Genomic DNA, 72089 nt, shown 5'->3' with positions numbered 1-72089 from the left:
GCCTAAACCACTATCTCACAAGTCTTTTGAAGATTTAATAAGATCTTTCAGAAGCCATCTAAATATTGAAAATGAAACAGATGCTGCTACATATTTTATGAGATATTTTTCAACTACAGCGATAAAATTTTAAATGCTATTTCATCTTATTTTTTCCTAGAACCACTGACACAATAATTGTTTTACAGCAATCTTAGACTCAGGATCCATTTAATAATGTGGCGAAGAGAATATAACATATGAGGCAGACAGCAACTGAATACTCTTTATTTCTCATGGGAAATTTCCCAGGAGGGCCATGTGTAGAAGAAGGGTTTTAACTCTTTGCATTTTTGTATGTTAACTCCAGTCAGAAATTTAACAGTATATGATTTAGAACATATGTACATTAGACAATAATATCTAAGCACACACTAAGGCCTGTTATTTTTACTTTTCTCTTGTTTCCTTTTCATTCTTAAAACAAAAATAAATACATATATGGTATACATTGTATTAAATATACTTGTGTGGAGGCTACATACAAAATGAGTTTAGTAGCTCATTTTGCGAAGGTAGGTTGTTCACATGTAGCCCAAGGGGGGGAAAAAATAATAATTAAAAAAAAAAGAAACACAACAAAACATTTTCATGGAGCTCAGTGAAGAATCCTTGCCTTGTTCTTTAAATTTGGGAAATCTATGATATTTATTCCTGGTATCACAATATCACAGCCCCAGTAGCGAGTGGGGATTGACTGTACTTGGCCTTTTCAACTTCAGACTTATTCTGACTTGTCCCTTTTATTGCAGTGGAACCTTCTCAGAATCACAGAATGGTTTGGGTTGGAAGGGACCTTAAAGATCATCTAATTCCAACCCCCCTGCCATAGGCAGGGACACCTTCCACTAGACCAGGTTGATGAAATCTTAATTGGATTTAATCTACTCTGAATTAAACATGATGTTTCTATACTTAATGCCATTAACAAACTAAATCATAAGAGTCTAGAGAGAACAAAATTATATTTTATGTCCCCCTTTCAGTTCTGGTTAGCCTTCTGACTAAAGTGTCTATAAACAAGAATTACTTCAAAGAAATGCTGGAACATGATCATATAGTACCAAGATGTGAAGTTGTTAGAAATTAATTGGATGTTTTACACAGAAAAGGAGTGTTATGGATAAAAATATTTTCCCAAAATAAGTGTTGTAAAGCAAAATTAGAAGATGTACTCCTTACAGTGATAAGGAGAAACAGTTATTACAATTAAATCAAATATTTTACAATATAGTCACAAAACTTTATTGAACAATGGAAGTTAGTTGATTATTGGCTGTCAATGTAAAATGGATCACCCTTTATTTTCCTTATTAGCTGGGATGGACTACATTTGTTTGGAGAATATGAGCTGTGAACTGCCCTACTGAATTTCTGGCCTCTATAAATTACTTTTCCTCTCCAGCAAAGAAGGAAACGCTTATCTGCACCTTAAATCCTGAAATACACAGTTTGATGTCCATCCTCAATTTTTTCAGTGGTTTAAGCAAGTGTTTAACTTATACTGTGCCAGCAGAAGTGTAGCTACACATTACCATTTGACAGCTTTGCTCTGAGACATCACCTGGCTGAAGGATGAGGAAGGCAGTTTCCAAAATTACTGCAACTAGATTTGCCTTAGTTTGCTTCAAATTCTGCATTTAGCTTTACAATGATTCTTCTTCCTTTTTTTTTTTTTTTTTTTTTAAATCATCATTGGGGTTAAAGTCATCTTCATGTGGCATGAGTTGTGACTCATCTTTTAGTATTTTTCACCCAATAAAATCCCTGCTGTTGTAGGAAGCTAGGACGCTGATCACAGTATCACAGTATCACAGATTTCTAGGTTGGAAGAGACCTCAAGATCATCGAGTCCAACCTCCGACCTAACACTAAGTACTCCACTAAACCATATCGCTAAGCTCTACATCTAAACGTCTTTTAGAGACCTCCAGGGATGGCGACTCAACCACCTCCCTGGGCAGCCCGTTCCAATGCTTAATAACCCTTTTGGTAAAGAAGTACTTCCTAACATCCAACCTAAAACTCCCCTGTCGCAACTTTCGCCCATTCCCCCTCGTCCTGTCACCAGGCACGTGGGAGAATAGACCAACCCCCACCTCTCTACAGCCTCCTTTAAGGAAGTGTAGGGAGCGATAAGGTCGCCCCGAGGCTCCTCTTCTCCAGGCTGAACAAGCCCAGCTCCCTCAGCCGCTCCTCGTAAGACTTGTTCTCCAGACCCCTCACCAGCTTGGTCGCCCTTCTCTGGACTCGCTCGAGCACATCCATGTCCTTCCTGTAGCGAGGGGCCCAAAACTGAACACAGCACTCGAGGTGCGGCCTCACCAGAGCCGAGTACAGGGGCACAATCACTTCCCTAGACCTGCTGGCCACACTGCTTCTTATACAGGCCAGGATGCTGTTGGCCTTCTTGGCCACCTGAGCACACTGCTGGCTCATATTCAGCCGACTATCAACCAATACTCCCAGGTCCTTCTCGGCCAGGCAGCTTTCCAGCCACTCATCTCCCAGCCTGTAGCTCTGCTTGGGGTTGTTGCACCCCAGGTGCAGGACCCGGCACTTGGCCTTGTTGAACTTCATGCAGTTGACCTCAGCCCATCGCTCCAGCCTATCCAGATCCTCCTGCAGAGCCTTCCTGCCCTCGAGCAGATCGACACACGCACTTAGCTTGGTGTCATCTGCAAACTTACTGAGGGTGCACTGGACGCCCTCATCCAGATCATCGATAAAGATATTAAAGAGGACCGGCCCCAGTACCGAGCCCTGGGGGACACCACTAGTGACCAGCCTCCAACCAGATTCACCACAACTCTCTGGGCCCGGCTATCCAGCCAGTTTCTAACCCAGCGAAGCGTACGCCAGTCCAAGCCCCGAGCAGCCAGTTTCTTGAGGAGAATGTTGTGGGGAACGGTGTCAAAAGCCTTACTGAGGTCAAGGTAAACCACATCCACAGCCTGATGATACCCATAAGCTGTCTTGCTCTTTTCTAGTTTCATATTTTTTGTGTCTACTGCTTTTATACAATAGGTTCGAAGTTTGCTACACATTTCTATTGGTGGTGAACCCACAGCTCCTCCCTCAAAAGGGATTTTATGGTAGCTGATGTGATTCTGAGTACTGAACTTTATGACTTTGTTGCTCCTTTCCTACACAAGATATTCCTAAATCAATAGTTTCTCTAGAAGATTCCTAGCCATGTCATGGATGAAATTACACACTTCACTTGTAAAAGAGAAGCAGCAATATATATTTACTGATATAATTTATTGATCTAACAAAGCTTAATCATAAATAAGACAGTGACTTAACAAGATTCAAGATAGCAAAATGCGCTTCATTATTTACTGCATAGAGGACAGGGTAAATCAGACATGCCCAGGAGACCTTCCTGTTGAGTCGTGAGGCAAGGAGGACCCTCTTTCTTTCTAAACTCCTTGAACAGAAGAAGTAAGGAGCCTAGGTGAAGCTGAATCTACTCCTAGTCCGAGACTTGGTCAGTGGTTTAGGACTAAGGATTATATGTGCACAATCAATCTAAGATATAATCTTAGTGAAGCTTACAAAGATCTGCAAGCTATTAATCACTTACCAAGGATCTGTTGCAGCAAGGAATCTCTCATGAGGAGGAAGGGATCTCTGCAGCAGGTGTGACTTTGGGAGGCTTCCATGTTCAAGGGGAGATCCTGTTTTGCAGACAGCTGCTGTGCAGAAGAAGGGCTCTTGGCCTGCTCACTGTTTATGGAGTAAGATGATGGACTAATAGTCATACTGTTTTTTTTTTTTTTGTCACATTCTCCATTGGCCCTCAGCTGCTGAGCAAGATCTATGTCTATCAGTTTCTCTGGCATTCCGTTTGAACCAATATCATGGTTGCTATCTGCATGAGAAAGGCCTTGGCTGTAGCCAGTACAGTGGTCACTCTCTTCCTGAGCAAGGCCTTTGGAGCAATGGCCCATATTTGAGCAAGGCACACCAAAGGCTGGGGTGGGGGAACACACTGTCACAAGCCATAATGTGCATAAACTCTTACTGGAAAAATTAGACAGAACTGTGAAAGTCCATTTTGAAACCTCTGAACAGAGGCTCCCAAAATGGTTCTCATAATGGTCATAAAGCTGTCCCTTCAGAAAATTTAAACAAAGTTCAGAATGCTAAATTTTGATTCTAAATATATGATGAATGCAATCTTTATTTTCTTGTGGAACTTCTCTGCTGAGTAGTCCAAGATATAGATTTAAGAATCTGTCTTTCTAAAGGACAGGCTTTGGAACAATATCTTGATATTTAGGTGTTCACATTTCAAGAAGAAGTACTTTAAAGATGAAATGAAACTGAAATACTTTAGTAAAGTTCTCCTACCTTCCAGGGCTGAAAGTAATGGTAAGAGATGCATCACTTTGCTCTTTTTCTATCTTCATTTAATGTTATCAACTATTCCTGCTCATTACTCCTTACCTCTTCAGTGTCACTCTGCAAAATAACCTACCACACTTCCTAAATAGTAAAGACTGAGCAAACCTTTTTCATGGCCATCTGTTCGTGCCTAAGCTCAAATTTGTTTTGTCTATAGCGAACTAAAAATTTGGATGTCAGTGTGTTTTATAGTATTATATTTGTTAATAATAGGCTTGTTACATATATTATCCCCTAGATTGTGTTATAAATTTGTCTGTAACATTGGGGAAGACCCTAAAATGAGTTAATGGGAATAAAGCAAGGGACCAATTAGTAGTGCTCCTCAAAGGGACAGATTTCTTGTAAACAGTAAAAGGATCTGCTTGAAAGAGAAATACTTAATGACCCTATTTATACCTTAAAAACAAGAAAATTCCATTTTAGTTTTTAACAGCTCATTAGGAAAATTAAGAGGTTATGCTTTTAAAAATAAAATAAAATAAGTTACTGAAATTATGTCCTGGTTTCAACTGAAATGAATTATGTTATTAAGAGATTTATGTGTTAGCTACATCCATCAGTCAGACAAATAGGCAACGTGAGTTTCTTCTATAATGTAAAGGTGTTTTTGAAAATATGAATGGCCAACATGATAAAAGAAAACGAGGTTACTTAGAGATCTGAAACAAATTTTATCAGTAACTATATAAAGAACAATGCACTGGAGCCAACTAACAGAGGTAAATCTTCCATTTCTCTGTTATTTTTCTTTTTTTTTTCTTTTCCTTTTTTTTTTTTTTTAAACACAGAAATGTGTTAATAACTGTATAGATCATCTAAATTAATTTAATTGCAACGTAATGGGTTCCAAAATGATATCAAAGCCAAAGTAAAAGTGCTTTCCCCACACTTCATTTTATTTAATGGAATCATATTTTGCATATTGATTAACCTGATAAAATTGGTAGTCCTACTTCTGAAAAGAAATGTATTCTCATACGTTGTTGTTTATAAAGCAGAGGCTTAAGTACATAAAGATTATTACTTTGTTTTAACAGTAACAATAATAGAAATTTCAGCTTTCTGCATGTACTATATAGCTAAAAATTAGTAAAATTCAGTCCCTGTATTGCCACCAAATCATAAAAAGATAAAGTGAATACACATGGAATGATCAAAAATAGAAACTAAACTTAATCAGGAGTTACTAAAGGAATACAAACTTGCTACTATGAAGTACAAACTCTTTGCTAATTAACAGTTAGTAAAAGGAACAACATTACTGAACATGAGCTATTGAAAGATTTCTCGCAGACTATCTGGAGTTACCCAAAATACTTTCTTACACAGGAGATCAAAATGACATATCAAGCTCTATGTTACTGAGATTTTTGTTGGCATTTCTATTTTTTTTTCTAAAGAAAACTGCCATAACTGTTTACTATTTTAAATTAGTAGATACAAATGGCTCCCTCTTAAAACTGTTAATAGGGATGAATGAGAGCACTGATTCAACTGCATTGAAATACAGGATATGTTCTAGAGGATTTGAAAATGATGCCAAAATCTAAAAGCAGCAAAGGGGATAATTGGTTCATTATAATCAATTTGATATAGTGTCAGTGAAAGGTAATGGAATAGTCTCATAACAAATTTAAATGAAAGTAGTATGATTAAAGTTGATCAATATGAATTTTTGAACAACTGATCTCTTGTAACTCAATTAACTTCATGTATTTTATGATGACTTATTTTATGGAAATAATTGTGTCTGTGTCCTACAACTGGACTTTGGCAAGGTTGTTTGACATGGTTAGATCAAGCAACATGAATAATACAAAAACAGTATTAGACACACCGAATGATAACCCAAGTCTGAAATATCAAAATGTAATTGTAAATGGAAAACTTTCACTCATGGGCAGCTCCAGTGAATCCTTAGAATTACTTTTTTTTTTTTTTAAGGAAAACTAAAAATATTACTGCTTTGTTCTTTGGATATTAAGAAGTCAAATGAGTCTTTTAAAATAAAGCAGAAAACTCTCCAATACAAAGCTATCTCAGCCACTTCATTAACTGAGTCCATTGAAACAATGTAGTCAAACAAAGTGCCATGTTCTGGTATTAAGACAATAGGTCATATTTGAAGTATTAAAGGCTAACCTGGTATTTAGATGCCCAATTCACTTGGCCAGCACTTTTAAATAGAAGAACACTGATGTTCAATTGAAAACATTTTTTTCTTTCAGTTTGGCTACCATGAATAACAACAACAAAGATATCCTTTGCCATGCTACCTGTGGACCTGAGCATTCCTAGTGCAGTATTATGAGTACTATCTGAACAGAATGGAGTTTTGTGCCCTAATACTGATTTCTAAAATCAAACTTCCTTGTCTTCGTCTCATTGTTTATCTGGCAGTAAGAGCAAGTATTGTGGGATCTCAGATTCTTATTTCATTTTTACTACTGCTTAAATAGAAATAAAATACATGTGGGTGTGTGTGAAGAATCCGTAATACATAAGCTACTAGAAATGGACAGATTTTAGAGGAAGGAAATACTTTAGTAGCCATGATTTGTTTCCCATTTTAGGTATTTATATGGCTGGTGCAGATGTTAACTGGATGTACTCTTTAAATACCTTTGTTTCAAACGGAGAGCAGTCTAGGGCTGTGCACCTAAAGTTTGTAGATTCAGTAACTGCACAGACAAATCATGTCTCTCTGCTGAATCTTGATTTAATCTATTTAACATTTTAATGGTTCAATCCATGCAAGGGACCATATGCAGAATATACTGAAACCTTCTGGAATTGTGTTTGTAGAGATTTGTTTACCTGGAACAAAATGTAGGAATGGGGACTCTGAACTGTCCATAGTAAAGCAGTGGGGGTTATTCACGTTTTAAGAAACTCCTGAAATGATTAAATGTCTGCTCAACTTTTATGTTCCCAGGTGCTTGAATTTCTGTTTATGTTCCTCCTGATATGACAGCTACCTTAGCCAGAGCAGTTCTGATGAGAGCCTTGGCGACTGCCAACTGAAATGGTCCCCAGGACTCATTTTATGATCACTGGAAAGAAATAGATACTTCAACTCATCCTCAGGCACATGTCTAAAATAAGGCAGCTGAATCATTGTTTAGACATGCCTTTTTCTTTCTGCTGACTATAAAGGGAGTCGATAAAAATGAAGACACATGCCTTGAAGATGGTTGAAACTAGCAAGATGAATCCTACACTGGGCGGCTATTTCCTAAGTACAGCAGGCATCCAGATACTCTGGTGAGCCACACTCAAACCCCCTGAAGGCCCAAGCTGCCTGGTATGTTAAAGTATTGGGCTTCTTGCAGAATAGGATTGTGTCTGCTTAGAAAACATTAACAGAAAGTGTGCAATAACTACAGTGTCTATGTATGAAAGCTAAGAGGATTACCTGCTACAATGAAAGAGTTCACAGTGTTCTCAGTTTTAAGCAGATGAATAATTAGATTCCTCTTCAGCAATGCACTGAAACACATGTTTAGCAGTAATGTCAGCATTGGCCAATGCACTTTAAGACAATTTGCATGAAGTTAGGTAGTGGCTGAAGTACTTTGCTAAATCATAGCCAAAGGGCAAGAGGCAATTCCCATTTTACACACTGCACTGCTAATAGCGTTTTTGGTCTCTGTAATGGAGTTCCAAGGGTACAAAAGACAATTAAACTTAAAAAAAGTAATAATAACAAAGCACTTAGTGCTGCACTATTAAATCTTCCCATGATGGAATGAATTCCTGTAAAAGGGCAGCTAATCAGTTTATCAACATCCAGGAAAAAAGATCTTTTCAGAAAAAAAAACAACAACCAACCAACCCCCCCCCCCCCCAAACGACAACAACAAAAAAAGACACCCCCTCATAGAACTCATATGACAATTTTGTTTGCTCACTATGTAAAACCACATGGGTAGCCTATATTCAGACAAATGAAGGCACTGTCACACCCACTTTTTAAATGGTGATGTAGTCATAGAAGATACATTCTTAAAAGACAAGTAAAGCATAAAGAGCTAGTTAAATGGATGAGACTATTCTGCCTCATCCGGTTATCACTTGGTTAACTATTCATCAAAAAGGGAGAAGATTATTGACCTGGCTGAAGTCAGTGGTCAGATTGCCACTGATTTAACAGTACCAGAGTGTAAAGTTACATCTCATAAATATTTCTGAAAGAAAGATGTCAAGAAGATTAATGACAGACTCTAGAAGACTTTGAGTAGACATCTTTCTATCTTACGAATTCCACTCAAATACTAGTTCCTGTAATGCGTTAATGTGATAATGTGATATTTCTTAGAAAAGGAGGATAAATTTTAACTAACTGAAAAGACATATTGCCATGTTGATTCTATTATAAAGCCATTATTTTTGACCCTCTTAATATTAACATCGCTATTAACATTGAAGCAGTGCCATAAACATACATTTGCAAGGAATGCGATAAAAGGCGTGCCTTAGCTTTCTCTCAGCATAGGCAATTGCAGTGAACACTACCAAAAAATGCAAGGCAATGACAATACAAATAAAATAAAATAAAAACATTGCTCTATACATGGTACACATCACCAAACATTTGTTAAATAACTTAAAACAACCCTGAAAATATTTACTGAATTGTAAGGGTGTTGTGCTTCTCCTGGTTCTCACCTTAAATCTCCCTTTGTAATTTACTTTCAGTGCTGGAGCATTTTTTTTCCCATTGACACCGTAAGGCTGGGCAGCAGCCTCACTGCCTGCAGTAGCTTGTCCTGCCAGGCAGCCAGGTCAGCTGCTGGGCAGTGAAACTTTCCTTATATTCCCTATTTCTGTGGTTTTGCTTGCAGATACCGAGCAGAAATTTGGCCTCATGCCACTACCAGGCAATGGAAAATGCACATGATGCACTAGTGAGAGGTTAAATAGCCACCAAAGCGAAATCCAGTTTCAGGCATTTATTTTCCAAGGCTTTTCATTGGGGCTTATTTTTATGTTCACAATTCAGAGAATAAATCTACAGAATAATCAACAAATCATTTCCCTGCTGTAACCAGCCCACATAGGAGAGCACACATCTCATTTCTCTTTGATACACCTTGCTCTTCTCTTTCGAAGCCCATCTTAAACAGTCAAGCAGCAGAATACCCTATTAGGCGTTTCAAGGCTGTGCCTCTCTTTTGCCTCTTCTGTTGCTATTATATGGCAATATCCTGTTAAAGTTTAATCAGTCTTTCTATGGATAGTCTCATTATCAGAGAGGAATATAATATTGGGGATCCCAGAAGTTCATTGGATTATTGCATCCTGTGTTTACTAACTAGTGCATATTTTACAGCAAAGTTATTTATTTATTTATTTTACAGTACTATCAATCATCTTCATGGTAAAGCCATCTTTATTGTTGATTATAGCTGCACAGGTGCCACAGAGAATGCAATAGATTTTTGAGGTGTTTGGGAGCTCCCCAGAGGAGCTATTCTTTCTGTAGTCACATTATGTCACACACTAAAACTGTTTTAAGTAGGAGCTCCAGAGCTCTGTGTCCCAGTGTAAAGCTGACTCATCTACCCTTACTGTAGTCTAACTATCTTTCCAGCTTTAAAAACCTTGCTTGGGTACAGAAGAACTAAACAGTACTCAGTCCTATTCCTCAAACCAACATTTGTTTTGGAAAGTCTAGCTGGAAGTTATGTGTTGTTTTGAGGCAGTTTCTAAAAGCCGCTCAGGGCTGCAGTGCTAGAAATAGTTTGGATGAAGCTGGATTAATGACCTTCGCAGGTTAGGCATTCAAAGTCACATTGTACCATGTATCATCATCAGAGCTTTGGCTGTACATTGAGATAACATGTCCATGCAGGTAATCTCCTTTCTAGGCTTGTAGATTTGATTTTGAATTCTAGTTTATATTTAATGTATCCTTGTTAGCTGTCTTCAGCTGAATGTTGCTAGTATGCTGGAAACATTTAATTTTACACTTTGATCAGTGGGAATGCATTGCTGGTGATTTAGGGCTTAGTTAGCTTCCAAGAATCACTTTGTGTTGTTAAAGATTATTGGCTGTATTCAGTCAGCCTAAATTTCACCTTAGCCTCCAAGTCTAGAGTTTCTTACAAGCTGGATCTTGAAAGTTCCTAATGCAATGCCTTTCACCCTGTGAATAGTCTTGTCCACCTAAGTAGGTGCACTTTTGGCCTTCAAATTATTCCCCTTTCTTCCTTCAAACTAGAGAGATGAAAATGTGGGCTCTATAAATAGCTCTTTTTTTTTTTTTTTTTGTGATCTGTGCATCCACCCTGAATAACTACGTCCAAGCAATAGTACAAAGGATTCCTCTGTAGGAATCAAGAGATTTGCTCCCAGGGAACTGGTAGTGCTGAGACATGAAGGCAAAAGAAAACATATGTTCTCTCTTCCAGACCTGCAGATGTTACCCAAGAAAGGCAATATGAGTTAGTTTCCCAGAGGCTAGGATGTGGTAGAATGTGTTTCTGCTAAATACAGCTCCCCTAGGGCAAAGTTTATAGGGAATTGTAGCCAGAGTTGATCAAGAAGGTAGAGTTGATTGGAGGCATCTACTTAGGTGGGTTTATCACTATGAAGAGGATGGAAGCAATGTCACCTACTCTGGGTGGCTTTAACTGTGGCATGGCTTACAGAGGCATTGGCTATTCCTGGAAATGTAAGCAGAATTTCTCAGTGGTACTAAGATATCTGAAAATGAAAAGATGTTAGTCATATTAGGAAGTGTGGTATAGACAGGATTTCAGTTTCCTAGATTGTTTGCATAGCACCACATAAAGCAAATTCAGTTGCAAACGAGATTTCCTAGCAGTGATGAAAAGCACACTGGCAGCCAAAATCTAGTCTTACTCCTGATTTACTAAGATTTTTCAGGTGAACTTTTGTTAGTAGTGGTGGGAGGCTTTTTTTTTTAACCTTTTTTAAAGAAAAATTTATCTTGCATATATATGCCTGGAAAGAATACAAGGAGGCAGGCTGCTAAATGTCAGATGAGGAGAAGCAGAAGGTGGCTGAGTCATCTATCAGAGTTTGTCCTTAGATAACCTCCAAATTACTTCTAGTTTTCTTAGGAAAGGACCATAAAGATGTGATTGCTCGGTAAGAGGAAGATGTTTAGAAACCTAAACAAAATCTATTGTAAATTTTATAAAAAAGTCTGAAAATGGAAAAAGGATATTTTCATTAAAAAAAAGTTTTGTTCAGTTATGGAACAATTGTACAGACATGCAGTAGCGAAACTTCACCAAGGGGAATAAAGGTCACCAACTTCATTACCAGCTCTCTTTTCCTTCCTTAATTTCTTAGTAGGAAACATCCCTCTGGTGAATACAGAAGTTATATAAACCAGCTCGTTGAATTGCAGTATAGGGTAGAGGTTATGAGTTGTGCTACTGTGTAGTAGAACCATGTTCAGAAATGGCACTGAAGGCTTCAGAGTCTTGCCTGAAGGACATAGTGTCTTTGCCTGAGTCACAGCATAGATGCTGGAACATAGACGTAGACCTTCTCTGGGTGTGTGCTTGACCATCCTCCCACTTTCTTCCCATGAACTGGTTTAATTGCCAAGGGAAACCAGGCAGAACTGGAGCTGCGTAATTTGCTTGGGCTTCCCTCTTTTCCAGCCAGCTGGGGTACACTGTTGGGAGAAGGGCAGCAGATTACGTACATTTTCTCTGAAAGCAATCAGGGTGAGACTGTGTTAGGTGGAAGACTATTGGCTACTCTCTGTGGAGGATCATAGACAAGACAGGATTTTGAATCAAGACTGTACTAGGTCACCAAGAAAATCATACTGTATCATGTACATGGAAAGAAATAAGGATTTTATGATGAACGTTTCTTGCTTCTGCTTCTTTTTAGTGGCCGGAGTACTGAAACTCAGTTTTCTGTTAACTACATTCAGTAGAAGTGCCTAATAGAAGACCTGGGACTGTAACAAATCGGAGAAACTAAGAATGCACATTTCTTTGTTCTATACCTAGTGAAGGGAAGAAAAAAGTAACAACAAAAATAAATAATAATAAAAAAATGCGGGGAACACAGGACAAGTTATAAAGAAAAGTATATTCTGATCCACTGCTTCATTTTGCTTCTGGTCAAGAATGTGTAATTCCAACCACAGGATATCAAGGGCCCACTCTCTTCACTGTGAATTATGGAGTGCAATATAATATGCTATTCCCTCTTGCTGCCTCCTTGCAATTACCTTTAATTGTTTGAGATCACCGAAGTAATACATTTTATGTGAATCATGGTTGTTCGTTTGTTATACTGCAGTGGGACAAGATAAGGGTGATGATGCTTGGTAATCTTTCCTCTAACCCCCTTCACACCCCTGTGATAATTGATTCATAAGGCTTGTTATTTAAAAAGTCTAGGCAAAGCAGACAAAGGGAGATTTATTTATTTATTTATTTTTTCCTGTGCACGCAAGGAAAGTACTGTCTTAAAATCCACTGTGATCAGAAGGATGCTGACCATTGATTTCAGTGTGAGCTGGGTTCAAAAACCAAGTGGACACTATGCAGCTGATTTGGGAGCTTCTCCAAATCTCACTAGGAATCTTACTGCATCTTTAAATGTCATATACTGTTGTAAATGTGGCCCTCAGTGAACTGCTCAAGATAACACAGGAAAGCCATAGGGTACCATATATCAGTTCCCTTCTATTGCAGCTTTAACAACCTCATCTCCTTTAACACCTGTAGATTTGCACTGTGTATGTACTGATATAGCCAGGAATTTAAGTTTGTTTATTTATTTATTTAAATCTTGATTTAAGCAGTCCTTGCTGTTGTTGGAGGTGAGGTACGTTAGATTTGCTTGGTGATTAAAGCATCACAATATTATGCAATCTCTCAGACACAGGAGATTTGCATTGCCTTGGTAACAGGTAGCCCTCAATTGCTTCCAACCAATTAAATGATTTCTTAATTTTCAGTTGGTTTCCATTGCTGGATTGCTGCAGATAGTATGGTTTAGAATCTGCCTTGTAACTACATAGCTGAATGTGAAAGTAGTTGATATCACTTAAAATAAGTCTGCAAGAGGACATCCTATGTAAGCCTCTGATTAAATGATTTGAGACAATTTTTCCTTTGGTTGTAATCAGCACAGTATAACATCTGTTATTGAATGGTGAGATGCTGTTGAATATTCTGTAGAAATACATTGTGTACTATGTCTAGAAACCATTTTTTTGGGGGGAAATATATTAGAGATGATCTTTCTTGTGTTTTCTGTTTGAATTTCAAGATTAAATCAAAATGCTGTTTCTGCTAGACCTGCATAACTTCATGAACAAGAAGTAGCAAGTAGCTAACATGCAACACAACAGTGAACGAGAGGCTGGCCGATTTGTCCCAGCAGGCTTTGTGCTGTCCAAATGATCCTGAGCACGCAAGCAATGAACACATCCAGAAGTCTTTGCTACCGGATGAAGAAAGCAAGCAAACAGGGTGCTCAGCTCTGGTGATTAACAAACAGATGTAGCAGCTACACTGGTGTCAATAAAAGATGTATGCTCTGTGTTCAACTGTGGAGCTGCGGAAATCAAGGTTATAAGCCAACTGCTGTGAACTGAGCTCAGATAGCTGATTTGGCTAGATCAGTTTCCGTATGGTTGGCAGAGAGGCCTGACTTTAGCCCACTGAAGTACTTAGCCGTGGCTGCCAGTACTGGGTGCCAGTCCCTTTGAGCACCTTTCTCTGGCAGCTTTGGTGCTGCCAGAAGTCACCCCAGCAGTGCTATGACCTCTGTCTATGCCTAGCGGAGCATACTCTCTGTAGAAGGAACCTTCACTCAACTATTGTGTTGGCAGAATGGGCTGTGGCAGATATTGACCCCCACTTGGGGGTGTTTAAGTCACCTTGTGGGGTGTTTTCTCTCTGGAGTGAGGATGAGTGGATTCTAGGGAGCAGTATGTGCATGTTTAATGCTGGAGCACCCACTCACAGCAGTGAGGATTACTCACTGCTGGTTATTTTTATGTTATCAATGAATAAATACTGCTTCAATAAGTCATGTGTATTGAACTGTTTTTTCTCTGTCACAACTTGCCTTCCAAGTCTGAAGATTCAGAAATTAGAATACAAATAAAAATAGAAAATAGAAATTGATCCAAGATCCATGTGAGCTGAATTCCAGGGGAAAACACTGCTGACACCATTCAATTAATGAAATTCTACAAGAATAAGGAAAAAATAAAGTGGAGGAAAACAAGACATTCTGTAAAACAATGGTGGAAAACCTTACTTCATGTTTATTGTATACATACAAGGCTAATACGTTAAAGCTCAGTCCTAAACTGAGAAAACAGATCTTTTTCCCTCACTCACAAAAATATTGGAATGATTAATTGGTAAAAAAACAAAACAAAACAAACAGATCAGAGTGCCAATTTTAACTGAGTAATTTCTATTTGAATAAAACTGCATTATGAATGTTGTACAATGTGATTTGCACAATATTATGAATTACATGCATCTTCAAAATATATGCTTGGCATTCAAAGAACTTTCTCAGATTTGTTTTAAAATGAATTCCAGTTTCTCTCTGATAAAGTAATTAGGGAAAACATAAATTGTGTTAGATCTATCTCAGATTAAATTATCACAGCTCCTTGCTATGATAATCATTTGTGTACTGTTTCTTGTAAATTAATTAAATTAGGAGACAATATACCAGAGAATTTATTACCTCTTTCTCTGACAAGTGCTTTTGCAAGTATTTTATTATGTTAAGAACAATAAAAAAATGGATTATTTTCTTTAAAAAATGCTTTATGAGCTGAATTACCTGAAACAGTCATAAAACACAATGGAATAATATTAGTAAGGTTCCTACTGCTATTCACATGAGATCTCATTTACCTGCACAGAGATACACCTTGTATTACCAATATGTTTTAAACACTGGCTTTAGGAAATGTTGTTGCTCTTTATTATTTAGAATTAATTGCCTTAGATCTAGGGGTCAGAGTTTGGGTGATATTTAGGTACTAGGTTTGGGTTTGCAGCCGGTGGGATTCACAAAAATGCTTAATTATTTTACTTTCCTAACTTTTCCGTGTACTCTTTAAAAATTTTAATGTCTCCTTCTCTGCAACTTTAGTGACATACTGCTAAGCATATTAGAAAGTTTAAGTACTTCTTCTGAAATGTATATCCATGGCTTAACTTCAGTTGACTCTAGTCAATTCAGTATGCTACAGGTTTTTACAAATCAATAAATAAAAGAAGGAATATTTTGGATAACAGTTGTCTTGGATAAGAAGGAATTGTTCATTTTGTGAATTACCCTGAAATAGACAAATCCATAAAATGTAATTCACATCTTTATTTGTTAATTCATACCCTTCTGTTTGCACCTCAGAAGTACACACATACTGCTATCCCAGTTTGGCAAAGTACTCTAAGCATGTTTAACCTTCAGGGCACTCTTTGAGATCTAAGTGCAAGCATTAATAATTGGCTTAGAGTGCTATGCCTTTACAAGCAAATTTATAGCATAATCTGCTGAATCAAGAATCAAAGACAGACCAACTTTTAATTATTAGACAGCAGGGCTACTCTCCTAAATCTTTCCTCTGGGCTCCCTTGTAAAGGTGCTCAGGACTAAAACATCTTATCAGCTTCTCTGCAGTAGGTCACTGTAATGTTCTAGGGGGATTTAAGCACATCTACATCAAACACTGGATGACACATCCTTGATCTTGTCATTTAGCCCTTGTGACATGCAAAGTGTTTCTAGCATGTGTCTTCCCTTCAACTTGTCAGAAGTATTCATACAGATGACCCAGCCTGGGACACTGACCACTGTGTATTTGGAAGGGCTTGAGGAGAAGAGCAGGTATCTCTAGGGGACCCTGGTGTTCTCTGGAGGCTGTTTTATCTTCAAATCTGGCAAGCCATTGGCATTATCCACTTCTCTGGAGTGTGTAACAGAGAAAGATGGTCTTTACGCCCAAAGGATACTCTCTGACCTGGGCTTACTGACAATACTTGTCATCTCCATCCTTTCTCAGAGGACCTATACCTAGGTCAGGGCTTGAATAAATACTGCTCAAAACCACTGGTTGGAAACGGTTAGTATCTTTCAAGGTTTTTGTGTCCATTTTTGAAGACGTGGAAAGTGACTGAGCTCTCAAGGTCTTTCTCTAGGGGACTGAATGTGGGGAAAAGACAAGTGAGTGCCACAGAGAGTACCCATAGCATCTGGTCAGTCGCATGGGAGCCAGAGGCCAGGAGTGAGAGCAAGGACAAAGCCGATGGATCCCGAGGGAGCTTGTGAGTGAAGCATCAGGGATGGATGATGTCAGTGCCGCTCAGCTTGGCAACAGTAGGGTGGGGACTGGCTGTGGCTTTGACTTTAGCACTGCATACATATAATCTTTCCTAATCATAGGCCTGGGTGGCAGTGAGAGGGGGAGGAACCATGCAGGAGGTCCGATGGTAGGCAGTGCTTTTACTGCCTTGTGGGAGAGGTGCTGGGAGACTGAGGCAGCTGAGGGCAGTGGTGCAAGTCTTCTGAAACACCCGAGGCACTCCCCAAAGTGTACCACAAAGATCCTCTCTTCATGGACTTCTTCATTGGTTCTACAACCCAGGTGCTCTTCTAGCACACTGAACCTGCTCCAGAGGCAGGACAGAAAGGAGAGATTACTTGAGGGTACCACTTGAGATGCTGTAAGAAACCAGGCCACTTACAGCTACCCTTCATTTCATGTCATCTAATGCCCCCATGTGTGTCTATGGCAACATGTCAGCAAAGAAGCTGCATGAGCAAGATCTGTTAGAGGGGGCTAAATCTCTGGGACTGTCATCAGTAATAGCAAGAAGCCTAGACAGTGCAACACCTCAGGACTGGTCATTTGTTCTTCATAGATAAACAAGAATAAATTCTGGATTTTCAGTCCTTACTCACTAATCCATTTAGCATTCATTTTTGTTGTCACGTTAGACCTGTTTTCAGCCAAAAGTTGCAGTCTAGATGGATTGATTTTGTGTAGAAGAGAGAATGTTTGGTGGAGTCAAATATCGCATGCAGTTCTTTTTTTTCACAAAGAACAGAGACATGGAGTCCTGCTTCCTGGTGTGTTAAAACAAAACAGAACAGTTTCCATTCTTACACTTCCAAAGTTTTGCCAGCAGTTTGGTTCAAAAGCTTTCCCTCCATTATTTTACTCGTTGCAACACAGCCTCACTTTTCCATTGCCCCTCTGTTGCCTCCATTAGCTCACACTGACTGACAAATACAGTGAAATCTCTCTCCTCAAAAATACCCTTCATTGGTCTCTATTATGAATTTTGGCTGCCAGTTAACCAGAGCAGGTTCATCCCTACATAATATATATATATATCCCTACATAATATATATATATAGTACAAGCAAAGTGGATTTTGAAAGGAAAGAAGTGAGCAGAAGGGGTAAGAGAGAGGAAGGATATAGTGAGACCATCTGTGACCATCCTAGGCTGATGTTTATTTGTCCTATTTTATGTCCTATGTCCTACCTCTAAAGCTATGTGATTCTGGAAAATGAACTTCCTTCCTTCCTTCCTTCCTTCCTTCCTTCCTTCCTTCCTTCCTTCCTTCCTTCCTTCCTTCCTTCCTTCCTTCCTTCCCTCCTTCCCTCCTTCCTTCCCTCCTTCCTTCCCTCCTTCCTTCCCTCCTTCCTTCCCTCCTTCCTTCCTTTCTTCCTTCCTTCCTTCCTTCCTTCCTTCCTCCCTTCCTTCCTCCCTTCCTTCCTCCCTTCCTTCCTCCCTTCCTCCCTCCCTTCCTTCCTCCCTCCCTTCCTCCCTTCCTCCCTCCCTTCCTCCCTTCCTCCCTCCCTTCCTCCCTTCCTTCCTCCCTTCCTTCCTCCCTTCCTTCCTGTCTTCCTTCCTTCTCTCTTTCTCTCTCTCTCCCTTTCTTTCTCCCTCTCTTTCTCTCTTTCTCTCTCTCTCTCTCTTTCTCTCTTTCTTTCTCTCTTCCTCTCTCTCTCTCTTTCTCTCTTTCTCTCTTTCTTTCTCTCTTCCTCTCTTCCTCTCTTCCTTTCTTTCTCTTGTTTTCTTTGTTTTCTTCCTTTTTTATTTCTTTCTTTCAACAGGTAGAATTAAGATCAACTGTTACACTTACCACTTACAGTGCTGTTTATCTCAAGCTGTAAAACTCCGCATGTTCTATAAACACATTTCTTCATCTTTGTTTTTCCTTTTGCTCTCATCTCTGTTAATCGACTGCTCCTTATGTAACATATACTATAATGAAAACATATGAAACAGGCTGCTGTGAACAACAGATCATGAACCCTTTGGACCACTTGTCTTGCACTTGCCAGTCAAGAAGCTTTTTGCTTAAATAATGTGCATTGTGTTCATTCCCCCTTCAATTAGAGTAACCAGGTAAGGTAATTGGGCACCTAGCAAAAGTGGCAGCTGCAGGCAATAATCATAGCTCTAGCAACTGTTCCCATGGCAACTGATGTGTTTACATTCACAAAATTACACAAAATTTTCGTCCTTCTATACAGTAGAGGAAAGAAAGGTTTTAGAGCAAAAACAAAACAGGGGGATTTACAAGGATAAATGTTTAAGCAAGTGATCAGGAGGAATAGTGTTTGGAGTGAAAACTTAGAGGATAATGGGTTATACTCAGACAAAAATTAAGCATCTTCTTGCAGTCAGTGTGCTGTAGGCAGCCCTTGGGAACAGATCTCATGCCCCTTAAACTAAAATGCCTGAGAGAAAGAGAAGGCAGAAGGAATTACATAGGTTGGTGGTCCAGCACTATTTCTGTCCATGTGGCATCAGTGTGGCTTCAGTCACACCATGTTTATTACCAACATCTATTTAGAGGCCCCCAATTTTAAAACTAAAACTATTATTTTCTAGAAATTACAAAATATTCCTTCAAAGGTACATTGTAAAAAATTTCAGCACTACTAGCTTTGCCTGGGAGGTTGTATTAAATTTGAGGTATGTCTGCAGTATCTACTCTGTGATGCCAATAGGTGGAGAGACAGTGGTGGAAGATTAGGACCTGAACTCTGTGCATACAGGGAAATTACAGGACCTTTTACCTTTCCTTGTCTTCCCAAGAACTCAACATCTGCTTCTCCTGTGGTATATCCAAAGATGGACAATACTTTAGCCCAACTTTCCTTTTCCTGCCAACATGTTCTCTAAATAGAAGAGTGACCTGACCATGCTGGCGACTAAAGGCAAAGAAGTGTCTTATCATGTGAATGGGTTAGGAGAACCATGCAGTAAACAAGCACAGCTGAAATTCCAGGAAAACTGCTCAAAGATAGCAGTTTATCTTGTTTAAATTCTCAGGTGGAATGTGGGCATAAGGTAGGTTTAAGCTCTATCACATTCTTTCCAAAAGAAAAAAATAAAAAAAGATACTATGAATGAGCCTATCATGAAAGCATTAAGAAACACCAGTCCTGTATTTATTAGACTTCTTTTTTCATTCTGGACACTGTTCATCCTAATGAACATTTCTTCCTCCAGACTGTGGCTTTTGGTTGACTCAGAACAGATTCCTCTCATTAGAGCAACATACCTTGAACAAATAATTTATAAACACTTCCTCACCCACAAATGTCTGCACTGATGAAATAAGCAGTTAAAACACTTCCGATGTTCTGTAATGAGCTGTGAATCCTCAAAGGAAATATTGAAACAGTGCCGTTTAAGTCGAATACAACTTCTTCTCATTACCATGCATTGCTCAAGCTTGGAGAATTATGCATTTGACAGTTGGACTAAATTTAGCAGTTCTGAACCAGGACAGGTAACTGAACTAAAGCCCATGGTCTGTTTGTGGTGGTAGGTTACCCCAAAGTTATAAAAGATACAGACCCGGTGGATTTTGAAATTTTCCATCCTGGCCTGATGAGGAAGGAGGAAATGGTTTGTCCTCTGCATATATCTATCTGTTAGCAGGATTATGAAGAAAGAAGTTAAAATGTCTTGGTGTAAGACTGTGGCTTATGATTTAAGTCCTGATAATGCAGGATTTATTGCTTATTGGAGCTCTTTTTGACAGACCTCCTCTATGCACATGCAAATTCACTTATGTCAATCGGCCTCTGCTGAAGCACTGGGCTCTGTCTGCAGAGATTTCACTAGCAGACTGTGTTTTACATTTTCTGATTTGTTTCTTTAGGTAAAAAAAAGTTCTCTTGTGGCCAAACAGATGGAGCACTTTAGTAGGAATCAGCATATCACGGTTTCATTCTGTACAGAAATTACCCCTGACTGCCATTGGGCTGCTAGGTGAACTTGTGCATGCTGTTTGCTTCTCTGCCTCTTCTCAGTTTCCCCATGTGTAAAATGCTACTAGTCTAATTTGTATCTTTTAAGAAAATTACATGCACTATAAAAGTATTTGACTTCTTTGCCCAAATCATCTATAATTTTGAGATTATCTTGATGAAAATTAAGCTCATTTTTAGATTTAATTTCTACTATCAAAGGTGCTTTTCTACAGCCCTTTAGAAGAGCTGTGACAACACTGGGTTAATGACTGCTCATAAAATGTCAGTTAAATAGAAGTAACATTAAATGAAAATTTTAGGTGTGCTACCACATGTAAAGGTAATAAAAGATGTTAAGATATCTATCAAAAGACTTCCTTTATGTCTTAATTACCTCATAAAAAGATTTTTCTGCTGCAGTTTTTAAAAAAGAAACATTCACTTTGAGCAGATTAAGTTATTTCTGCTCACTTGAAGTATACCATTTAGTGCAGTCTCAGTGGGAATAATGTCACTGCACAAAGAAGTACAGAAGTATTGTATGTTGCTAAGGAGGTCTGAATTTCTTACCTTGTGTAGGCGAAGATTTAAGATTGGACAAAAAATTCTTATTACTTCCTGATATATGATGAACTGATTTTTCATCATTTTCAGATTTTTTTTAACTTAAAAAAAAATAAACCAACCCTTTAGGAGCTACATTCCAAGTAGTCTGATTACATGTAACAATTTACTTCATCAAAATAAAAACATTTTACAAAACTGTATAGTTTTATTAGTTGCATTTTGGAACAAAAAAAGTCATAATAATTTTCAAAAGTCTTCTTTCAGTATTTTCTAGATAAATTTTTATATAATGACTAAATAATTTCTTTTCCAAAGAAAATAATTTTAACTCAGTAACAAAGTATAAGAATAATTAATGATGGAAAATGTTGATTGACAGTCCATTTTCCTCTTTTGAATTTCAGTTTCAAATAAAAACTACATAGTACTGTAAAATTTTCTCTGAAAAAAATAATCTGCCCAAATGATTTATGGCTTCTTCTTCTTCTTCTTCTACTTCTTTTTTTTTCTCTCTCTTTTTTTTTTTATTTTTTATTTTTTATTTTTTATTTTTTTATTTTTTTATTTGGCCACTTAAGGTAGTGTAATACAGGCTCCAGATATAAAGGATAGTAGAGACATTTTTTATTATCCATTTAGAGAGAACTTAGAGAGAACTCTTTATATAAGCTACCAAAATCTGAAAATGTTTTTTTTTGTAAGCAATCGGTCCTGTAGGTGGAACGAGAAGGTGGTCCTTCTGTACCTGTGTTTGAGGAGTACAGACTCTGCCAGACCAGGGGTGCAAGCTGCTGCTGAATCAGGTCGAGCAAATGTATGCTGAAGCTACTATGAGACTATCAAATGAAGCACAAAGCAGATCAAAGAAAAAAAGCCAGTGTTTCTAGCACAGCTTTTCTACCAGCATTTACTTACTTACTTTAATGAAATCCACACTGGATATCTGCGACTTTCCAGGATCTCATTATTCATGATATGTATCATTTGTAAATCTGCCTCAATGTAGAGCACCATTATGGGAGAGGAACCTCGGAAGAAAAATCAAAAGCACAAACCCAGCAACATTTGTGTGTCTCACCAACTGGATGAATGCAGCCTTTTTCCTTCCAGCCTGAGTTGATTGACAGAAAGCATATTGAATCGAACAGGACATTTGTGTTATTCAAAAGTCAGATTAGCAGCACAGACTGCTCAATAATTGATGCACATCTAATTACGTACTAACTGAATCCCACATCAATATCCTGCGATGCCAGCTTTAGCAACTGTTCAGTATAATCACAATCGACATCTTTCTAATCATTTAGATAAGGGATAAAGTTTACCTACTGAAAAGCAATAAAATTTCCCTATTCTGCTTAATATTCTCGCGGACCTGAAATCCTGTGCTTTAAACAGGACAGGGAACAGAGAGAAGCTCTGAGCCTGTCCCGCACCCGAGGAAGAGCCCGAAGTTGGTGGCAAGGTTTGCTCGATGCTCGCAGCATCGGGAGCTGTAAAATGCTTTTGGACCGCCTGGATCTTCCTGACGGCAGAGGGCACCATTGAATGCAGGAATCACTTCTCTGCTCCTGTATGCTCGGGAAGGTGAAAGGATGGGTTTATTTAAGGTAAAGAGGAAAAAAAAAAAAAAAGGAAAGAAAAGAAAAGAAAAGAAAAACAACAACAGAAACCAATTCTTTCTCCTTCCTCCAGAAGCTTCAGCCTGAGCATTTATTTATGCTTGTGTGAGATTCAAAGGTCTTATCAATAATTTAGCATTATTACTGTAGGTAGGCTAATGGGATCCAAGTTTAATTAAGGGCTGTATTTAATTTGGGTTGGTTATTATTACTTCAAAAACAATCAAACAAACAAAAAAAGACAAGTAACAAAAAAAACCAACAAATCCGAATGAACAAAAAAGCAAACAAACAAAAAAACAAACCAGCCATCCATCAAACATGTTCCTACTGAAAGTGGCATTTGCCATACTTCTGGAAAAGATAAATTACTTTGCAATCCAAACTGTGTCTTTCTGAGTCACTGCTGAAAATGACCTTTACAAAGTCCTGTATCTCTCTGCTGCATACTGAGGTATTCTTCCTTTTCTTACCTTTGAAAGGTTGTTCCACCTCAGGTATATATCTCTGCTGCAGTCATATTGGACCTATTTTATAGCTCCCCTTTTGACCTTTTCCTATAAGGTTTCCCTGAAGCTGTATAAAGCAAAAACAAAACTGTGTGGAAGATGTTGTTTAGACCAACAGACAGAGATGTCCAGGGCACGGCAGCATGGGCAGGGCAGATGTGGCTCTCTGGTGAAGCACCTCAGCAGACCCTGGGACGCAGTGTGAGCTTGCTGTGCCCATAGCCCCAACACACACTCCCAGGGGACCTCTGGCAGCAGCAGCCCCTCAGGGCACTGTCAGCAAAGCCTTTCTAACCCTTTCCCAGCTGCTGGGAATTTGTTACTGGGAATCTGCTGTTTGTCATGGCTCTGAACCAAGAGGTAAGGCGATATTGTCACGGCCTTTAACTTTTCCTGGTGACTGCCCCACACTGCTTGGTGGAGGAGAGGAAAGGGGGATGCCTGCACACTTTCCTGGGGGTGTTGGTGCCTGGTAGCACCTGAGTTACAAGGCATATAAGTGTGTTTTCAAGAGACCAGTTGCTCAGGTACTCATGGTGCTGGGTTGCTGGCTGCCAAGGGCTAGGACACAATGCTGGGGACCTTCCTACCTGGAGAGGCCCTTTGGTTGTGGAGAGGGCTCAGCCAACTTCTTGCTCATCAGCACGTAACTTGGTTTCTAGTTAAGGTTAAAGTAGCAAAGGAGCAGCATGAATGCTCTTTCTGACGGGATAGTTAGATGCTGGCAGGGTCACAGGAAGAGCCCAGTACATCAGAAGGCTGGACACAATCTTCTGGCAAATTACTGAAGGGGCTCATCATATACACAGATGTAGGAAGGTGAAATAATGGGTTGAGGAGAAGGTTCCATAACACTGCCTTGTAGGGTATCTGCTGGTGGAGCTGGGTCACTGGTGCACATGCCAAGGAGGACACGGTCCTCTTTGGAGCTATTTGGGCCATGCTAGAAAAATGCAATAATGGATCCAGGAGGACTCTCTTCTGGTTGTGCTGTAGCAGAATGCTGAACGTGAAGCCAGTAGTATTAGCTAACTTTCAACTGTTTTAGAAAAATTTTTTGGAAGTATATATTCTTTCTTGGCATCTGCAGCTGGGTGCATGTATCTGGGGGTAGGGTGGAATTTAAACTGACATTTCCACACAGAATCAGAGGAGTCCCCAGCAAAGTACTTCTAAGCTCATAGATAGCTTGTGTGGTTCGGTTAATATCCTGAACACATTTTCTGAGGAAAAGTCACTCTGCAGGGTGGGGCCAATGTCACTGTCGTTTGCTGATGCACAAAGGGACCAACAAGCATAACTGAGGTTAATTAGGCACAGAGGCACTGTGATTTCTGCTTCACATCACATGGTAGAAAGATTTAAAAGATACCGAGACAGTGTCCTGAGCACATAAAGGGAACAATTCAGCTCTCCAGGGGAACAAAAAACCTCCAGAAATATTGGCAAATGATCTAATGTGTCATAGGTGCCAGAAAGAATTTTAATTTCTGGTAACACATTAGCGAATGAATTTCAGTCAGGTCAGTGGAGTAAAGAACTTTTAATACAGGCATTCAAAGAATTCTGAACTGTATACTGAAAAGTAAAGCACAGAGGGCAAAGAAAAGACAGGAGTGTCGAATAAGTATTTCGGATTGACCTGAGGCAGAAAATACCTGGGTTTTGACTTGAACTGACAATAAAACCAAAACCACTCGGGCTGTAAGAAAACCCTGTACTAACCCCCATCAAAGGCAAATCAGGGTCCAGTGAAAATAGCATATAGAACAACAAAAAATATAGTACTAATGTGAGGTGAAAACACACAAAAAGAACATTTTTATGTGGAAAAGTGGCAAGAATTACACCATTTCTCAAGAGTTTGCAAATTCCACCATGCAGTGTTCAGTGTTAGGATGATCATTCTTTAAAGGAAGCAACAAAATCATTTTATATCTGTATTACTCCTCATACAAACACTACTTGCCTATTTTTTAAATCACATTTCAACCTTTGAATGATGCTTACATTCCTGAATAATCAACACATCTTTTGAGACACTGAAAGTTCATTGAAGTTTCAAGTTAAAGGGGTTTCATGTGTTAAAATCAAAATCTTACGTCATTTAAGGCATTTAAGAGATAATATATACTAGATATTTTTTTTCCCAGCTTAAATGCCAATCTGTTTCCTGTAAAAATTAGATTTACAATCAGATGGCAGCACTTCAGTTAATGCACTGTCATGAGCCTGAGCGCACACAGATTTTTTTTGTTTAATTTTCTAGCTACTGAGATACATTTTAGAATAGAATCCAACATCATTCTGTTACATCATTGTTTTCTGTGAAATAATTTTCATTTTCTTCTTCATCACTGTTTTTAAAGAATCTAAAAATTACAGCTGGGCAATCCTCACCCTAAGTATGAAAGTAACTTCTAGCAACTGGCGAGTGCTTTAAAATATTTACAGTATCAGAGAAAAGAGAGGATACTCTTGTAAGGATGTTCCTCCATGCTCTATATACGAATGCTAACAGAAAGCAATATTTCTGGTCATTCTGAATGTCTTGAGTCCAATGAGGAAAATGTTGCCCAACTGTATAGTTACAGAAAAATTCTTGGGAGCATTTTGAAATGTTCATGGTTTGAAGCATGAGAATCTTTTCATACAAGATTTTATTTATTTTATTTTATTTTATTTTACTGATTATAACAGGAGCTAGTGTAGTATTGGAAAAACATGAAGGTTATGTCTTACTGAAATGTACCATCTTAGATGAGGGTGAATTTCAGAAAACAAAACTATTTAATTTACTATGTTCCTATTCCAGTTTTTGATAGGTAATGCCAGTTTATTATCATATATGAAAAATAACAGACTATTTTTTGCTTTTGTAGAAGCTAATGTATTTTCCATGTTTCAACAGCAGTGAGCAAAAAGATTTTTTTTTTTCCTAGAAGAAATGTTATCATTATTTTATGAGATGCTCCATTTTAAACTTAAAAAATTGGATTGAAGGAATTTTCTCTGCATACAATATAGTCTTATGGTAAAACTACTACTAGCCTTGGTGCTCTGGCCAAAAGCACTCCTCTTGCTCCAGAAGGTACTAATGTTTTCCTTTTTTAGGGAAACTATCTTGACTTGTTGGCTCATTACTACAGTTGCAGTTACTTTTATATTTGTGATCCATGCAAGCATAAAATTAAACTGGTAGAGTACGACCTGGCTGGAGGAGTAAAAAGAACTGCCCCACATGTTGGTCTCTGGTACACAAACAAACAAATACTTAATGATGAAGGTGGTTAGGAGTGCAGTCAGTCACCTAGTTTTAATGTGGTCCATTGCCTCAAACTAGTCCATTGTCCCGCCTATGCAGGGGACAATGTGGGAGTTCCTAGACCACCCAGGGAACTAACTATCCAAGTGACCTGGGTGTGCCCACAGGCACAGCCCTTTTACCCAGACACACCACAACTATAACTACGACAGGGCAGGCTTGAGTGACATTGTAACTCACTCACAACTTATGTCCCCTACCTCTTGCCATAAAGTCACTGCCGGATTCCTACTACTTGGGGGGAGGGGGCGGGAGGGGAGAATATTCCAAAGCCTGTTATTTTCTTGAAGTGCATAGTAACTCTTGCTGGCATTAGTGGGAGGTAGAGGAAAACACACCCACCTAAGATGTCTTTACTCAAGTCGTGACGATAACTCACACAGTCAAGAAGTGGACTGTACCTTGCCTGAGGTCAGGGCGACTGAGGAAGAAAAGATCTCCAGCAGGTTAGTTGCTCTTCGAGTCAAGTGCTGCCCACTTAATGCCAGCATTTTAGGGAGAGTTACAGATGAATGTAAATGACCAAGGTAATTTCCCGCAGGCAGAGTTTTATTTGAACTTTGATCTCTAAATCTATGTAACATGCTTTAACTGTCACTGCAGGCTATTAGAAAGCATGGGGAAATCACTTAAACTTGAATAAACCCAAACAGGATTTTTATTTTTTATTTTTTATTTTTCAGAGAAGGCAGGGACTGATTGGCGTTTGATGCTGATCAGGTGGTTAAAAATAATCCCTGAAAATCCCTAAAAGGAAGGACTGGGGCACATCTATATGGAAAATGTAAGAACGTATCTTGTTTTTGCCACCATGGTATCTATCAAAAGGGTGCAGAAAATCATTGGTCATCCATCCTGACTTTTATTTAGTGTTGGAAAAATAAAAAAATGAGAACAAATGTCACTGTTTCTCCAGCAGCAGCAGAATATTCATACTCTTCCATGAGAAAAATGAGAATGGGCAAGAGATTTTCATGATGATTTGAACTGATCACTGTTATCTTGTGCTTCCTTAGCAGGTTACTGTTCCTTTTTCTCCAGCTGTCTTCTTAGACTTTGGACTTTTTTGGACAGGAATCAGCCTTGACCTATTAAGTTCTTAGTCCTGGGAGGCCTGAACGGGGCTGTAGGTACTTATACCAAATACAGACAACAAAAACAGCAAAAAAAAAAAAAAAAGAAAAAAAAGTGATGTAATGGCTTCTCAGTACCTACGAGGTGCTGGTGAAAAGACAGAGCCAGTTCTTTGCAGCAGTGCATGGTGGGATAATGAAGGCAGGAGTCCTAAAATAAAGCAGGAGAGGTTCCAGATAAATGTAAGGTATGTTTTTCTCACTGTGAAGGTAGTTAACCACAGGAAGAGTTGCTTAGGGAGCTTGTGAGATCTCTGTCCTTGGAGGTTTTCAGGACACCACTACACAAACCCCTGAGCAGCCTAGCTGGGTTTCAGTGTTAGTCCTATTCTATCAGTAAAGGCTGGACTGAAGACCCCCTGATACTGTTTAAAGACAGAATGACTGTCATTCTACAGTTTGTAGTTGTCTATTTAAAAAGTTGGCACAATGGATCAACTCTGATTCCCATGTTTCTAGGATGACAGAAGGTACTTGTCCCTCCTCCTGCACTGCAGCACTTCTGCTCTGTAGAACTTTTCTAGCTCTTGCACCGTATACTGTATAAACCAACTCTTCAACAAATATTAGCTACTGTGATGGTGTGGTTGCTACAGGTCAAATAATGTGCGTCAGAGTCTTGCTCTGAGCACAGAGAGGTTGAGTGTCAGCTTTAGTTCAAGTAGGAGCTGTTATATTACTTTTTTGTAGTTGATAGCTATGCTCTAAGTGCAATTTTCTGCAGAAAATTGATTGCACTTTAGCTTCACTCTTTTGCATTTCCTTTACACTTTTTGTGTTCCTGTTCCAGTTTTTGATAGGTAATCCCAGTCTGGTTGCATTACCATAACAGAACTGTACTTTACCTTGTGATTCTAAGAATCCTCTATGATACATACACAATTGCATCTGGATTTATCAGAAATATGAACAGACCTATTACCAAATTTACACCTTCCTGGATTCCCGTTTAATGCCTTGTGTGTTTAGTGTCTTTGTGTGCAATGCCAGTGAAAATGCTAAAAGACATGTGACTCTCAGAGGTGTAATGCTGGAACTGCTCAGAGCTTCTACAGCACTTGAAAACGCTATTGTTGCTCTAATTCACCTCAGAAAAATGTCTCTATGACTAGTGCCATGAAAAAGATAGGGCATAAAAGTGGTCATTTGGCTTTGCCTGAATATGAAGACAATCTCAGACATCTCAGATTTCTTGCTGTTCTTAGCTCAGAAAGACACATCTAAGTTGCTCATGTTAAGCACAGATACTTTCTAGTTGGTCCCTTGGCTTTTATTATCCACTATTCCAGCCCTAATAGTTCTTGCCACCTTTTTTTTTTTTTTTTTTTGAGTGAGAGAGACTGCATTGCTTAGCTACTAATACTGTATTTCTTTTGAATTTAATCTGCTAAAATGGAACAAAGCTGATTTCTTGAGTTCAATTTCTTTCTCAGGCCAAGGACGTTAAGCCTTTACAACCAGCTCTATAGGTTACAAACGTTTTAGAGATTGTAACTTTGTTATGGGGAAGGGAGGTAAAACAGTCAGGTTTGAAATATTTACAGCTGAAGGGAGTGCAGAATGGGTAATCAGCTTTCTGCCAGCATTGGGTATAAGATCAAATTACCAAGATGTTAATGGGAACCTTTATGGTGCTTGAAAATTTCCTGCCACTTTTTGAAGTAAGACTTTGACTTCTTTCATGGCAGACTTCTTCCATCTTTGTGTTTTTCCACATTTCCAAAGTGTAAATGACTTATGGATGGCAAAATAAATTCTGAGTTAAATTACATTCAGTGCTGCACCAAGGCATATTACTCAATGCTTTCTGTCACCTTTGAATTTTTTTCTATCCATTTGGGGTTTGAAACATTCTGTTCTTGGCATCTTTGGCATCATGTTATTGGCAAGATTTGTTTACTTTTAAAAATGCATAGTAAAAGTAAGGTGCTTTTCCCCAAATATTTTGAATAGCAATGGTGCTTCAAGTATTAATACCAGAAATGTAAAATTTAACAGGGTCACATTAAGCAGCATCTTTCATTCTCACTATTCAGATCCATTCAAAGTTGTTGATAATCAGAATTTGCAGAGATATAACCCATTGTACTATATGTATTTCTTGATCCTGCTTAGCCTATTGTATAATCTTTTAATTCTTTCATCTGAATACCGGCAAAATGGATTTTCCTTTTATGAGCCTGTTTTTCCTTATCAGAATAATTTTTACTGTAAGGAAGAAGCATGGAGTGTTGAAGACAAGGAAAAAAATATTATTCTCACATCATAAATATAAAATTTGTATCTGTGATCTTTAAATTAAGTAAGAATTTTGCAGAGTAAGTGTACCTATCCTTACACTTATAGTTGGGGTTCATGTTGAAATATATTACTTGATCAAATGCTTCTGAAAACTAAAGATGCAGATGAATTAGAGAGGTCAGAACTAGTTTCTGAAAAACATATAGACATCAATTTTGTACAATAAGTAAATTTTATAGATATTGGAATTATCTATCACTATTATTGTTGTTAATGAAACACCCAGATCTCATTAAGTTTTCAAAGTAGCCATTTAATATGATATTGTATAGCATTTCATTATTACAAAAGCATTCAGATAGATAATCAGTAGGTGTTAGACCAAGAGGGGGATGGAAAATATTCTATTTTGTTTTGTTTCTGAATTAATTAATGAATCAAGTTGGATTTTGCATGAACAAAGAAGTGGACTTGACCAATAAAACCCATTTAATATCTCTGTCCCTTCTATGTGCTCCATCTATCTGGCATTGATTTATAAGTAGAGCTTGCAGAGAGCTGTTGCTAGGGGACAGAGCTTTTGTAGGTCCCCATTAAAGCAATATTTCTGAAGAAGAAAAGTAATTTACATATTTCAAGTGCTGCTTGCAAAAAAAAGTAAATTAATTAATCAAGCCCCCATAAGTTATAAAAGGGAACAAATATAATCATCTATAAGAACCCATAATGTCAAAGAGAAAAAAAAGGAAAAAAGAGAAACTCTCTGGGCTACATATCCTTTTAAACCTGGCAGAGAATGAGTGATTTTTTTATTTCCCAGTTTATACCCCATAACAGAGATCAGAACACCTGCAATGAACTTGAACCAAAGTATACATTCATCTTCTTTCATTTAACAGAATAATTTTGATATTAAAAAAACTGCTTAATCTCCACTGTAAAAGCTGCAAAAAGGAGAAAACTCTGCCAAGACCACCTCTCCTAGTTCCCTAAATATGCAAACACTTTCTGACTAGTTGCCCTAGAGAGTAGTATGCCCTGCTGATATGAGACCCTGGGACGGATCTATGCTTTTATAGCTTTTTAAACCCTCTAGCTCTCTCTTTTTTTTTTCTTTTTTTTTTTTTTACTCCTCTCTCTTTATTTATTTTACCCCTCTCTCTGTTTAGACTATAGTCTATTTAGACTATTTCATAAATATATACATGCATCTGAAACCTTCCTTTTGTATAGATTTCTGTTATATCAATTTCAAAAAAAATTGGATAGATGACTATGAAAACTCCTCAAATACTCCCTCTTTCTTAGCTTTTAAAAGCTTATTTTTGCAGGACTTAATGGTTCATTTCTTTCTTTCTTGAAACATACATTTCATTGATGAGACTGTTTTTCCACTAATGGTGCTTAAAATTTACGGCTTTTGCCAGAATTAGCAATGCATTTGGAACAACCTGTTCTCCTTGGCTAGATGACTGTCAATTTGATGTGAAAATGTCCTCCCTTGATAGGATGAATGTATATGACCATATAAATCATTCCTTGTTTTCCTAAGTGGATTGAATGAGTATGTGACCACCATTTGTTATGATTCTTCCTCTCTTATTTTGGTACTAATCAGAGCAGATTAGATTAAGCCAGCTCTAGGAAAACACATTTTCAGCTAACAGTCATACAAAGCAATCCTAGTGACTCTAGGCAGTTCAATATAGAGTTCAAACCGCAGTAGAATAAAAAAAGACTACTGGCAGAGACTGTGATGAAGTCTGCATTGCATTTATAATACATAAAAAAATCTGTCTCAGCAAAGGTTTTAGAGAGGGCAAGGGAAATTTATCACTGAATATTTGTTGTGTGATACTGCAGAAATACGTACGAGCCCCAGGTGGTTTCACGATCTTATTTTCTTAGGCTGTCTTGCTATGCACATACACAGATAGTTCCATCTCTGCACAGCCTTAACTATAAGGTAAATTCAAAAGGTAGAAGGGGGAAAGTGATTTCTAATAAAACCCATGAAGTAGACCTTTAGCAGAGCTAAAAATTGTATGTAAACTTCCTGCATCACAGTTCAATGACTTAACTATCATCACCAGAAAAGTGAACTTGCACAAGTAATTACTGCTAATTTAATTTTTAAGTGTTGTTTGCCTGCACTATGCAGACATACCCTGTTAGAATCTACTCTGAAACATAAAATATGTCTCTTCTGCTTATGGGGAAATGCAAAAAATTATAATACTAAAAATGAAACTGAATTCTTGATTTCACCTTTACCTTCTGAGAAGCATTTTTGTCAGAGATATTATTTATCCCCAATTCTCAATTAAAGGTTCAAAAGAAACGTTTGTTTGTTTTGTTTGTTTTTGATAGGCATATTTACCGCAGCTTTTGCAAGTTAAAGTAACTTACAGAAGCTGAAAGAAAGGGAAATTATGTCTTTGGAAAAAAGATTATACAGACATCAGTTAAAGACTCAATGTTACTTTTCAAAAAAAAAAAAAAGCTGAGTATTACTGTAATTTTTTCTGTTAAGACATAGCGTGCATGATATCACACATTGTGCATGATTGCTGCCATTACCCATCAGTAACATTCAATGTCTAAAGTGATTTTTTTTCATAACTCTTTTAGAAATGCTTTGGAAGAAAAATGGTCCAGTATAAACCAATATTGTGTATTTATGGCTCAGTGGATTTAGATCACTATAGCTATAGAAAAAGGAGGCAGTGGGCTCTTTTTAAGAATTATGCTCTGGAAAAGAGGAGGAGGGTGGGTTTCTCCCACTGCAAAACAGACAGCAAGCTGCTCATCTGAATCAGTATCTGTATTTCCAGATTTTATAGATGCTACTATTGCTATTCCAAAATAAAATTAGCTTACAAGAATAATGGTTCATGTCTGGCATGTATGTAGCATCTGCCTTCCTTCCTCTACTGTTCCAATGACCTTTGCCCCTTTACAAGCTGAAAGCATAAAGCAGTGCTCATTGAGGACAGCAGGCAGATTACCATGTTGATTCCTGTGGTCACTGAACTGGGTCATTCAAGCTATAGCCAAAATTCCACTGTCATGGGAAAACCCTTGGGGAGACCACATAAATAGCTTAAAATCACAGAACAAGTAAAACCTGTACATTGAGACCCCTGTTTCTATTTCCACTACACAATCAGTGCCCCTGGCAGCTTGCCCTGCTCCATGAGGCTCTACAGACATGAAGAAGCACAGATCTTTGCAAATAGCTGCTCAGAGCAAGAGGTTACTCACTGACTTTTTACCGGCTGCTTTCTGTTGCCTCTTATCAGAAGTCACACTCTCCCCAGCCTTGTCCATGGAGCTGCTGAAATAAGTATTCCCAACCTGCTTCAGTCTAAATCCACTGGGCAAGGAAAAGCCTGCCATTTAAACTGATAAAGCCAAGCTGTTTTATAAATACGGGTGAATACAAAGAAATTACACAAGTGTATAGGGGTAAAATAAGAAAACTTTAACACTAAATGAGTTCCAACTAGCAAGGGACATGAAAAACCACAAACCTTTCATTGAATGCATTAAAAATACGAGGGAAAACAAGAAAAGAGATTGAACAAGAGGTTCTATAGAGAAAGCAGAATTGTTTGCTTTTCTTCATAGAAAAAGTAGATTGTGCTAGATGCTTTAATAAATTAATTTTAACAAGGTGTTTGGAATGCAGGCTGGAGTAGTGAAGAGAACAGTTCAGGGAATATTTATGTAAGATTGGTACATTCAAGTTCTCATGGTTTGATGAAATTCACCCTAAGAAATGAGGCAAAATAATCTCTGAATGAGAGGTGATTATCTCTGGTAAGCTGCAGACAGGAGAAATCCTGGAAGACTAGAGAAAAACAAACCTCTTATTTATTTATTTATTTATTTACTTACTTACTTACTTATTTTTAGAGGAACAGAGGAGTTACAGATGAAACAGTCTAGTTTCAGTTCCTGGAAACAATCTGGAACAAATTATTGAAGTAATTGAATGTACCTACAAAAACAAAAGGTGGTAGAAGCAACCAACAAAGAATTGTCAAGAGAAGATCAGATCAAACTTATTTGATTACCTTCTTTGAGAAGGGTGGAAGTGTAGAAAGAAAAAAACAGTATATATAGATGTGCATTAACTTTCACAAATTTTAGACATTTTTCCGAGATTAGAATCTCATAAATTGAGATAATATTTTCTCAATAATAATTGAGAAAATACTGCATGTATGTAATTAGAAAAAAAGGAAATAAAATTGATTTTTTATGAGATTGTTATACATAAAGAATGAAGAAAGCAGTACAGTGGACAAAAAAAACATGGCATCTACCAAAACCAAGACAAAAATAGATCCTACTGCTAGGAAAGTAATTCTCAATCTAGATTCATGAAGCAGAAGATCTTACACAAAAAATCTGGTTACATTCCTCACTTAACTCCAGATGAGCCTTGGAAGGTGTGTTGTGTCTAGTTTTGTGTACTGAATTTTTAAGAGGAAGACAAAATAGACAGAATCCAGCAGTGTAAATGATGTGGAAAGCACAACATATATGGGAACTGGGCTTGCTGAGAGGTGGCTGAGGGTGACTTGACTAATAGGTAGTTATAATTTTGGTGACCAGTAAATGTTTTCTGAGGACAGAAGAAATCCATCTGGTTTTCTGCATAGACAATTTTGGGTGAAAAATCTTGAAGATAACATGGTGGAATACAAGGCTGGACAACCTGGAGAGACTAAGAAATTGCTTTCACCAGAACTTTTTAAGACAAGATTACAATAAGATCTGTCAGGGATGGCCAAAGCCTACATGATCTTGTTTTGAGGGGGGAGGTTGGATAAGATGATCTCTGGGGGAATCTTTGAGTCTTTTTATAACAGCAACATAACAATGTCTGAAATGCAGAAGTTAGTGAAGATTCATTGGTACTCATCTGGTAGAACCAATGTTGGAGGAAAGGGAAAAAAATTCTCTCTGGGGACAAGTTTATGAGCTTTAGTAGCATAGAATAGCAATTTTTTATGAAGGAGCACAATGATCTGTTTTTAATGTAAAACATGGCAGCATTCAGAACTTCTTGTTTCTTTCCACTTCCTGACATGTAATTATTTTGTAATTTCGAAAAACTGTTTTAACAAGAAGAGGATATTATGCTCTTATGTTGATATATTTTTAGGAAAGAATATTTGAGGTATTCTATCAACAAGCTCCGATGTCCTTCCATTTTAGCCTTTTATAACTCTCTTCCATGCTAGATTCTGATGTGGTAATTTTCTGGAAGCTGGAATAACTAAATTAATTTCTAGCAGTGAGATTTCAGGTTCAGCGGGACCGGGTGATGGAAAAGAAGGGGAAAGGCAATTTATGCTATATTAGAACCCCAAATCATAAGCTACTATTTTGTCTGGTCACAAACAAAGGCAGTAACGAGCTGAATGCATTAAACCAATTTATGTGATTGAATAATCTTTGGTTGTCAAGTTATATGTTTTGTGAAAATCTGAATGTGGATTGTCAAATTGTCTAGCCAGGAAGAAAAGAGCCTTTTACTTACAATGGGCTAATGATCAGCTGACAATTTAATTACACATCAGGGAAATTCTGAACAGGAAATGGGGTACATAAGCAAGTCTGCTTCTCCATACTGAAGTTTACTGCTTTGAATTAAATTTGAAGATGCAGTATACGCACACAGATTGGGTCCCTCACTATACGTTCTAAATAGTTTTCTAGAGGGATACAGAAGGGGAGACAACATTCAAATTTGGTCTTAAACAGAACTAAGTATAGCTTTACTCCTATACCCATAACTTGACTCTATGTATTTTTTGGACCTATGTTGTCGATTTTAATTCTTAAATAATAATAATAATAATAAAATTAAAAAGCCCACCAACTAGTGCTTTTATTTGCATTTTTATTTATTTATTTATTTATTTATTTATTCTGCTTTGGTCATGTTATTTTTAAGCTAGTTGTTTAACATCCAAACTTTTCACCTGTATAACATCTCAGTTTTAAACTGGGGTCCTGGACCACACTTTCAGTGGCCAGAAGATTATTATGTTTCTCTAGGATATGTAAAGGCTCAGACGCATCTTCCACGGATCCTCAGCACAGCTTAGAAGATGATTATACATGACTTAAATAATGATGGTGGTCAGCATTGACCAGGAAAGCTTGACTTTAAAAAGTAGGGTAGAGGAAAGACAACCTCTATCCTGGGAGTCCCAAGAGAACATGGAACAATGATAATACAGCCTGGGGAAAAGGGGTAAATCACTTTAAGCAGGCCATTTAAAAGTGTTATTAGTATTTCTTTCAGAGAATAGAAATAAATCACCTCTTCTGTCCTAATAGGATTATGAATCACAAATCAAATCAATGCTATCTAAAATATATGGAGTTTTCTTTCTGAATACAAAGGCATCTGAGGAAAGGAAAAAGGAGTTGGTGAGGCAAATTCATTTTGTTTCTCACTAAAGCCACCTGATGTGTTTGCCAGTCACAGAGAAAATATTTGTTCATGGCTGCTTCCCCAGATTTTCTCACTTCCAGGATCACCTTTCTCATTTCTAAACCATTCAGGTATTTTCTCAAACTGCTCAATGCAAACAGTAATGTGCTTATACCATCTGCAGCTCATAAAGGAATCCTTAACTGGGTTACCAGGTAATTGCTTTGTGAAGTGCATTTTAAAACTGAAACCTGAGTTCTAACTTGGATGTGACTGACACTCCATGTTAAAATTCACCATGCACATACAGTTCAACATCTTATTCTCTAAAATACCTTAGTACCTCAGCAGTCCACTGCCTAGAGCTCATGGCTGTGCCACCAAGGCATTCAACAGAGTTGTTCCTCTTCCTGTCCCCATTCACCTGCTGGCTAAGTTCTGCCCAAACCAAAGCCAAAGTAAGATGATGCCTCTGTTTTATACAGTTAAATACTAACAGTCCTTAGAACAAAGACCAGGAAGTTTCTGCTTAAAAGTGAAAATAACTGGAAAATTATCCACCAAATAATCTCTTCAAACTCATTTTTTGTTTCACTGATGACAATCGTGAAGTGGCAGTTGTAATGGAAGGGGAATATCACATTCTCTGTGGATCTGAGAGTGTCTCAACTCAATTCATGTAGGTTCCTAAACAATTCAGACATGAAATTCTGCTTTGAACTGTATTTGAACTGTATTTACCCTAGTGACCTAAAGATGAAAGGCTTGGTATGCTGCTGTTAATTTTCCCTTTACTGTTTTTTTCCTTCTTCACAAACAGCAAGGAGCTGAAAATGTTTCAAATTAAACGTTTAACTCAAATATCCTTAGATGTAAACACATTCCATTGCTTCTAAAATCTTCATGTGAATGTCCTTTGTATGAAACTCTTCCTTTGATTTATAGTTCAGAGAAGGAGCATAGAAACATACAGAACATTAAGTCCCACCTTGAAAACACATCTTATTTTTGTTCCTAATGAACAACACAGAAATTCAAGTCCATTTATGTTAAAATCAGGCATATTTCCACATATCTTGTTAGCAATGATAATTTCCAGATTGCACTGCTGATTTGGGAATCCATAGCAGAAGATGAAAAAAATGTCTATTTGCACCAGTGGTACAGCTGAGAAAGATGCTGGGAATGTCAGGAAAAAGAATCAATTATGCACTGTAATCCTTTTCCTGAGATTTGTGTTTTTGGCATAGAGCTGCAGATTGTATCCAAGCACCCTAATGTGTTGTCAAAACATGAAAGCCTTGTTTAAATCAATTTGGCTAACATGCATAATAATACTGTAATAAAAAATGCCCAGTGCTCCCGTATGATCTGAAAAGCTGGGATCTTTGTTTAAACTTTTTAATGACACTGCTACATATAGTACTTTTTGAAGATGAAAAGTTTTGGATATTTTATAATTTAGTGCCTCAGGCCTTATTATTAGTTACAGCCTGAAGAGGGGTGTCCCACATACATAAGCAAGAAATTATGCCAGATGAATGGAAAGAGTTGTGTGAAGTTGCTCTTCGTGAAGCAAGAAGTAATGGCACTGGAAAGGCTGGTAAAAGATGGTTAGCAGTAAATACTAGGTATGCCTTTCGAAAATGTAGCCACACTTTAAATAGTACTTCAGCCACTGAAGAGGTCTGTGAACAATGTAGCTCCATTTAGAATATTTTTAAGAGTAATTGAAGAATTGCTTCTTTTAGGGTAATCATGTTAATGAACAGAATGAAAGCAGATTTAAAAGTGAATAGGTAGTTTGGATATTTCTCTGCAATTAGGATATGGGTTAGAATCCAAAGAACTCATTATCCATTATGATACTTGCCTACCTTGCTGCTGGTTATGATTGTGACCTCTGCAACATCAACCCACTGAGAAAGGGGAAAAAGATGAAAAAGGGGAAAAAAGCCTCTCTTCACACTCCTCTCTTATCACTGGGAAGGGGAATACTTGACACTGGACAAGTCTAAGCCTCATCTTGAGGAGCTTTTAGGACCAAGGGAACTAGACCTGGAACTACTTCAGGAAGGAGGTGGAGGCTGTGCAGCTGAAGAACGACCAAAAGCAATCTGCACTTGTCCTTGTCCAAAGAAGTGCTATTTGTAGAACCTAAAAATCCACCCAATGTTGACTTGTTTCTTGAAGTTTTATAACTGACAGGTTTACTTTGCTTCCTGCCCAGTTTAAGCAAGAACATCAAATATTTACATGAACCCAGTTCCAAAAAACCCTAACATTACTGTTAATTCTGCATGTGCATTTTGACTGCATCCTGATATAGAAGTCCAAATTCCAGGAAATACTGGAGGAAATTACTGGGTATTTGTCAAGATTAAAAATAATGTCTGAGAGATAAAAATATTATTTAAAATTTTAATTATGGTAGAAAGCATTCTGCAGCTGGGCCAAAATACATCTTTTGTTTGATGAAAATGGACAGCTTTTGACTGACACTCTGTACTCAGTCTCTCCTTTTGTTGGGAGGGTGCTTAGGTTTGTGACTGAATCATTGTAATTCTCTCGCTTGGTTAGTGAAAGCTAAGAGTTTTGTCCCTTTTCCAACTTTGGCCTAGCTCATGGTTTGTGGAGCCTTTACTGGCTATGTCCAGGGTAGTATACTGTTTTCATTTACATTGGATATTGGTATGAAGAATATCTTCAGTAGAACGGTGACATCTATGAGTTTTTAGACTCAGCCTCCAAACACAATGGAAAAGAAGACAGGAAACGTTTCTTTACATTGAAAAAGAAGACAAAATTCCCTATAGTTTTCCATCCTCTAGTTCCTTTGAGTGAAATTGGATTGACTTCAATTGGAGGAGTTGCCTGGGATCTGCCTTTAGCAAAAGATATTACTTTTGGACTTGCTACAGGAAAACAAAACAAAACAAAACAAAACAACACAACAACAACAAAAAACACACAAGAATCTTACACCCAATAGCCTGTATGAATGTGTCCACGGCTGGGTTACATGGCAGTGTTACAGAGATGCTCTTTGCGTTTGTAGGGAAAAAAATTGTGCAGCCAAAGCTCAATTAAAGAATTAAAGTTGAAGGTAGCCAGTATTGTGGGGGACAAAAAAAAGTGTATATATATATATATATATAATATAATATACATGTATATATATATGTATATATTATTGTCAACAACAAAAGGAGGACCAGAGAAAATATATTGGTCTGTTACTTGACAAGGATGGACACCTTATGAACAGCGACGTAGACGAAGCAGAGACATCTAATGCCTTCTTATTGTCTGTCTTCAACACTGATGATGGGCTCTGGGTCCCCAAGTGACTTTAGTTGGGGGGCTGTGACTGTGGTAATGATAAACTCCCAGCCAACCCTGAAGTCCAGGACTTCAGCTGGATGCACACAAGTCTATGGGACCTGATGGGATTCATCCTAGGGTACATAGAGAGCTTGCTGATGTCATCATGAGACATTTCTCAATTGTTTTTCAGCGATCTTGGGAATCTGGAGATGTCTAAATTGACTGGAAGCTGGCAAACATTATCCCAATTTTCAAGAAGGGCAAGAAAGAAGACCCTGTTAACTACAGGCCTATCAGTCTCACTTCAGTGACTGGTAAAATTATGGAGAAAATTATTCTGGGAGTTACTGAAAAACACCTGAAGGATAATGTGGTCATTGGTCACAGCCAGCATGGGTTCATGAGGGTGAAGTCCTGCTTAGAGAACTTACTTTTCTTTTTGACAAGATCACCCATCTAGCTGACCAAGGGAAGCCAGCTGATGTAATCTTTTTGGATTTCAGTAAAGTTTCGATACTGTTTCTCACTGGACAAAAAGTCCAAAATATAGCTAGTTAAATGCATAATATGATGGGTGAACTATTGCTTGATGAGTCAAGCTCAAAGGGTTATGGGGTTACATCAGGCTGGTGTTCAGTCACTAGTGGGGTTCTGCCAGGCTCCATTTAGGGCCAACTCTTATTAATGTTTTCATAAATGACTTGTATGTAGGACTTGAAGGTATACTGAGTAAGTTTCCAGATGACACTAAATTGGGAGGAGCAGCTGAATCCATCGAGGGTAGAGAGGCCTGGCAGAGAGACCTTGACAAACTAGAGAGCTGGGCAATCACCAGCAATATGAAGTTTAACAAGAACAAGTGCCAGATTCTGCACTTGGGAAGGGGCAACCCTGGCTATATGTACAGACTGGGGGATGAGAGGCTGAAGAGCAGCCCCTGTTGTGGTTTAACCCGGCTGGCAGCTAAATACCACACAGCCGTTCGCTCACCCTCCCCCCTCCCTCTCTGGGATGGGGGAGAGAAACGGGAAAGTGAAGCCTGTGAGTTGAGATAAAGACAGTTTATTAAGACAGGAAAATAATAATAACAATAATAATAATAATAGTGATAATGGTAATAGTATTAACAATAATAATGTGTAAGAAAACAAGTGATGCACAATGCAATTGCTCACCACCCGCTGACCGATGCCCAGCCTATTCCCGAGCAGCCGGCCCCCCCACCCCGGCCAGCCACCCCTATATATTGTTTAGCATGACGTCAGATGGTATGGAATACCCCTTTGGCCAGTTTGGGTCAGCTGTCCTGGGTCTGTCCCCTCCCAGCTCCTGCTGCACCCCCAGCCTGCTCGCTGGCAGGACAGAGCGAGAAGCCGAAAAGTCCTTGGCCTGGTGTAAACACTGCTCTGCAACAATTAAAACATCAGCATGTTATCAGCGCTCTTCTCATCCTAATCCAAAACATAGCACCCTACCAGCTACTATGAGCTACTTAACTCTGTCCTAACTGGAACCAGGACAGCCCCGCAGAAAGGAATCTGGGGGTTTTGGTTGACAGCAACTTGAACATGAGTCAACAGTGTGCCCTGACAGCCAGGAGGGTCAACTGTATCCTGGGGTGCATGAAGTACCCCAGGGAAGTCATTGGTTGAGGAAAGTGATTGTCCCGCTCTACTTTGCAATGGTGCAGCCTTGCCTTGAGTACCATGTGCAGTTTGGGGCACCACAATATAAGAAGGGCATAAAACTATTACATGGTGTCCAAAGAAGGACTAGAAAGATGGTGAACGGTCTAGAGGGCAAGATGGATGAGAAGTGGCTGAAGCCACTTGGTTTGTTCAGTCCAGAGCAGAGGAGGCTGAGGCAAGGCCTCATGGTGGCCTGCAGCTTCCTCATGAGGGGAGCAGAGGGGCAGGCGCTGAGCTCTGCTCTCTGGGGACAGCGACAGGACCCAAGGGAACAGCATGGAGCTGGGACAGGGGAGGGTCAGGCTGGGTGTTAGGGAAAGGTTCTTCACCGAGAGGGTGGTCAGGCACTGGGACAGGAACCCCAAGAAAGTGGTCATGGCACTGAGCCTGCCAGAGTTCAAGAAGCATTTGGACAACACTCTGAGACATATAGTCTGAGTTTTGGGTGGTCCTGTGTGGAGCCAGAAGTTGGACTGAATGTTTCTTGTGGATCCCTTCCAACTCAGGATATTCTCTGATTCTCTGATTCTATTGTATTAATGATATTGGGTGGCTATATACAACTAAATAATGACTTTAGATTTGAGATCTTTGAAATCTATTTGCTGTGGAAAAAAAGAGTTCTTTCAAGAAGACTGTAAGTATGAGTAAGACAATCTAATTAATTGTATTCTTGATCCTAGGAGAAAAAAATCTCAGCAAGTATAGCCTATAACTTGTGAGAACAACTCAGAGATTTAGTGACAAAAAAAAAAAAGAGAGAGAGAGAGAGAAATAATATCTCTTTCTGATATATTTTCCAAGTTCAAATTCTCAAAATGTGCTGGAAATAATTCTTTCTATGTTCTTGCTAAGTCTAGGAAATATAATTTTATCTATAAAATAAACATCCTAGAGTAACTTCAAGATGCATACCCATGCATTTGAATCCAAAACTTTTCCAGTCCCAAAATTTCATTGGTTATAAGAAATCAGATTTTGAAGGCACTTACAGTGCTGTGTATAAATACGGTAAATATGTAACATGTTTAAATATTAAAATATTAAACAGAACCAACTCATTTGTATGCTCCCAAAGCCTTCTTGATTGATTGATCAGATCTGTAAGAAGCCTGAGAAATATCAAAGAATCCGTATCATTAATAACCATCAAGACAGTGAAACAAGAAGATTCTGAAAAAAAATTTTAAACAAATAAGTAGAAAGTGAAATTATCATGGACGATACAGGATATTTTCCACAATGTATCCAAGCTCAATGCACCCAGGTACTACAGAGATTTTAGAGAAAAAATGTGGAATATTTTAATATTTTTTATAATATTTTATTTTAATATTTTCATGCTGAATAAGTTTTCTTCAGATTTGAAGAAAAGTTATGAGAATGTACAAGATCTGCAGATAGGAATTGAAAGTAAGAAGGCAGAAGTCTTGGCTTTCTTCCTTTTCCTCCTGTACCCCTAAGTGGGACAATTTTTGAGCCATCTCCTATCTCTGTGCAGGTTTTTTTGTGTTTTTTTTTTGCAGAAGTTTTCCGTCTAAAGTGTCCAATGGGACTGCACTTCTTTGAATGACATTTTATTTGTACTGTTTCTTAGAATCAGTCCCCCAGTTCTCCAAGAATCACAGAATGGGTGAGGTTGTAAGAGACTGTGGAGGTCTTTTGGTCCAACTGCTCCGTTCAAGCAGGTCCACCTAGAGCTGGTCACACAGAGACTCCACAACCTCTCTGGACAACCTGTGACAGTGCTCTGTCACCCTCAGCATATCAAAGTGCTTCCTGATATTTAGATGGAACATCCTGTGTTCCAGTCTGTGCCCATTATCTCTTGTTCTGCCACGGGGCATCACTGAAGAGAGCCTGGCTCTGTCCTCTTTACACGGTATTCATATACATTGGTAAGATCCCCCCGAGCCTTCTCTTCTCTGTGTTGAACAGTCCCAGCTGTCCTGACCCTTACTCATAGGAAAGACGCTCAAGTCCCTAAAGCACCTCAGTAGCCTTTCATTGGACTTTCTCCTGAATGTTCATGTGTGAGGAGCCCAGAACTGGACCCAGTACTCCAGGTGTGGTCTCACCTATTCTGAGTAGAGTAGAAGGATGACATCTCTCAACCTTCTGGCAACACTCTTTCTAAGGCAGCCCATACATACCATTATCCTTCTTTGTGGTGAGGGCACATTACTGGCTTATATTCAACCTGGTGTCCACCCAGACCCCCTAATCCCTTTCTGAAAAACTATATTCCATACGGATGGCCCACACAGTATATACTGGTGCACAGGGTTGTACCTCCTCAGGAGAAGGATTTTGCACATCCCCTTGTTGAATTTCATAAGGTTCCTGTCAGACCATTTCTCCAGATGGTTGAGGTCCCTCTGGATGGCAGCACAACCCTCTAGCATATCATCTACACCTCCTAGTTTTGTGTCTTCAGCAAACTTGCTGAGGGTACACTCTGCCCCATAATCCGGATCATTAATAAAGATATTAAACAGGATGTGTTCATTAATAAAGTAAATAAAAATGTCTTTATCCTAATCAAGGCATATTCAGACAAGCAAAGGATATATGTATCCAGGTTATAAGGGTACTGTTATATACAAGTCTAATAGTAAAAACAGTGATTGTGTTTGTGTATTTGTTTTCAGGATATGTAAGATGTAACGAATGAACAGGTAGATAGTTTGCTTATAAGTGATCCAACCCTCTCCAAACCAATTTTAAGCCTTGCTCAGAAGCACACAGATTTGTTTCAGTTAATCTAGCTGTACACAGCTAAAGCTTGGGAAAGATTGGTAAGCAAATATCTTCTGAAATAAAGCAAATTATCACTCTTTTTGAATAGTTTCAGGAACTGGTGTCTCTTGGGATAGACTGAAGATGTTTTGTCTTGAGATAGACTTTGCTCATGGGTTTTATGAACAGTTTTAGCTGACTGGATATGGAATGATGAAAATTCTGATCCATTATAATTTTATTTTTTTTTCCTGGCAATTCCTAGCTCTAGCCTTGGTGTAAGCAGGAAAGAAACAGCTTGGAATAATGATTGGTATCTAAAGAACTCTTCTAACCTTTTCTTTATGTCTGTTAATATAAATTACAGCCTAGACCACAGTCTAGGACTCATTCATATAGGACTACACTTTTAAATGCCATGCCAAATATAGCCAGAATTTTTTGCTAATAACTGTCATGACGATAGCATTGACTTAAGTATTTTATATATATATATTTCTGATTCACAAATTCATTTATGGTATTCACTTCAGTAATTTTAGGATGGATCTCTTCCAGTAAAAAATGCAAACTTTGACTACAATATATTGAAACAAATAGACGTAGAATTGAAGGATCTTTGTTTCTCTGCAACTAATAACTCCAACATGGAAATCAAATATTGCTTCCTAAAACAAATACTTAAAACTGAGTTTGCTCTAAAGCATGTCTAAACATGCACTTTTGTCTTTGGATAACTAAATAAATATGCTCATATAACTTTTTGTGGGTTAGACACAATTTCATTGAAAAGAATTTAATTTCTGTCATGCAAAGTTTCAGTTTAAGCCTTAGAAAAAAAAGAAAAGGAACAAGGAACAAGGAAAAAGGAACAAGGAAAAAAAGGAACAAGGAACAAGGAACGGAAAGGAACGGGAACGGAACGGGAACGGGAACGGGAAGGGAAGGGAAGGGAAGGGAAGGGAAGGGAAGGGAAGGGAAGGGAAGGGAAGGGAAGGGAAGGGAAGGGAAGGGAAGGGAAGGGAAGGGAAGGGAAGGGAAGGGAAGGGAAGGGAAGGGGAAGGGAAGGGGAAGGGGAAGGGAAGGAGAGGAGAGGAGAGGAGAGGAGAGGAGAGGAGAGGAGAGGAGAGGAGAGGAGAGGAGAGGAGAGGAGAGGAGAGGAGAGGAGAGGAGAGGAGAGGAGAGGAGAGGAGAGGAGAGGAGAGGAGAGGAGAGGAGAGGAGAGGAGAGGAGAGGAGAGGAGAGGAGAGGGGAGGAGAGGGGAGGAGAGGGGAGGAGAGGGGAGGAGAGGGGAGGAGAGGGGAGGAGAGGGGAGGAGAGGGGAGGAGAGGGGAGGAGAGGGGAGGGGAGGGGAGGGGAGGGGAGGGGAGGGGAGGGGAGGGGAGGGGAGGGGAGGGGAGGGGAGGGGAGGGGAGGGGAGAGGAGGGGAGAGGAGGGGAGAGGAGGGGAGAGGAGAGGAGAGGAGAGGAGAGGAGAGGAGAGGAGAGGAGAGGAGAGGAGAGGAGAGGAGAGGAGAGGAGAGGAGAGGAGAGGAGAGGAGAGGAGAGGAGAGGAGAGGAGAGGAGAGGAGAGGAGAGGAAAAGAGATTAACTAGAACCCAGAAAATAAGAAAATCCATCGCAAGGGCATAGAGTAAATATTTTTTTTTAATTGTGTGAATTTAGTTCCACAGGATAAAAGCTTCATCATTGTGCTTTGTGCTTCAAGATTCTGTTTTGAAATCTTTTCAAGGACACATTTTGACAGTTTCTAGTAATGAACCAGACTCTTTTTTTTTTTTTTTTGGCAGCTTCTTGTAAAGAACTAGTTTACAGTTTTATAGAAAAATCTCCTTTTTTTTTTTTTTTCCCCCAGGGGGGTTTATGTGATTTTTTTTTTTCCTAATAACGTCCTGAAATCAGTAAAAAGAATGAAGCGATTTTATGTTCTTTGTTATGATTCATTTTAAATTGATCTGATTTCTTACTGTTTGTTGAGCAGTCTAATCAGGCAAGAAGAGTAATGTAAACTAGTAGCATTTGCGGTACATCATTTCTGTGACATTATCTAGGCCAACAATTCTGAAGTTGAAATGTTTACTCAAATGATCTGAATTTGTCAATATAGACTGTTGAGTTTGTAATTGCCTTTTAACAGCAATAGTACAGAAGGCAAAGGTCACAATATATTGTCAATATATTGGACAAATTTATTTTTGCAACCTGCGAAATTAGTATTTGATAGCCTTGATGAAAAACAAACAAACAAACAAAGCACTGTTCTTTTTTCTCCTTTAAACTGACTAATTTAAACATCAATTTTTTTTCCAGTGTTATTTTGACTGGATTAATAAAAATATTTATCACTGGAGACCCAAACATAAACAATCCAAGCTCATATTAAAATGGGAAATTCTGTTTCTACCAGAGGGATTTAGATATTATTTTATTTAAGTTGATTGGGGAAAATTTTTGAAGTGAACTCAAACAATACGCTCTCTGCGTTATGAGCTCATTTAGCACATGACTGTGACTCGAGGTGGCAGATTTGTCAGCAAGGAATGTTATCTTATTTATTAAAGAAGGTAGTGGTCCAGATTCTCAGCAAAAGTAAACTGATACAGGAAAACTTATACACTGAGATACAAAAACAATTTCAAGGTTGAATATAATCCTATGGACAGTTGCTGACTAAACACAAGTGTCCCCTTTCTAACCACAATGCATGCAGAATAAGAAAATAACTAAGAGAACCTCAGCCATGCGTAAAAATGTGGAGACGATTGAAAGAGTAAGTAAGGGCTAGAAATGCATAAGTCTCCAGAAAATATAGCTTGATATTTAATTAACTGCTTTTACGAAAATGATATATGTTCATTTTAGAAATGAAACTTATGAACTTTCCACCAAACCACCTGGGCTTGGTCTGATCACAAGCTCAATAAAAGGGCTTCTTGGAATCATTGGCTCTTCCTTATGGGATACAGGTAAAATAAAAATAAAGATACTCCTGATACAAATCTTCTACGGACAGTCCCTACAACACCCTTCTTTTTTACAAACGTTCTTAGGATCTCACCTATCTTGCTCCTCCTTTGCATTGTCTTTCAGCATGGGCAATTCCACTAATTAAGTCATTCTGGTCTAGCTGTGCTTTCTGAAATGAAAAAAAGCAAATGAGTTAAAATAAGTGTGCTTCAAAGTTTGATCAATACCATATAATCTGCAATTACAAATTTCATGACATTTTTAAGTATCTTCTGCAGCATTTTATTATAACATTATGTGCAACACATTCCATAACATTTTGCTGAGGCATCTCTAGCTGATAAAATTTTAGTGTTTCACTGAAAAGTAAACTTTTTTTTTTTTTTTTTGGACATAACAGCATGAACTTGCAGATGTACAGTAAAAGACTTAATAAGAAAAGGAAATAGAAGATAAATCTGAAATTTGCAGACTGACAGGACATATAAAACTAAAGTATGCTAAAGTCTGCTTTAATGATCATGGAATCAAGTTATCTTTTTGCATTAAATAAGAGTCATGAAACTCACCATCTCTGCTCCATGACAATCCTCCATAATGAGCAGCCCAGCCTTGAACTACAAACCAACTTCTAGTTACAAACTTGGAGCCTTGGTAGAAACAGCAATAAAAAAAATCTATGAAGTTCATAAGTTCCACTGGCATCACTGGAAAAGTGATGGGTGTTGAGCCGTATATACAAGTTTTGCACTCCACACCAACAATAACTTACTAGCTAGTCTTTAAAGCATCCTGAGATTGTTCACATTGAAGTTGGTTAGCTATTTACCAGTAGCAACTGTATATGATAATGTCTTGGTTATAACCTACTTTTGATTAATGAAAATAGACAAAATTATATTAAATTATTAATTAAAATAGTCTTTAAATAGGATGATGTTGGTGAATCTCATATGAGCTGTGTGGAGGTGTCTGAACAGTGTCCAGAGTACATTTTTTTCTATTCACAGCTTTTATTGCCATAGCTAGTTATTCCGTCTCGCTTCCTTTGTGAGACAGGGATTCATGCTCATTCTGTTTCACTTCCTTTGTGAGACAGGGATTCACGCTACATCAAGTGTAGCAGATACAGAGCAGATTGCAGACAACTGATCAGGAGTCACCACACTCTGTGCTCACCTCTTCTTCTCACCGTGTGTGGCACATAAACAAATGCTGAACTTGCTGAAAATGCTGCTCTGTAGCTCCACAGATGACTGGCAAAGTAGAAGGCCTCTGAAATAAGAAAACTTCTTCACAGCCTGTGTTAAAAACAACTCACACCCAACTATTATGGAGTGGTGTACTGGCTGGTATGAAAAAAAATCAAAAGTAAATTTATGGGTAGGAAGAAGGAAGCAAGGGGAAATTGTGAATTCAGCTTGTTTCCAAGAATCTGAGGTGCGTCTGATGAGCTGACAATGCCATCAGACACCGCAGTGTCAATCCCATCATGCACCGCAGAAAAGCACACAGCCTATTAGGCTCCATTGGGCTCTCAGTCCCTGTGGGATAACCCTCAAAAATGGTGGATGATTGACCTGAAGGGAAAGACACCACTATGACAAAACAATAATCTGGATTGCAGCAGGATACAGCCAGTCTATATGGACAATGCAATCATGAATCTGCAATAATTAGTTGATCCAAACACACTGAACAATAAATCTCCTATCAAGGCAAGACCCATCAACCCCTATTTTTCTGACAAAATAATAGTTATGTTGAAAGCATTCTAGAATTTACTGGAGTAATGTATCTGCTAGAAAATATCGAAGAAGCCCTTAGCATGTGATGCATTACTTGATGAATTTTATCTCTGCATTTTTTGCAATTTGTGTCATCACAATGGCCTTGAAGCACACAGCTGATCTGAAAACTCCAAAATGCTGCTTGCTAGTAGGTATGTAAAATTCTGTTTGTATATTAAAATATTTATTTGGTTCTCAAAAATTTAGTCCTTCATTTATGCTGTAAAATTGATATTTAGCGTCTGACAATTGTGTTGGTTAATGATACAACAAATAGCTACTGACATTTAAGTAGCTGTAATATTATTTTGCTACAAAGCAGAGAGCCAGAAATGTTTATATTTTGTTGATTATATTGAACTTCTTGACAATTTTAAATCATGAATCTCCCTTTAGAAAGGTTCTAGAATATTTCTTAGTTTATACCTCACTCGCGAACTGTTAAGCTAAGTTGTTGTGATATTGAATGTCTCATAATATCAAGAGCACTATCACATATCTGAAACATTTTATTATAATTTTCTGATTTACTATAATGGTCCAAACTAGACCCCAATGATCATTCCAATAAGTCTAGGACTGTATCTTCACCAGGTTTACTAAGAAAGCTTGATAAGACTCATGCAGTCAAAAATAGCTGTTACACTAGTAGATTAACCATTAGTGGCCTGTTGCATTGTCACCACAATATATAAAATGTCCATCAACAAAGTGATAAGCCATCCAGTATGCCACAGCAGCCAAACCATGGGACGGGCAGAACTTCACGGACTGCTGTAAACTGCTTGTTTTTTTTTTTTTTTTTTTTTTTTTTTTCCTGCTTTGGAGCTGCTGTTCCCTGAGGCTAAACTTTATTATTTTCTTATTTTTGAGATTTATGAGTATGTGCCTCCATCCTTTCTAGAGCTTTTTCTCAAACATTTCCCAGTGGCAGAAAATTTAAGCAAGATCACTTTAATGAGTATAGTTTGAATATAAAGAAAAAATGTAGCAACTTTCTCTTAAAAAGTTAGCTGCTCAGATGACTTAAAATTGACAGACCTTAAGAATGTGAGCCTCTGGTTATTTTGAATATATTAGATATTATTTAGAACTCAAGCCAAACTTGAAGGAGAGTGGTCCTTTAATTTTTAAGGTGAGGGCTACTCTTATCTTTATATGCAAACTAAACATTTGCATGCTTTAATATTAAATTTATAGATGTATTCTTTCTAACAGTGATAAACACAAAACTATTTTTAATTTCTTTTCCTCATGCTATTCATTATTGAGACTGGACTTACAATCCATCATGCAAAAGTTTAGACAGAGCAGAAACACTTGTGTTTCTTGAAGCTTCGTATCTTCATTTATTTATCATTCAATCAAGTACTCTCAAACACTGAAAAGGATGTTGGCTTGCAATATTATCATGACTTCAAAACACAGCAGTTCATTACAGAAGAGGCCACTGTCAAAGAACAGGGAAACTTTAATCCTCAACTTATCCTACCATATGACTCTGTTCTTTGCCTTGACATTCTTCTCCACTTTGAAGGTGCTGAATAACTGAATTGTTGCATACTCTGTTATTTTTTTAATACATCTAAATCCCACCGTAAAGTCCTATTGTTCTATCTATCAATCTCTCTCTGCTTGCCTTCTCTTCTCTGATGCCAGAAGTTTCATGTATTTAATGTTCCACCCTTCTCATTGGGCAGTTCTTCCTTTTCCTTTCCAGGCCATACAGACCTGCCTCTATGTCTTGATTCTCCCAACCTTATCATGAAATATTCCTGTTCTTTTCTCTGTAGTTAATTGAAGTTATTTGGGATGTCTGTAGTTTTTAATTACAGTCACAAGAGATTTCTTTTACCCTAGAAGTTCATGAATGATACTCCACTATTTCTTTGGTCAAAAATTAGAGAGGAGGGTGAAACTAGTTACTTTTGCAATTCTTTGTGTCCCTATTTATCTCTTTAATGTTTGCACCTGTCACAAACAAGCAACAACAACTACCACAGAGGTCTACTTGCTAATGCCTTGAAAATAAGTTGAAATTTCAGAATGGGTCAACTGCAACATTCATCATTTATCATACAGAGAAATGCCAGACTGCTGAATGAGAAACATTATCCCTGCCAGACAAAAGAATGGACGTTGCTACGTCCTCTGAAAGTCCTCCATTAAGGTCATTCATCTTTGGCTAGTTGTACTCTAGGGGAATATTAAAAACATACTTTATGTCTGCAAAGACTGACTGCTTTGTATGTAGATGACATACATACTTGTGAAAAAACTGGAGTCACCTTCCCTGCAACATTTATGGCTCTGATAAATGAATGCAGGTTAATTTCAAGAGATATGATGAACAATAACGAAATGCTAAACACGTGTTGATAAAGGTCACAACCAGTTTGACTTATGTTTGCTAAAACAATAATTCAAATGAACATTCCAAATTGGTTTTATCTACTTACTAAATAAATTAAAGGAGAGATGATGGATTATGAGATAAATGAGGTTTAAAGGTTTAACAGATTTATCAATTCTAAATCTTAGCTAGAAGAGTTTGTGCAGGTTGCCACAATCACATCTATTTATTGAATTAAATACCACTTGTGAAAGACTCCTTTAGAGTTTGCATCTTTATATATACTGTATTCATAGAGAAGATTTTTATTTGGAAAATTACAAATTACAAGCAGAATCAAAAAAGCTCAAGCTAGCTCTCTCATCAAATAGTTGTAACACAAACTATTTAATTAACTTTTTTTTTCTTCTCTATAAATGATACATTAGTGATTATAAACAAATGTGGTCAAGGGATATGAGTATAAACAAATCACATTGCAGTAGCTGTGAAAATTAAATGCAGTACTCATGAGTTGAACATTTTTTTCTTTGCTAAAGCAAACAGTAGATTTTGATTATTGAAAAATTATCTTCAGATCTCAAAGAACAGTAGGTCTTGTACCAGATTAGCTGAACTGTTTGACTGCTGCTTCAACATTTTACCATTTTTCATTTTTGTCTTGGACATAGGCCTTTCACTTTTGTGTATCTTTCTCAACTTTGCTTGGTACATCCAGAATAAAAAAATGTAATAGAAATGAATCCTGTACATACTTTTTCATACTTTTTTTTTTTTGAGTTTTAACATCCATTTTCTCATGATTAATTATCCTTCTATTGTTGAATTTTTGAGTTTATTCAGCTTTTCCAGACCTTGGCTAAATATGTTACATTTTATTAAACAGTTATGGAAATATAAAAAATATTAACTGTTGAACAATACTAAGAAGTGAAGAGCTATTAACATTATATTAACAGTCTATATAGGATTATATTAATTTTGAATAATATGCTTGGCTAAAATCTTTGCTTCATAATAGATTTTTTCTTCATTAGAGATCTTTCAAAATTTACCATTTCTTTTGGCAAAAATTTTATTGTAACAAATAAATTCTTCTAATTTTGATAATATCTAGTAACTTTCTCATGATTAACCCTTTCCATCAATCTCTGTTCAATGCTAGATGATGTCTGTTGCACTTACGATGTTTTTGAATAATCCAAACACTTATATACTTGTTGGAACTACATTAGAGCAGGATACTTCTTAACATGTAAAACGTTTTAAATTGTGCTCTTCAGTATATGAAATTTTCTAATATTTCCAAAGCAGATTTACAAAACATCTTTTATAAAAAATCTTAGCCAGTAGTCAGCTGAACCATGTAAACCTAGCAAATCATTCTTGAGAAGTTATGTAACAGAAAGGATGGAATCATAGTGATCTCATTTTCAGCTGTTTACAAAATAGTAGTATTGCAGTACTCTATCAGGGCAGACTTAATATTCTGAACATACACAGCTGATACTTTTTCAATGGCATTTGTGGGATTATTCTTATCTGACTGGGTGAGTGCAAGAACTCCATAAATCCATCTTTAGGTACCAGAAAAAAATGGGGTATCAAAAGTTTTTTGATTTTGTTGTGTGTGATACATAAGGTGGTGTGTGTGTGTGTGTGTGTCTGTGTATATGTGTGCAACCTGTAAATATTCTCCTTATAATTTCTAAAAGTTGACTCTATATTTCTTATTTGGATTAATTTTCCTATGAATGAAAGTTTACAATGATCTAATACTTCTACGTAAGTAAAAATGTGTATATTTACAGCAACATATTTACAAAGTTAAGAAATCATCGAACATACAATTATTTGAAAGTTAAATTACTACTGAAAATATCTTTTTCATCCTTACCATACAGTCATTTTCTGCAGATCTCCTAGTTCACCTAGTATCATTGCATTTTGCCTTCGTTCTGTTCTTTGGTTAGTGGGTACAATAACAAGAAATTAATTAACAACATCAATCACATCTGAATGTCTTCAATCTTCCCATAAGAAGTGAGGATAATAATATCATCATAGTACACTATTTTACTGTCCCTACAGTCTAGTTTTATAATAATGAATTCATGATATAAAATACAAATATAAAATGAGAAATAATGAATTACTAACTACCTAAAAACTTAGTCTCATAGATCCCACAATGTGGTGGCTACTAGCCAATTTCCAGACCCTGGAGGAGTTGTGTAGTATATATTTTAGGGGAAAGAAACAAAAATTACGTCAACAATAGAAATGTTTATATTATGTATAATTTAGCAGGAGAAATTAAATCAGGAAATTATGCATACGTATATTTATTTATAATATACACTACACACATACTCACTATGTATAATTTGGCCAAGGTCAAATTCCTTTTGCTAAGGCATCTTAAAGATGCAAAGTGCATCTTTAAGAATTTGTACTAGTGCAGAGCCCATTTGCAGTTGGATTTCGGAGCCCATTTATGTGGTTTTATTCATCATTCAAGCTGATTCATGGCACTTCAACACGTTACATTTCTTTTCCAAGCTGATGGGTATTTATACTGGTACATGGAAAAAGACAGAACAAAAATAATTACTTAAATTTGCTAGTAATTTTTATTATAACAGTTTCTTAACTCAGTTGCCATTGATAATTAGGACTCAGCTTATATGCCTCTGCATTTTAATGTTAAGAAAAATATCAATTTTTTGAAACAGAGAATTCTGTTTTGCAGCAGAAAAGTATTTCTGCCTGTACAAAGACAGTTCGTGGGAGTCTTGGAGATTGTTAACAAACCTGGTTTCAACTATGTATGTATAAAAATTCCCAGTTTGGAAGGCTTAGCTAAAAAGTAAACTAAGTTTCTGGAATTTTAAAAGGGTTTACCAAAATTAAACAGGGAAGCTGGTGGGAAAAATAGTAACTTGGAAACAAGCATTAAATCATAAAGGTAGTATATTGTACGCTAATATAGAAACTACTTAGAGAATGAAAAATTCGAGCAAGAATTGACAAAGGAGATGATATAATCTGGGAGAGACAGTATTTCTAGCCTGTGATTTGTTACTTGTGAAGAAATAAGCATGGTTAGCATGCAGTCCTTAAATTCCTATTAAGAACTACAGTTTTCTTGATACATATTAAGGACTACATTGTGTGTTTTCTTCAAGCTGAGAATAGGGAACAACATGTGGCTTGTCTGTTCCAAGAAAAAGCCCAGAGGCCTAACTATTTTTCAGGGCTCCTATTTTTTTTTCCATTTGTTTTTTAAAATAACTACTTTAGCTTTATATCCTGTAGAAAAGAGAGTGGGTTTCTTGCTGTGATATAGTTTGTGAGGCTGAAAGGAGAGTAGATATGCAGTTGTCTCTATCTCTAAAGCTTCCAAAATGGTCCCAGTCTTCCCTGGAGGGGAAGCTCTATCCAGTGTCTCCAGGAAGGACAAGACTCCAAAGGATAAATGAACTCTTCTCTTGTGGGGCTGTTGGAGTAAGACAAAGCAGTATCATCAGGGGACAATGCTTTGTTTTATACGAGGTATTTCTTCCACCTAAAACAATTTGTATCAGATTAGTTACAAGGACATCTCAAAGGCCATTTAGAGGAGTATTTTAATCTTATATTTGTCTTACATTAGTAATAGTCCATCTCTTCCTGTCAGAAATGGCAACTTTACAAGTTCAGGTATCTTGCTAGGTACACCTCCTGTTCAGATTCACTTCTTTACTGTTTTGAAGAGACATATAAGAAACTCTTTACAGACTTTACCAAAGTCTTTAAAACCAATCTTCAGACTGATTGCCAGTCAGCATCAAGGCAACAATATTGGAATATGTAGGGGAATTTGATATGGTGGATGCTTCTGAAGTGCGAAATTAGATGTCATATAACAAGAGCTAATGCTGAAAGGAAAATCAGATAGATTATGATTAGTGTAACCTGAAAAGCAGAAGGATTGAAATTTCTGTGGAAACTTCTTCCTCTTTGGCAAGTGCAAAGAAAAAAACAGTCTTTGAAAAGAAATTTTAGATATCTCAGTGGAGAATGCCTCACTTTCCAAATTTTATGCTTTCAGTTTGTTTCAGTATGTTGTGACCTATAAGAAGAAAACAGTAAGAAAAATATTTTTGTTGGTATGACATTGAGTTATTACAATGATAAGCAGAAGAGGTCCAACTGTTCTTCAATGTAATGACACAAAAACAGTCCTGACAAAAACGCTTGCATTAATCTAGGGTATGAAAACATAAAGGAAGCTGGCATGAAGTAAATAATCTTAATGTATCTGAATGTATTTAAACTGCAAAAATTTGAAGTTTCACTTTAATTCCTGTTATAGTTGGAGCCATTTACATCCAGCACATCACTCTGCCCCCTCCCCTAGATAAATGGGATTAAAAAAAAAAAACACATACTTTTAAGCTTAGATTGAAGCTGAAGGTGGAAAATAGTGCAGATGTGATTTTAAAACCCTTTCTCGTAGAAACAGCTTAATGCATCCATTAGATTTTGTAGCGAGTGTAACACACTGCCTAATACTTTACAAATTGTTTTCTATGTACATAGTTTTGTTTTGCTTACCTACACACTAACTTTTATTTTCTCTTCTTCTTTTGCCCTTCCTTCATCTTTCTAAAATTGTCACATACATTTCAATTCTCCCTCATCCTTTATAATCCTTTCATTTGGTTTAACTGAATTTTCTTTCTCTTGTTTATTAGATTACTTCTACCTTTCTCCTCTAGTGGCTCCTTTATTCTGCTTTAGTTGCACATATAAGAATAATTTTTCCAGGCAAAGTAAAACAGCAGTAATGAAGGAGTGACAGGACCTTGTATGGACAACAGCTGTGCTCACTAAGTTTTTGCTTTTAGAGGAGAAATGAAGTTGAAGAAATGGTGGAAAAGAGTTGTTAAAAAGTTGTATATTGGAAATGCACAAATAAGCATGACAAAGTCAATACTGGAGGAGCCAGTCCTAAATTCAGAGGTTAAATGCAATGAGTCTGCATCCCTTCTAAAGACGTAGATTAGGAATTAGCTATTCTCATAATTATACTTGCATTAATATATTATAGCAACACTCCTCTGTCTAGAAAGAAAGGACATTTTGTCTGTTGGGATTAAGCCAGCAGCTCGTAACAGTGTATTTTGGTTTTGCAGTAGTGCCTGGAAGCGTGGACCTAGAATGGCTCCCTTTTGCTAAACATTGTGAATTAGGTGGTAAGAGAGGGTCCTATTTACTGAGTTTATAATCTAAATAGATATGTGGATAAGACAGTGACAAGACTATTATCCTTCTTTGGCAAATGAGACAAACTGATCAAATGGCTAATCTACAATTAATGGACAGTCTGTGGCAGAGCTTTACCATGATTGTTTTTCTTCTCTGAGTATCAAGAGAGTGAGTCTGTGAAGACACTTCCGGCAAACATGGCAGCCTTATTTGGGAGAAGAGTTTGGTGTGAAAGAAAAGAATTCATAGGTGCAATAAAGCATAAAAAAATAAAACTAAGCTATTGCTTGTTCAGGATATGGAAAGTACATACAGTCGATCTTTCCACAAGTGTGCAATATTTTGAATAATTGAATTAGTGAATTCTGAAATGTTACAAATGAAGAAATAATTTTGTTTTGTAAGCTATAGACATGTATTGCCTTTTTGTAGACTGAGAAAATGTTGCCTTGTGATGCACTAAGTAGTTAATCATTGCTTACAATCAATCTTCATAACATTTCTCTAACACGCTAAATCTCCAATCTGCTCTTGCTTTTACATGCTGTGCATGCCAAGAAACTGGTGATTTATAAACAGATACAACTCCTTTGAATGAGAAGTCAATAGAAGATCACTGCTTAACCTCCCCACTATGTCAGTACAGAAAGCCAGATTTAATTCCTTAGTATAAACTGTTGCTAGAAAAATCCGATGTTGCTTGTGATGCCAGACACAACCATAATTTAGTGTGGGGAGAGATATGAACATTGATCTTTCAGAAGATTCACTGTCTGTCCTTGGTTTAACTTTATGTGTACTCTTCTGTGCTAGACTGAGAAATTCAGTGCCAACTAAGAGATATTTCTTTTCTGTTGTTACCAGTGGAATGAAAAAAACAGGACTTGCAAGGCATGTACAGATGTCTGTTCTACAATAAACAGCAGGTCTGGGCCAGTTGGCCACAGGACTGATTGTCAGGGCAAGAAAATGAGGAGAAAAAAAAAGCAACAAAACAAAACAAAGCAAAACAAAACAAAAAAGCTGTCTTCTTTGTCCTCTTCACCTGACCTGCAGGTTTCTGTTGCCCAGAGCGATGAAGGGAGAGAGTTTGAGTTCTGGACTGGAGAAAAGTCCAAAAAGTAGTTTGAATTGCTCATACATATGAATGTGCTCTGTGGTACAGGAAGGCATCATCTACAAAGCACTTCTCTAGTGCAGTGTGTCTGTTGGCCATAAAGATTATGTCTGATTACATTAATGAAATCCTACTGACCAGGGTGTAAGATTCCTAGGTGAAATGCTGCCTTCCTGAGTACAAGGAATGCAATCCCTGCATTAGCAAGGGAATTCCAGAGGGGAAATATCTGCATCTAGATGGCAAAGAACATTTGCGTTAAAACTTCTAGTGAGACCTGAGGTAGAGACATCAATATTCATTTCCTTGCTGATTACAATTCAGCATGAGCTTCAGTGATGCTGCTTTAGGAACTGATATAATGTCCTTATTCATTTGGATACTGTTATCTATCAATATACTCTTTTCTTGGTTTACTTTCTGAAACATTACTGAAAAGAGGAAAATACTAAAGGGCATGTAAAAATGGGAGTAGATAAAGAAGACATTTTGGAAGAACTTAATTTTCACTTCAAATAACTGGGGATATTTTTTCACGCTGTAGCAAATTAAGACAAAGAGCTAGGTTTTGAGATGGTAAAAATGAGCAGCTTATTTTCCAACCCTTTAGATACAGTGCGGGGGAAAAATGAAATTTGTATTCAAACTTGTGTAAGTTTATAATTTTGCACAAATAAGGCCTAACTGATAAGATGCTATATGTCACAAAACATAGCTTTGAATGCACCTTTTTTTTTGTGAATGCAGCTTTGGCTCAACAGAGGATTGTGACTGCCTTGAATATATTTTGTGGCCTTGGACAATTTAGCTTTTCCATGCTTAATTTTTCAATATTTAGCTAAAAGAAAAGACAAGTATATCTCATTTTTGTGCAGATTTTTTGAAGGATAAATGCACCATTGATTAGTTCTCTCTCTCTATAGTCTTTATAAAATTCACATTGTGCAATGAGCTACACAATTGTAATTGAAAAAGTGGAACGAAGTGGAAAATCATAGAGAAGTCAGTCTTAGTTTAAAACTCAAATGTTATTGAAATTCTTCCTCAGACCTACACTTAAGTACTCTAAATTCCTGCTTGGTAACAAAAGCTTAATTCAGACTTGGCTTGGTCTAGCAAAATCTGCATGGTATATTAAGCATAACGTGGAACAATGTAAATAAACCTCTTTTTTTTTTTTTTTTTTCCAAATCATATATTCTGAGTTATATTCAGAGCATATCAATAACTGATTTTTATACAAGCACTAAGGTTTGCTCTTTTGAAACCCAGTAGCAAAAAGGTTTTGAATTGGAACTTCCTGCTATCATTTAACACTAATAAGGAAGAAGCAAGACTCCATTAACATACATTTTTTACAAAGCTATTACAAATAGGTTGTGTGAAGGTGAATTTCAATCAACAGTTTCATCAACATGATGGATATTCTATTAACAGTCTCATTTTCATCTCACTAGTTTTCCAATAGAAAGAATGTACTGACACTACATGCACTACTATACACTGCATATAAATGAAGTTTCATTTATATTTTTACCATCAAAATGTCACCACGATTAAATTTTAAAATGTAAGGCTAATCAGATAATTTCTGTCATTAAAGAAAACCTCTAAAAACAAATCATTTGATCCAAGAAAATGGGCTAAAAAGGTTTTCTCTTTCTTCTTTCTCTTTCTCTTTCTTCCCTCCTTCCTCCCTTTCCTTATTTCAGTCTCTTCCCTTTCCCTTTCCCTTTCCCTTTCCCTTTCCCTTTCCCTTTCCCTTTCCCTTTCCCTTTCCCTTTCCCTTTCCCTTTCCCTTTCCCTTTCCCTTTCCCTTTCCCTCTCCCTCTCCCTCTTCCTCCGCCTCCCCTCCCCCTCCCCTCCCCTCCCCCTCCCCTCCCCTCCCCCTCCCCTTTCCTTTTTCCTTTTTCCTTTTTCCTTTTCCTTTTCCTTTCCTTTTCCTTTTCCTTTTCCTTTTCCTTTTCCTTTTCCTTTTCCTTTTCCTTTTCCTTTTCCTTTTCCTTTTCCTTTTCCTTTTCCTTTTCCTTTTCCTTTTCCTTTTCCTTTTTTCCTTTTCCTTTTCCTTTTTTCCTTTTCCTTTTTTCCTTTTCCTTTTCCTTTTCCTTTTCCTTTTCCTTTTCCTTTTCCACTTGTGTTAATGTCCTTTAGTTAACCATTTTTAAATCAGGCCAGATTTATTTATTTATTTATTTATTTATTTATTTATTTATTTATTAGTGAGAAAAGCCAGTCCAATCTTCATTACTGGTAGGACTGATGACAGCTAGGAACATTATAAACAATAACATCATAAATGGCACAGAATTCAAATGTAAATGTGTCTGTGCAAGTGAAAATGCAGTAATTTCACGGAATCACAGAATCACCTAGGTTGGAAGAGACCTCCAAGATAAACTAGCCCTACCTCTGACCTAACACTAACAAGTCCTCCACTAAACCATATCGCTAAGCTCTACATCTAAATGCCTTTTAAAGACCTCCAGGGATGGTGACTCAACCACTTCCCTGGGCAGCCCATTCCAATGCCTAACAACCCTTTCGGTAAAGAAGTGCAGTGTTAGGCAGAAGGCTAAACCAGTCTTTGCCTGGGACTGCCCAAACGGGATGCCTTCCGTCTGGAATGTTCTCAGGCCAGGATGCTGAACCAGGGGGTCGTCCAGTCCCATGCCTCAGTCCCATGCCACTGTCGGCTTAATTTTCATGCATGGGTCCGACGGTGCCATCTGGTTTACGGCCATTACTGGGTCCCTCACTGTGCTCCAGACTATGGGCACGCCTCTGATCCCCGTGGCTGCCTTCGCCCCACATCACCGTTGCTCCTATAGTAAGGCCCAAGCCCCCTGTCGCTAGGTGTTTGAGGGGTCGGCCTGTTCCCCGCATAGTTGCGGTGCCAATGATACTGCCTGTATGTGTCTGTGGGCTGGGCGCCAGAGGTCCCTTGGGCACTGGTGTCTCTTGTGCCACTGGCGCTATCCCTCTGCCCACGACACATCTCCTTATGGTCAGGTGCATTCCTTCTTGGAGCTTCACTGGACTGCGTCACTGTCCTCGCACACCACGGAGGCCTGCTGTTTGCCTTGCTCTTCTAGTCTTCTTCCTGCTGCACAAGCTGGCAGTCAGAGGGCCTAGATGCTCAGCGAATGGTGGGCCAGCTGCAGGGGTCCTGTTTTATAGGGCCCACAGCAAAGGCAGGGCAGTGGTGGCCACTGTGACCTCAGCAAGCCTCTGTGATGGAGTGGCCCATGCATGGCCAAAGGCGGTTGTGTTGGGAGTGGCCTGGAAGATGCCCTCACATGGACAAGAAGGAGGGTTGGGGGGGATAAGGGCCTCTTTTCTGGGGCTGGCTCCCCCAGGCAATTTGGCTTGCCAGAGAGAAAGGCTGACCCTTGACCACAGGGACTGCCCTGCACCTCCCATCTTGTGCTCTGGGTTTATTGCAATGGTGTCCAAAGCAAGAAATTAAGTATTAAAGTAATGTCATAAAATTTTGGGTGATAATAAGAGTCATCTATTTATCTTCAAAATCCAATCAGCCCTGTTCTAGTGCTTTTTCACAACTTTTCCCAGACAGCTGAATACATCTGCATTACTGAATTGCAAACTGTAAGCTTATAATGAGAAGATGATATTTACTGGTAAAAGGTCTATTTGGTTTTGTGGTAGAAGGCTCACTAGCATCAGACAGACCTAGGGTGGAGAATGGGGCCTGACATATACAATTTTGTTATACATGTTAGTAGGTGAGCATAGTGAGAATACTGTTTGATCATTTTTAATGTGTTATGTTTCTGTGAAGCTTTCAACACTATATGTATTTGCATACGCTTATTATGGGAAGACAACTCATACACATGGATGACAGCATGGTGAATTAGGTAATTAGGTCACAGGAAAGGTGGAGGTCTGCCACAAAAGAGTTAAAGTTTATAGAAACTACTTTTTTTTTTTTTTTTTTTTAATCAAATTATATGAGCTCACAGATGGACAGAAGAAATAACCTTCTAACCCTGACAATACCAGTTCACTGTGTGTGTACTATGCACACAAAGACCAAAATGTCTAACTGGATTAAGCATGGCCTCTTGAAGTGAAATTCTTGTTAGGTTTATAATCTATTTACAAAACCATGACATTATTTTTACAATTCCTGGAGTTATTCCTGGACAGAAAACACACAGAAGAAGTAGGAAAGGCAATAGACTTAGGGAGAAGAAGGCTGAAGATGAGGAGAGGACTGAAAGTTAGTTCCCGGAGATTTTCCAAAATAAAATGCATTATTTGAGTTTTGCTTAAAAAAATCTGCCCCGTGACAGAATTTTGTAATAAGGTGGCATCTTCAGCACAATTATTTGATTATTTTCTTTGCTGCATGCAGCATAGCTGAACTCAGCCATCTGGGGATGATTCCGAATATGGAAATGAGCAATTATATTTTCAAAGTGCTGCCTCTGTAGGATATCCTTGCAATCATACACCTAGTGGTAAAGCCAAGTTGAAAAATAACATTGAAGGCATAAGAAATAACACTGAGACTCCCCAGGAGCTACTTTAAAGTTAACTTGGCCAACTCTAATTGCACTCCATTTATTTGTGTACAGAGGTTCTTGTTTTGGTAATACTTATTTATTACTGTAAACATATGAATATATTTATAGAAATAAAAATGTTGTAAATATACAAAAATGGTAACATAATATTTACAAACAGTAACATAAGTTTCATTTGTACCAGCTGGCCTATCAGATGGCAAAACATAATGCTCAATATAATCCACTTAAGCATCACGTATTACTGATCTGGTCACATTAACTTGCATGTATCACTTAAACATATTTTGATGTGATACATTTACCAAGCAATCTAAACCAAATCTTTATTTTACTTTGTAATTATGGGGAATGCATGTATTAATGGGCTTTTATCAACCAATTTCTTTCTTTTGTAAAGGTTGTTAACAGTTTCGAAATTCTGGTGGACAGTGGTACACGGATTACCATAATTTGAGTAGATCCAAGAGAAATAGCAATGACATTTCTTAAGATGCTAGGCCTTTTTCCTTACTTTTCACTATTTCTTAGTGGATTAAAAGTAATCTAAATTTGTAAAAAAGGTTGCATTTTGACAACCATAGGTGAGTGGAAAGGAGTATGTGTCTGCTTGTCAGCTATGTTGGTTCCCAGTCTGGTGTACTAATACAAACACAGTCATAGACAGCCTGTTTTGTTTCAATTTCCATTCATTAAATTCAATCAATGAGCAGGAGACATAACTGGATGATGCAGCATCTTAAATGGCCCAAGCAAGGTTTAAGATATGATATCTGTCAGCCTTATATAATTTTTACAATTATTTAATATTTCTAAAGAACAAATCCCTGCAATAATAAGATGCTATTGTTTTCACTCCCGGATTGACAGAAAGTTAAAATTAAAGAGGAAAACAAGAGATTTACAGATGGTTGTGTTAGTATTTTTAGCACAAACCTTTACAGAAGTATGCATTTTCAAAACTTTTAATTAAAAGTAAGTGTATTTGGTAGAAGTCCTCTTCAATATAATTTTGTACCAGATAAAACATGAGTATAACAGCATCAGACTGAAGATCTAGTTGCTTTCTTGTGAAAATGGCTAACTTTCCTACTTGCAAAAATACCTTTTTCAAAACCTTAAATGAGAAGGAAAGAGCTCAAAAAACTTGCATTTCCTCCATATCCCTTAATGGAGAGTATTTTTCCATTGCTTTCAGTAGGAATATTAGATGTGATGTCTGATTTTCAGTCTCCAGGATTTAACATTTTAGTTCTGGAAGTGCTAATGAAATATCCATTAGCTCCATCTCTAGATAGCATGGTGGACTTTGTCAAAATCATACTGTCTGACACAGTTATTAGGCGTCTGTGGCTCAAACCTTTCTCCAGCATACTGTGCTTAGACTTACATGAGAAGCCCTAAAAAGGGAAAAGAAAAGACGAAATGGTGGCAGGCCAGGTTTCAGGCTCAGTCTCTGCAGAAGACAGGAAGATCTCAAATCACCTCTTGGAACTACTCTGATTTTCACGTAGTGTTTTCTACCTAGGAATAGCCTTACTCTCAAGTCTGACTGAGTATCAACTTGCCTGCAAGATCTGCCTATGGAAAAGAGATTATGCTGGCTTCTGCTTGATTTCCTTAAGGACTACAGGAAGCATGGATTCTTGTGGTTCCAGACAGAGGGCTCCATCTGCAAGTAGTAACTGCATGTACAAGATCAGAATCTGAATGCAAAGTCTCATTATGCGATTAGCAAGCATCTAGTATGCCTGCTGCCCAGAGTCCTCTATGTCAGAACAGAATTTGATTATAAAATGATCTCTTTGCACATAATATGTTTATTTAAAGTGTTGGTAACAGCTTCTCCTGTCCTTCTGGAAAAAAAGAAAAAAAAAAGTAAAGCAAAATAAGTTCATTTTCTTTGTGGCAAAATTGCTGGCACATAACTACTATCAAAGCAAAGTGTGGTGTGAAATCATGCATCTTGTCATAACAAACCACTCCCTGCATAGATCTAGTTTTGTGTTTGGCTGTACGGAGGTCAAAGCACGTGGCTAAGACAGGGGGAAGAAGTGGCTTGATGAGCAGTAAAAATTGGTGTAAGACAGGCCAACATCCTTGCTCTCTGCAGCAGAAGAACTTTAACCTGCAAGTAAACACCTCTAAATGTTCACAGACCTTCACAGGATCTCATGTAACATTTTGGGCCCATAAGAACCCTACAGGCTCTAGTCTTTCTTCCTCCTCCCAAATACTTCAACATTTCCTCTGCTTTAAGAAGAACAATTTTACCTAAAGCAGGGCTTTCTCCCCTTCAGATGCATACTTTGGGCTGCTGTCTTCTACTACTGCTCAAATGAAGTAGTGTTGTCTCATATCCTAAAATTGAAAAGTACTGATAGTCTTTTTCAAAGCCAAACATGTTGGGCAAAAATATTAACCTTTTATCAATTGTATACTATTTTGTTATTCTAAGTCTGGTCCAGACCAAATGCCTTTTTTAATGAGTTGACTTCTGTGGAGTGAAACTATTAAGACTGGCAACACCAGATGTTCTGCTGAAAGTTAATAAATATTACACATCTAAATTTCCTAGGATATACATACAGCTATTAAAATATAGCTACAAGCTGAAGTAATAACTTCTCTGAAAAATATATTTTTTTTAGTTTAAAAATGCTTTTTCTTATCAGTGATGACATAAGCTGTGAAAATCAACTTTACAAAGAGATCAAAGTATCCATGTTGTAATTACAATTATTGTTCCAGCTTTGATTACGTCTTGTCTACATTTTTTGTGCTCTTATTTAAGTGGTTTTCCTAGTGGAAAATTATATAAAGTTTCAAATACTGTAAGAATTCCATTTTCTTTCAATTTCCTTGAACCTTTCAAGCTAGCTATAAAAATATAAAGTACACTATTTTCTTTACACGTATGATATCCAGAATCCCATCTTTCTGTGGATATTCTGCATTAAAATATAATTTTGAGTTTGGAAGTTGGATATAGCCATAGTTCAGGAGATTTCTTCCAGGAATCTTTATATTTAAGAATAAGTGACAGATACCTTATAGTTAACCTATAGACTAATTTCATAGAAGTGTGTATCAGAAGCAGATTAAAGAGAAGTAGAATTGCACCACTAACTTGACCTAACTTTCCGTATTGTTTTTAAGGTTATTTCAATACCAAAAGACACTCAATATACTAAATAATTTGCAAAGAATCAGTAGTCAGATTTGACTAAATCAAAGTAAACATATTACATATCTGACTCCCAGCATTTTCTAAGTATAGTACCAGTGTCCTTCCCAATAACATATACTCTTGTAGACCAAGTAGTGAAATGGTGTGCCACGCACTACTCAGATACAGTATTCTGTAACAAAACTTCAATCTGGAAGGATATGTGTTTTCAGGAGACAACCCTAGGAACAGGATTCATTTGCCTAAACATAGCAGTCTAGAAACATTTCAGGTGCAGTGGAATGTTTTACGTGGGATGTGGTATCTGCCGAGTTTGCCAGTCTTGTAAAGGTGCCTAGGATACTCAAGTCACTTTGTTTAGCCACTTGAATGCAAATGTAGGATTACTCATGAGTGTAATCAAAGCAACAGTAAGAAAAATAATTCCAGACACACGTGAAAACAAGTGGTACCAAATCAAAACTATACAGAAGATTTGATGCTCTCCTGGTGATGGAGGATTTTTCATATATTTCATGCCACCTCTGAATAAAAACTGTCCCCAAGTACTGATGTGGTGGTTTAACAATTAATTTAATGGGCAGTTAAACTCCACCACCAAAAAAAAATAAATAAATCTCGTGCTGAGATAAGAAACAGTTTAATGAAAGGAGGGGGTAAAAAGCAATATTCAGCTACTTCTTGGAAGGCAGGGCCTCAATGAAGACATGCTTTCCTAATATGAGTCCATGTCACCCACATGCACACCAACCCCTCTTCTTCCTCCAGCTTTTATTGCTGAGTATGATGTCATAAAGCATGGAATACCCCTTTGGTCAGATTAGGTCAGATGTCCTGGCTATAACCCCTCCCTACCTCTTGCTCACCTCCAGCCTTTTTGTGGGGGGAGTTGAAAAGACAGCTTTGATGCTGTGCTAGTGCTACTCAGCAATAGCCAAAACATCAGTGTGATATCAATGCTGTTCTAGCTGCAAGTGCAAAAAAGCAAAGCACTATGTGTGCTGCTGTGGGGAAAGTTAACTCCATCCTAGCCAGACTCAGTAAAACTGTGAAAACAAAGACAGTTTTGTTCTAAGTAAAAAGCAAAGAAATTTGTAGTTTCCTTGTCATAGTAGGAAAAGAAAAACAAAGCATTAGGAAATTTGTGCTTGTCACTAGACAAAATCCTCATTAAAGAAATGAAAAAAGTCAGTTGTTCTTGAGGTCAAAACATTTGTAGGAAATTGATAGGGCTACTGTGAGGATTCGTACAGCCAGTGTCTATATACTGTACGCCTAAAAGCATTAGCAGAACTGTGAATGAACAACAGAGGAAAATTAGCTCACGATAAGGAGCAGTTAAAAACTTACCAGAAAATTTGAATTCAGTAGAAGTGGCAAAAAGAAACAACACACGGCAAAACTGCAGAGTAATGAAGAAGCAGCTACCTATTTACTTTATAAAAGCACTTCATAACTTTTGTATATGTGTCCACTAGCCACTGGTAAAGTCACCAAGCCCTTGTGCTCAGTCTTCCAAAAATCACAATGCTTAATAAATGCATATTTTGTATTGCAAAAGCTGTCACACAATCGAACTAATTAATAACCTAATTAATCCCACACTGCTAAATAAGACAAAGTCTCAAATAGAAGCATTACTTGCAGAAGAGCAAGTAAGTTTCAGTACTGGATGAAATGTAAGAGATGAAAGCTAAATTAGTAAGCAAAAATCAAATAAAACAGTAAAGGGTCTTTAAAGACTGGTTTTACACAGTGACCAATGGACAAGGTCAAGTCATCATCTTGTCAAGCTAAGATTGAGCAGAAGCCCCAACGACAATTTTAACTGTTTTGAATTCTGTCATAGGCAAAAGATTTCTGTTTAGGAATCTGGGCATGCTTTGTGATAAACAAAAGAGGACCTGGCCAGGTTTTCATCTCCTTTAGTTTCTTTTCCTGTAGGAACTGGCACTATTTTCACCTTGCCTCTTGCTCTCTTACCACTGATTGCAGTCACATCTTTCCAGGGAAAGTTTTCAGGCAGTTCTCTCTACAGAGTTCTTAGCCACTCCAGCCAGCAACTTTATCAGCCATGACTCTAAATGTGAAGCTATGCTGAGACTCTCTTGCACAGCTTTTCAAAAAACAGGTTTTAACTTCTGTGTGCTTTTGTAAGACTGCACATCTCAGATCGAAATGTGCTATCTCATATAGCGATGATACTGGGAAAGATAATCATACCTCATTCATCATTTTGGTGCCTTTTCTATAAAAACAACTTGTAAAGAACTTTGTAGTTCCTTTACAGAAAAGTGGCCTCAGTATTGTTCCTGTTAGTTAGTCCTCTGCAGTTCAAGGAGACTACGAAGAGACAAGAAAAGAAACCTCAAGAATAGAAAAAAAATCACTAAAAAATAATCAGAAATGACAAATTAAAAAAAAATGGAGAAGGATCATGAGATTGGCTCATTAGAGAAGGGATATTAGAGAAGGAAACATTTCACAAATGTCTTCTGACTTATAACTATGTCCCTGCAGAATAAGAAAATGATTCTCTACTGTCATCATTCAGATGCCACAAGGCTTTCATCCTTATTAGCACACTCCTCATTCCCATTCAACCCTAATGTAATGGTTTGTGTTACGCAGAGCAGACAATGGATTCTCCATAGATGAAGAAGAAAACAATACAGCACTGAAAACATGGAGTACCCACAGAGTGAAACAACTTTAAAGCTCAATGGTAGACTAAGAATATCAATCTCTCCTTAAATATGGTAATTACTTTTGAAGAAATTAATTTCCTCTGCACCTGCCAGTGAAATAGAGCTCTGATTCTTTTAAATTGTTTTAATCAAACTATTTCTTCTAACTTTGCTGAAATAACTCAGCCCTTGTCTATGCCTTAGCAGGGGACCAAGTCAATCATTGCATTGGTTTCTGCCAAAAAAGAGTCAGTAGAACTTAATCACAACTTACAACTGAGGGCAGGACTCTGTGGAACTCATGTTAACTATAGCCTTAAATAATTGATTGTGCATGAAAAAGGAAGTGGGGTGGAAGAAAGAATGAGAAAGGAGGAAGTAATTTATTGGAGCATCTGGCCTTAGTCTAGGCAAAATACTTTTCTCAGAAATTGTCTTGGGCTGATCTTCATGTTGCCAAGGCAACAACTGCTTAGTTGACATGAGAAAAATCATGATCTTATGCTCAAACAAGGATCCAGCAACAAGAATGGGCAGTGCTGTATCTATAGAAGAGTAGTATAGGGAAAAACAAACAAACAAAACCACAAAATAAATAAACAAACAAAAAGACTAAGATAATGACAATGACAATGACAATGAACATGGTCATCCAGAACTGAATGAATGAACTCATTCAGGTATCTCAGAGCAACCACCAGAAAAGGTGGAAAATCTGTAACAGAGCTCAAAAAGTGAAATTACCCTCATGACTTCAGCATCTGCAAAGAATGGAAGGCTTCGGAGAGTTTAAACTGTCTTAAGCAGGTCCACAATAATGCTTCTTTTAGGGCAACTGTCTTCTTAACATCTGTGTAGAGTTTAAGCCAAGATTTGCAGTACAGCAACATGACAAGGAACATGTCATGTCTTTCTGGACGGATGTCTTTGAGGAGTCCCACAGACAGCATGGAGGGCAAACTATTCTATTAAAACAGAGTAACTTCTGTAATTAGATCCCATTAGCATACATACGAGATCCCATACACACACACACACATATTTATATGTATATATAAGACGGGAATTACCATGTGAATAGAACAACTAACTCGTTGAACAGTTCTGATGGGAACTTCTTCTAAGAAGTTAGAACAGAATAGAAGGGAATAGTTTCAGCTGGAAGGGACTGACAAAGATCAAGTCTAACTTTAACTGCCAGACTACTTTGAGGCTTACCCAAAGTTAAAAGATATCTTTAAGAGCAATATCCAAAAGCCTTTTAAACAAGGACAGTCACAGGGCATCAACCACCTCTCTAGGAAGCCTGTTTCAATGTCTAATCACCCTCTCAGTAAAGAAGTTTTTCATAATATCTAGTCTGAACTACCCCAGATGCAGCTTTGAGCCCTTACCACATATCTTGCCACTAGATACCAGGTAGAAAAGATGAGCACCTCCCTCTCCACTTCACTTCCTCAGGAAGTTGTAAGGAGCAATGAGGTAATCCCTCAACCCCGTTTTTGCCAAGCTAAACAAACCCAGTGTCCTCAGCCGCTCCTCATAGCACATGCCTTCCAGCTCTTTAACCAGCTTTGTTGACCTTCTCTGCACACATTCAAGTGTTTCAACATCTTTTTAAAATTGTGGAGCCTAGAACTGCACACTATATTCCAAATGAAACTGCTAATGTCCTAATGCTAAATTCACTGGGATAATCACCACTTTTGACAGGATAGCTGTGATGTGTTTTATATACTCCCAAATGTGGTTTGCTGTAAGTAGGGAGTTAGATTGTTCATAAATAGCTTAGAGTTAAAATTTTGCTTTCTGGATAGGTCCAGTAGACCATGAAAGGTGAGAAGAAATTATTTCAGGTACTGCTTCTGTGGTAAAATAACTAATGAAATAGGAAAGGAACATAAATACTGTAGTTTTACAAATATACTAAGCGTTCTCAGGTTATTCTTATTATGGCTGATATTTGATCTCTCGAAAGTCTGGACTTGTTGATCTATTGTGAAAATTTATATGTATTATTCTTAATAAATTCAGATAGCTATCCTAAGTGAAAGTTGATGCAACATACTTCTGAATAAAATTCTCACTAAACACAGCATATTCAGCTGGTCAAAAGAGGTGATTCTCCCACTATATTTAGCATTGATATGGCCTCAGTTTGAATGTTGTGTGCAGTTCTTGTCTCCACAATATAAAAATGATGTTAATATCCTTGAAAATGTCCAGAGGAGGGCAACAAAGATGGTGGAAAGGCTGGAATGTGTGCTTTATAAGGAGAGGCTGAGGACAATCTAGATAAGAGAAAGCCAAGAGGCAACCTCATGGCTCTCTGCAACTTTCTGAGGAGGTGAAGAGGAGAAGGAGGTGCTGGTCTCTTCTCTTCAGGAACTGATGACAAGATGTGTGGGAATGGCACAAAGCTGCACCACTGGAGGTTCAGAGTGGACATTAGGAAAAATTTCTTTAGTGTGAGGATGGTTAAACGCTAGAACAGGCTTCCTAGTGAGCTGGTTGATGTTCTATGGCTGTCAGTGTTCAAAAGGCATTTGGATAATGCCCTCAGTAATACGCTTTAGCTTTTGGTTAGCCCTGAAGAGGTCAGGCAGTTGGGCTACAGGATCTTTGAAGATTGCTTCTAACTGAACTATTCTATTCTAGTCTAGTCTAGTCTACTCATTTTCCTTGAGTGCTTGATTCTATCAATATCATTGTGAACAAGAACAAAAAAAAAATAAGATGCTTATTCGTAATTTGAATGCATGCCATAAATCAAAAACCAGCCATGATGCTCTTTTGCAGTACTTAGGTTATAATGTACTTTTATAAAACAGAACTGCAAGGAAAACATTACCATAAAGACAGTGCTGAAAACAAATATCAGAAAATACACTTAATGTTTGGCTGAATCTGAAAACTATAAGATGTACACGTGACACATCTTATTAACATTAAACAATCTGATTTACAGTATGATTCAGACACTAGAACATTTTTCTCTACTCTTAGAATGCAGTCTACTGAGAAAGTAAAAAAAAAAGGTTTTGCTTTGTAGATCTTCCAGTATAATTAAAGTTAAGCACTCCATTTGTTAAGTGTAATTAGTACAGAGTGGAGTTTTATACAATAGTAAATTGTAACATAATTACAGATGCAAGCTGTCTCCTAACACAGAATTAAGCCAAATTTCCTATGCAAAAGAGTTTGTATTATAGTTGATACGTATTCATAAGCAGATACACTTTATGTCATTTTTGTGCTAAAAACTGAAGAAAACCTAATTGTGCATATACTTTAAATTTGCAATGAACTTAAACAACATACTTGTAGACATTTTTTTAACTAATATTACTGTGTCCCCTTTAATTATGTGATTTAAAATAGACATCTCTTCATTTTTAAGTGATTTAACAGTTCTTATACATTACAACATAACCAACTTTAAAATAATTTTTTTTATAAGGAAAATTACAAGTGGACATCCATTAAAGGAGAGACTGGATGAATAAGTGGAAGACTCATTACAGGGCAGACGACATGGATAAACTGTATTACGGCCAAGAAATCCCTTGAGCTTTTACCTAGTGGCTGGGAGAGTACTAGGGCCAGTATCAAATGCTTGCCCTGCTCCCGTTAATATTGGTAATGTCTCTTGTTTTCAGTGGTTCTGTCCCTGTTAGCATCAAAAAACAAAACAAAACACACCATACTATCATTCTGTCTCACTTTCTTCTCCAGAAAGTCCCCACCCACAGGTGGGGAATCTTTGGTCTTGGGATGGGTAGGGTTGAAAGGTCATGTACTGGAGAGTAACCACAGTTTTTTCTACAGGTCTAACAGTTTTTAGAATGTTACATAAA

The sequence above is a fragment of the Anser anser genome (genome assembly GCF_964211835.1).
Source record: "Anser anser genome assembly, chromosome: 1".
In the NCBI taxonomy this organism is placed as follows: domain Eukaryota; kingdom Metazoa; phylum Chordata; class Aves; order Anseriformes; family Anatidae; genus Anser; species Anser anser.
The sequence above is the reverse complement of the archived record's forward strand: the minus strand, read 5'-3'. Positions refer to the sequence as shown.